The sequence below is a fragment of the Cibotium barometz genome, chromosome 17, assembly GCF_041138505.1.
Source record: "Cibotium barometz isolate CiBa-2024 chromosome 17, ASM4113850v1, whole genome shotgun sequence".
Classification (NCBI taxonomy): Eukaryota; Viridiplantae; Streptophyta; class Polypodiopsida; order Cyatheales; family Cibotiaceae; genus Cibotium; species Cibotium barometz.
In genome coordinates, this window is record NC_141062.1 from 53,050,162 (window position 1) to 53,122,250 (window position 72,089).

A 72,089-nucleotide genomic window follows, 5' to 3' on the forward strand; every position below is an offset into this window, starting at 1 on the left:
GCTTGTACTTGGCAAAAGTGGCTAATTGAGAGGTTCGTATTGTTGTTCATGAAGCATGGTTATCGATTAATATTTTATTATTTTTGCATGCAAAATACTATTGTGGTGGTTCTAAATTTTTAATGTAAAAAAGAAAATTATGGGTAGTGCATTAATAGAGTCAACTAATAGCCTATGCATTATGGTTTATAGGAAAAACTAAATATTACATATGATGATAAAGGCCAAAGACCCTTAGGGTTCTCATTTTGTAGACTAATTTTTTTTTAGAAACTACATGAGGAAGGAGGTCTATTGGGCCCATATGTATTGAGAGTCTTGCATACCTATGGGATTATTGAGGTGGAGGGACTAGCATTGCTATCCAAAAAGCTTTGAGCCTTTCTTTAAATCTCAAAGAAGGATGCATGTTATACAAGCTTTCTCTCACCTCTTGGGTGAGATTAACAGTGCTTCGGATAGTGTGCATATGCCAGAGTTAGTGTCCTCGAGCAGCAAGAGGCTAGTATATAGGTATAAATTTGGATATATTTAAACTTTTGTTGCCTATACGGTTAACTATGTTGATCATTTGGTTGTTGTGGGTTTGCTTTATTGTAGATGGATTTTGATTGTTTGGGACAAAAAACAATTTGTGAGATGCCTAGAGAGTGGTAGGATATTTTGGGTGAGAACACTACATTCTCTACCGCATTGGTGGAAAGGGGTATTACCCCATGGGAGTGTAGCCATTGTCCATGGTGGATAGAGTACCCTATAGGGGTAATCCCTAAGCAAGAACAGGAGCTACATGATGCTAGTAAGTAAACTTTAAGTGATATTTTGTGTGAAGGTGTGTGTGAAAGAGGACATGAAGGAAAGAGAGGGGGAAAGGACATTTAAGTGATTTATGTGGTGCTTATGTGATTTATGTGTTTGTTTTGTAAGGGTTTATTGAAGAAAAACCATAAGTAAATTTGAATGTGAGCATCACCTTGCCACCCACACAAAATGAATGATGTAAGAGTTTATTGAAGAAAACCCATAAGTAAATTTGAATGTGAGCATCACCTCTCCACCCACACAAAATGAATGTAAGAGTTTATTGAAGAAAACCCATAAGTAAATTTGAATGTGAGCATCACCTCGCCACCCACACAAAATGAGACAATGAAATGGTGGGGAAAGAAGTCACAAAGAGAAAGAGTATAAGGAAAGGAAAGGGGGAGCCTTCATACGATGACACCTTGGAGGCATCTAAAGGAAATGAAGGAGAGAAAGAAACCTCAAAGGATAAAGAGAAGAGAAAAAAAGTAATAGGATGATCCGTGGCGACAACATACACATAAGGAGGGAAACAAATCTCTTGGGCCATAACAAACAAGATCTTGTCATCCGTGGGAGAGTGAGCGACAACATACACATAAGGAGGGAAACAAATCTCTTGGGCCATAACAAACAAGAGCTTGTCATCTGTGGGCTGAGTCCTGTCAACGGCGGTCGGCTTTAGAGAGAAGCCGTATCTTTCATCAGACAGGTAGGGATACTTATATTTTATTGTTATGCAATATGAGTGATAATGTAACAAGATTTTTTGTTTTCTTTTCTTTTCGTTGGCTTCACTTTCATAAAGGTTTTCAATATGTGACTATTGTGGATACTCTTTTGGTTGATATTACAACCATTGATGAGTTCCCACAAGCAAGGTGAGAATTTGACTTCTAGTTACAATGTATTCTAGTTAGTGCATTTAATAATTGTCTTCAATCTATTTGCAGTATTAAAGAGTTTTTGCAAAGAAACTCTACATCTATTTACCACTAGCACGATGCACCCTCCAAGGAGGTAGCTCGGCTCATTTTTGTCGATTTTCCCATTTCTATGTTGGTCCAAGGGTTCCATGTAGTGTCATGAGGTAAACTTTAGGTTACTAGTTTAAAATGTTGAGAAATCTACATGATTATTTAGTTTATGTATTTGAGTAGTCAAGCATAGTGCATGAGAGTAGTGATGACTTTGTCGAGGTGAGACCTCATAGGAGAGGCATGACTATACACATTGATCAGATCTTCAGTGGACATATGATCTAGATTCATACTATGGTTGTGAGGAAGAGCTTGTTCTGGTTGTGAGGAAGAGCTAGTAGTTAGTTTTTCCTTCGACCTAGGAGTCATTGTTAGATTAGATGATCGAACATCGCTTTATCATTACCATCCGAGCAGACATTTGGGTCATGGATTTGATGACATCTCTAGTGGCCATTTTGCCTTGGATGAGGAGTATGGGTGACTATCTTTTTGATCCAGGTGGTCACACATTTTTTCCATGGATGGGTGATATGTACTACGGATATCCATTCGACCCAGGAGGATCTATGTCTAGCCTCATCATCGACATTGATTTCCCACATTAAACATTTGACCCAGGTGGTTGGATAAAGAGAATGCAGGGAGAGCTTAAGTTCCTTATAAGAAAACACACATACACACAAGAAAGAGAAAGATAATGTTTACAAATTACATGGTTTTGTGGCATAGCCAACTATTCTCATAAATTACAACATTTAGAGTGCCGTTACATGACACTTATTATGATATCTCTTATATGTAATGGAGAGGTACTACGTTAATCCCAAACTTGGGTGAGAATGGGGTTAATAGACTAGGAGATAGTTTCATCCATCACATTTCATAAAAAATGATAACTCTAAAGGAGCATGGAATTATTTAGAGAAGATATTGGTGCCAAACAATAGAACTCCAAAATTATCCTAAAAATTTAGTTATTTTTGGGTTGGACATCAAAGAGAGTGTCACTCTAAGCACATTTAAATAAAATGAAAAGTGCTATGTATTTGGGTCTCCAAGTGGAAGAGAAGGATGCCATAGCAATCCTTCTCAAGAGCATGACCTTGGAAGGATTCAACATGTTGGTGTTGGTGGCTACCTTGAAGAATCTACCTGACCCAACTTTTAGTGGCATTGAAGCAGTCTTGATTGAAGAAAAAAAAGACTCAAAGTCAAAGTAGGTGGATCTTCATCACACTATGAGGAGAAATCATTCTTCACCAGCCATAGTGAAGAGTGAAGTGTAACTTTTGGGGTAAATATAGAGAGAGATTGTTGGAGCAAGAAGAATACTCCAAACAACATTTTCATTAGCATTGTCATTAATGTTAATCCTCGGGGGGTTCACCTAAAAATATGTAAGTTTAGCACGTGAGTTCATAAAGAAGGGTATATTAATTCAAAACATTTATAGAATTACATTTACATGAGGGGTTTTTAAAACCAATTTTGGAAAAAAACAAAAGTTTATGAAGAAAAAGGGGTCATTTTATTCATAAAAGTATGTAAGTGTAAGGGGTTTTTAAAATACCCCTTGAATGCACATGATATATTAAAATTCCTTAGAGGTGAACCCCCTAAGTGTTAATCTCTCTCTTACATTTCTAGCACTGTTGATTCTAATCCATTTCTACACACCCTAATCGTCTCTAGATGCAAGTCTCAAATAATTCTCATTCTGTTTAGGCCACACATGAGGTTTAGGCCACACTTGTTAAAGTTGAATCTTGAAGATTGTCCCTACTTGCAAGCATGTACAAGTGTCACCAATATATGATGCTTCCACAAGGAATCTCCAACATTTTTAAAAAAGTGCATAGGATCTAACAAATGTTGCACACTGTTTAACTTTCTCCAACACTCTAGTCTATAAAAGACAAACCTTTTTTAGCTTCATTTCTATGAGCGTTTTTTATTGGATTCTTTATTCTTTGATTTTCAAACTATGCTTGGGTGAAAACAAGGCAAGGTGGTACACTTTTAGTGCTTTTTTGTGTGCTTAATAGGTGGTCAAAAAGCACTCTCACAAGAACCTATAAATTGAGATGGAAAAAAAGAAAAAACTTAGTCACATTAAACTCAAATGGGCCATCATTTTCTTATGGCCATCAAGAATGATTGCTTTTCATAGCTTACATATATTTAAAACTACCTGTTTAATTGCTTTTCATAGTTTGACTTCTTTTCACAATTTGAATGTGTTTGTGTAATGTGTTAACCCGTTAAATAACATCCCTAGTGCGGTTTGCATGCTTATCTTATTTTATACTATATGTTACATGTCTTGTATAGTGTATGTAGTGAATGACTTACTATTTGACTGCTTTTCATAGCTTGAATGCATTTCAAAGTAGTAGCACTATATGTTTCATGTCCTACACACTGTATCCACACACTGTAGTGAATGACTTACTATTTTATACTGATTACGAAAGTAGTAGACTTATCATAGCTGGGTTTTCCTCTCTCCATGAGCCTTGATTTATTTTAATCATAGATTAAAATGTTATTTATTTTGATGATGACAGGTCACAAATTGGTTATTCAATGAAGACCTTGGCTTTGTCTACTTTAGAGGGCTTAAGTAAGTCATTGATTTTATGTGCTTTTGACTTCTTTAGAGTACTTGAACAAGTCCCCTTACGAGTTCTTATATGCTTTAGAATACTTTAGAGTACTTGATCAAGTCACTGCTTTTATGTGTTTTTTTTTTGGATTTAGAGTGCTTGAGCAAGTCACCACATTTATGTTCTTTTGATTGCTTTTAGGTGCTTTTAAATGCTTCATGATACTTAAACAAGTCACTACTTTTAGGTGCTTCTTAATACTTCAAGGTACTTGAACAAGTCACTACTACTTATAGGTGCTTTTAAAAGCTATAAGATATTTTTAGGTGCTTTTGCCCCATGCATGCAAGATATTATAATTTTGTGTATTTATTGTATTATGTTGCTATGTCACTTTGTTCATATGGAGGACTCTTATGTAACATGATGGTGACTAATAGTATAATGAAAACTTAGTTTTGTCAAAGTTTAGACTATTTGATTTCATGTTGATTCCCATGTTGCCTTGTGTGTTCTAATACGCATGATATTATACTTGTTGTTTAGGAGTATGTTTCTTTTATAATGCAGCAAACCCCAATGATGTGGCAAATCCCATTAAGGTGCCTACGGTCGATGACAACGTAAAGCCCAAGGATGTGCTCGAGGAGTTGCCACCACAACTTGACAAGTGTAAGATTCCTCCCCAGCCTCTCAAAATGTCCAGCATCTTCCCCTGTAATCAATCCCTCTTCAGAAATATAAAAGACTTGTTTCTAACTGTTTTAACCTAGAGAGAGAAAATATTCTAGAGAGAGAATATTCAAATTTTTTAATATTTTTGGATAGAATATTATCTCATCTTATTAAAATAAGTTTCCCTGAAACAGAAATTCAAAAAGAACTTTCCAATGTGCAATTGGAATTAATTGGAAATGGGTATAAAGGACCTTAGAATTAGGGTCTAGATTTTCAGAAATTTTTGGATTATGGTCCAATTAAGGTTCCTATGGGCCAATAGCATCAATCCATGTGTAGGGAGGAGATAAATCCAATTTGAAAAAGAAGATACCCAAAAAAGAGTAAATGCTCACATAAGATGAAGAGTTGAAAATGTACAAGGTTTATTAGTAAAAAACTATGAGCAATATTAAAAATATGAGATATTTTGGGTATAATGATTCCATTTTGACACATATGTAAGGAAGGGGATTTCTTTAAAGGAGGTGCATATTTCACATAAGATGAAGAGTTGAAAATGTACAAGGTTTATTAGTAAAAAACTATGAGCAATATTAAAAATATGAGATATTTTGGGTATAATGATTCCATTTTGACACATACGTAAGGAAGGGGAGTTCTTTAAAGGAGGTGCATATTTCACATGCTTGAATGAGTTTTAAACTCATAAAAATTGAGATATTTCATCTCTCCTCTCTCCTAATTCAAGTCTAGTTACAAAAAGTTAGCTCAACTGACCTAAAAATGGTCAAAAATTGACCAAACTGAGTTGGAAAATTCTAGAATCAGTTTGTTTGGTTAGGAGCTTAATTTTTCCTATAAATAGAAGCCTCCCTTGTTGAAAAAAAATATATAGTGTTTATGCATCGTTACTCTACTCCACCTAAGCCAAGAACTGTGAATTCATTAATAATTCACTAGTTTTTGGAGCTTCCCTCTTTCTTCAATCCCCATTGGTGGCTCCATCAACATACTTAACCAATTGATTGGTTGGGGGCCTCTACCATGAACAAAGAATCAAGCAATTTGTAAGGTAATTAGTGAATATTGATCTTTTCTATAATTTCTCAATGTTTCTCTCTTCTCAACCCCTCTCAAGCTTGAGAAGCTTAATTGGTATGGTTTTTAAATGCTATTGAAGTTAATTGATGAATAGTAGTGAAGAGTTACATAATTTGATGAATGCTATTGAAGTTACTTGATTAATGATAGTAAAGAATTACATAAATTTCTATTTATGTTTAAATTCTAATGGTTTTTATGTAATTTCTCTCTCTCACTCAAGAAATGGTCATACTCATGACCCATTCTCAATCCAAATGAAGCTTTTCATAAAGCTTTTCCTTAATCCGAGATTAAGCTATGCTTGAGGCCAAATTAATGGCTTTTTTCTATGCTTTTAGTTTATGTATATTGATGATTCAATCCATTATGGATTAATGATCCAATTAGAGATCATTTTAAATATTTCCTTAATGATAAGCTTTATCCCTTAGAAAAATTGAGATTTATCAGTCATAGCAGCGGAGCTATGGCAAAAATTTTATAAAAATTATGCATAAAATAATTTCATTCAAAGCATAAAAAGAGGACTTCCTATCATATTCTAGGAATTATCATCCTAGATTAATTGAAAGAATTTCATTATAATCATGGAGAAATTGAATTTTTATATTATGCATAAAGGATAAGTTTTTATATCAAAAGTGTTATTTTTAACATTTTTATTTTCATGCATAGAAGTATGCATAATGGATAAATTTTTATATCAAAAGTGTTACTTTTATCTCATTTTTACTTTCATGCATAGAAGTATGCATAATGGATAATTTTTTATATCAAAAGTGTTATTTTTACCATTTTTATTTTCATGCATAGAAGTATGCATAATGGATAAATTTTTATATCAAAAGTGTTATTTTTACCATTTTTATTTTCATGCATAGAAGTATGCATAATGGATAAATTTTTATATCAAAAGTGTTACTTTTATCATTTTATTTTCATGCATAGAAGTATGCATAAAGGATAAATTTTTATATCAAAAGTGTTACTTTTATCAATTTTTATTTTCATGCATAGAAGTATGCATAAAGGATAAGTTTTTATATCAAAAGTGTTATTTTTATCATTTTTATTTTCTTGCATAGAAGTATGCATAAAGGATAAATTTTTATATCAAAAGTGTTACTTTTGACATTTTTATTTCATGCATAGAAGTATGCATAATGGATAAATTTTTATATCAAAAGTGTTACTTTTATCATATTTGAATTTCATGCATAAAGGTATGCATAAAAGTTGATTATTTTATTATAAAAGTGTAACTTTTATTATAATTGAATTTCATGCATAAAGGTATGCATAAAAGCTAATTATTTTATTATAAAAGTGTGTCTTTTATTATATTGAATTTCATGCATAGAGATATGCATAAAAGTTGATTATTTTATTATAAAAGTGTGACTTTTATGATAATTGAATTTCATGCATAGAGGTATGCATAAAAGTTGATTATTTTATTGTAAGAGTGTTACTTTTATCATATTGGATTTCATGCATAGAGGTATGCATAAAAGATATTCTTTTTATACTAAAAGTGTGATTTTCATCATAAATGGATTTTATGCATAACTTAGATGCATAAGAGAAATTCTTTTATTCTAAAAGTGTAATTCCTACCAAATTGAATTTATGCATAAGAAGATGCATAAAAGTTTGATTTTTAATTCAAAGTGTCATTCTCATCTAAATTGAATTTATGCATAGGAACATGCATAAAAGAATAAGATTTCAATTCAAAAGCGTTATTCTCATCCAAATTGAATTTATGCATAGGAAGATGCATAAAAGATGGATTTTTAATTCAAAAATGTCAATTCTCATCCAAATTGAATTTATGCATAGGAAGATGCATAAAAGATTGAATTTTAATTCAAAAGTGTCATTTTCATTTAAAATGAAATTATGCATAGGAAGATGCATAAAAGATTGATTTTTAATTCGAAAGTGTTAGTCTCCTTAAATGGAATTTATGCATAAATAAAAATGTAGAGAAATCTTATATCAAATATAAGAATTCTCTTGTATTCTATAAAAAGATATGAAATGTGATAAGACGTGATAAGAGGTGTATAGATGTGATAATATGTGATAAGATGCGTATGGGAAGTGATAAGATGTGATAAGAGGTGTATGAGATGTGATAAGATGTGTATGAGATGTGATAGGATATGATAAGATGTATATGGAATGTGTAGGGCGAGAATGGATGAAATATGGATGTATGGATGTAGATACGGATATGTATGTATGAATGTGAATGTGGATGTGGATGTGTATGTATGAATGTGAATGTGGATGTGGATGTGGATGTATGGATATGAATGTAGATGTGGATGTGGATGTATAGATGTAGATACGGATGTGGATGTATGTATGTGGAAGTGGATGTATGAATGAGGATGTGAAAATGGATGTATGCATGGATGTGTATGTAGAATAATAAATGTGAATGTGTATGGAAAATAATGTGTCGTCGATATGAGTGAATGGATGATGATGAATACATATGAATGGGATGTGTAATGTGGACTAAGGAGGATAAAATAGAAAACACGAGAGTTCGATATAGAAACTGTATTTTGTGAACTGTTTGTAAATGAATGTTTTATGTTAGGAATGGTGGGGAAGCATTTTGAACGTCTTGTGGATTAAGGTCAAGGAGACCTAACTAATAAAGTTGCAACTGCTGCTGACGGAGAGTCAATGGAGGACGTCTCGCGTAGCAAGGTCGGTCGAGGTCTTGACCAGCCTCGGTTCAATTTAAATGGTGAGCTTCCGGTACGGTGGATTAGGGACCAAGGAAGCGGCCTATGAGTGAAGCGCTAGGTCACCTGCGAAGGATCCTAGAGGGTGCTGACCATACGGTGCTGCTTGGGCTCTGGGTCGCCGAAGATACCCACACGTGCGTCGTGGAAGATATTGGAACAAGAAGTAAGAGTTGTTTTCTGAAATCGGGCATGGATCTGGTTGATTGACCTTGCTGGTCCTCAACGGATGAGTCCATGGCTCTTTTATATGGATCTGTGGGTTGATCTTGCTGATCTTCCACGGAGATTCCATTTTATTATATGAATATATTGCCGATTACTATGAGCTAGGAACTATGGAAAAGGCCCCTGAGGGCGTTCTCGTTTGCCAATGAGGCCATAAGTATACCGATGAATGAATGACTGGAAATAAGGATTCAGCCAGAGACTCAGGATTGTCATCAGTGACACAATGGTTTCATTAAAGGATTGTTTTAAAGTTAGCTGATGCTAAGAAAAAGGCAATTTCATATTGGGTGTGTAAGTGGTGTTACTAGTTTTATGTTTGCATGAACTTCCGGCTAGGGGGCCTTGGAACTCTTTTCCTTGGTACCCGGGACAAAACCTAACCAAATTCTTAATTGGATCCCATCACTACAGTGGTTGGGTGGTTGGCTAACCCGTGGGACTGGATGGGGTTAGCTGGACTGATGGATCCGTAAATCGAGATTTAAATTCTATTATTATGATAGATGAAGTAAATCCCGGATAGTAATTGTTCTATGGATAGGAGTCAACGGCTGTGCCTCTTGATGGGGAAAAAAGCGTTGATCCCAATGATCCAAGTGCAAGTGTCTTCCTTGATCTGACCAAGTACCGTTAGAGGTGCAGTCGGATCAGTTTGATCAGTAATGATCTTGACTACGTTAGAGTAAAGAGTTATCCTGGTGGAATCGCCCGTGCTTTTCGGGTAAAGGAAGTTTTTCTGGTTTCGATTTTGGATAAATCGACGGATTAGTCTCTTGTCCGGATATCCGTGGGCGAGGCCCCGAGTGTGGGTCCCTGCCCCGCGCATGAAGTGCTACTTCCGCTGCTAGTACCCCGAATGTGTTGCATGGTGGGGGACAGGGATCTTACAGTTGGTATCAGAGCCAAATTGAAAGCTAATAAAGATAATTAAATTCTTATCTGAAATTAGTAATAAGAATTCAGAAACAGCATTTTCATAATGTATTGTCATTCTGTAAGCTTCTTTAATGAAGAAATTTTAATCAAAGAAATTATTTTTTATAGATGGAAGTTCCCCATTTATCTGGTATTCCCGACCTCACCCAGTCTCAAGATATGATTGTAATTGCCTTCGAGCATCTCATCTTTTCCGCTTCAACACGAACAAGCCGAGCAAGACTCGCACGCCAATTCGAGGAATTATATTTTTCCTAACCTAGTGGAGAGACAACAGCATAAGTGGTTTGCAGGGCTATATATCCACGCCTCTTGCAACCCCGGCATGCAATGCTGAGGTAGAACCTCTCATTGGCCATGATTTTGATAAAGCTGAAAATGACACGTGGTGTCATTCTATATCATTTAACGCCTCGAAATTTCAGACTTGCTTGCCGAGTTTATAGACTCTTTAGTCGATTTATCCCTAAGGAGAAAATAATAGCTCCCTTCGCAATTAGAGAAATTATGTAACAGGGCATGACTATGGCCCAATACCGTCATCTTATGCGTCTCTCGTGGAGATTTTGAATTTTGGAGCCGAGCCACTCTATGTACTTATTGCAACTTATATATAAATATACATCTAGTGATTGTTTACGGACGATCGGATAAAGAAAAATCTGTTTATCAGACTTATGTCATAGATCTCCAATAAGATCAACTAAGGAGCCAATTATGTCAAAAGTTATCAAGACGCACAAAAAGGTTGTAATTGTGTGATATAATTCATACAAATTGTTAATTCAAATTGAAATTCGTAAATTAGTAATTGGGTCTTCAATTGGAAGTACCGCAATTGTATGGAACCTTGACTTGCTTGAGGCCTAGACATGATGGTATTTACCTTATAGTTTCGAGTATCATGACTATCCGTATATACCGAGGGTATAACTGCAGCTCTTTACCGGTAGTATATACGAGTAAATCCAAGACTTGAAATTATAAGCATTAATGCTATCCAGATAATGAATTCGAATGTGGTTGATATGATTTTTTAATTCTGTTTGAGAACTGATGAGTTGATTTGGATTCTGATTGAAAAATGATGATCCCTGATAATGGATTGAAATGTAATAAACTGAGCGAAACCACAATATGGATGATTGGGACGAATCCCTGTGATGATAAGGATTTCAGCAAATCACTATGAGATTAGTGGATTGTGCTATCAAATTACTACTGTTAACACTTGACTCATTAGATCAAGTTAAGAAATAATAAATTGAGAACTTACTTGTCTGAAATTTTCGTGGGGAAATGTTCATAAAGAAATTTTTCGGTCTAATGGACCATTATCGTGTTAAAGATATGAATGATATGATTGAAAGAATTGTTATGATGAGTTCTATTTAAGGGATAATTATCCCCGTATTCTGCTGGGTTGACCAGAATATAAGGAACCCCAGAATAAATTGGATCTTAAGAAAACGAGTTGCCCTCTACTTTGCGAGATAAGGACATCTCGCACTTTTTAAGTGGGGTAGAATGTAAGAAATTCTCCCCCAGCCTTCGAGGTATACAGGAGTAAGAATCTCCTTTTCTAATCTTATAATTATTCCCTCTCTAAATAAAAGAAAGATTCTGTTTAAAAAGGGAAGACACTTTACCCAGAATACCTTCTCAGGAGCCCACCTGTTTTAAAGATTCAGAACGATGAGTTCAGAAGTGAGAACTAGTGTTTTGGATGTCAAGGTTTTGACCATCAGTTAAAAGACTGCCTGACTTCTACCATAAAAAGGGCACAGGGAAGTCTAGAATCCAAATTCAGAGACCAATTCCTTCATACCAATCTAATCAGGGTCCGTCTCTCTCGGACAAGATTGCTTAACTCCATTAACTAGGTCCGACCCATTGATTAGGGTCGAGATGACCAGTCAAATGCTTGGCGACTTAGAGCAACAGATGCAGGCAATTCATAAAGATATAAACGCTGCCCAAGATCGACAGAGACAATATACAGATAAGAAGAGGATAGTCAGAGAATTCAAAGAAGCAGTTATAGTCTTCATTTGAATACGGACCAAAAGAATTTCTTTATCTCTAGGGGAGTATAAGTAGTTATCCCCCAGATATTGTGGACCAAAGAAAGTAAGTGACTTAGCCTACGAACTTCTTTTATCCCCTCATCTCAAAGTTCTTAATGCCTTCTATAGAAATTTGTGCCAAACCCAAATCATGGAAAGACGGTAAAACTTTAGTGGCAAGATACCGTTGGCTTCTAGGTTACGCTAACTCCTTCCTTTATATAAGTCGTAACTTTTACTTATCCCTCACAGTAATCTTACTTCCATCGATCTCCCTTCTTCTTAATCTCCTTCATGGCTTGGCAACAGGAATTAGTTTTATCCATGAGGATTTCTCACCTTCAAGACGCAAGTGAGTCTGTGATGAAGAAGGATTTTATAGAACAGTATGAGCGCTCACTTTTTCCTCACTTGGGAACGTCTGTAGCTCAGACCAAATGGCGGACCTATCAAGACATAACTAGGGTAACACCTTGGGGTCAGCAGCACTTTCGTAACAATGTCCGCTTGGCCATGGTTATTGAAGCCTTGGGTTTGGGTCCCCAATACTACTGCGTCATGAGATCAAGACATCTTGGGTTTTCTGAGTGGGTCTTCTTACTGGCGTGTTTTCTTCCTCATCAGAAGATATGCCTTTACCCCGTTTTTGGCTTGCCTCTCAGAGGTCCTTTTGTGAGATCACCTCATACCACTGAGATAGATGCGGCAATAACCAACAGAATTATTCCCATAGATGAGTTACCTTATACGTGCGCAGCTTGTGAGTGCTGCTTTTGTATGATGGACGGACTTATGGAAGTGTAAAGAGTTCTTCTATCTTTACTGTATATGTTCCAAGAATGAATAAAGTTTAAATCTTGTTCTTGTCTTGACCCTTTTTCTCTTTGAGACTTTTCTTGGTGGTTAATCTTAATTAAAAATTTTCTCTCAGTCTCATACTTGTGCATCTTGCGAAATTACCCCCAGTTTGCGAGATGAGGGCATCTCGCGTTTTTCAAGTGGGAGAGAATGTAAGATTCCTCCCCAGCCTCTCAAAATGTCCAGCATCTTCCCCTGTAATCAATCCCTCTTCAGAAACATAAAAGACTTGTTTCTAACTGTTTTAACCTAGAGAGAGAAAATATTCTAGAGAGAGAATATTCAGATTTTTTAATATTTTTGGATAGAATATTATCTAATCTTATTAAAATAAGTTTCCCTGAAACAGAAATTCAAAAAGAACTTTCCAATGTGCAATTCGAATTAATTGGAAATGGGTATAACGGACCTTAGAATTAGGGTCTAGATTTTCAGAAATTTTTGGATTATGGTCCAATTAAGGTTCCTATGGGCCAATAGCATCAATCCATGTGTAGGGAGGAGATAAATCCAATTTGAAAAAGAAGATACCCAAAAATGAGTAAATGCTCACATAAGATGAAGAGTTGAAAATGTACAAGGTTTATTAGTAAAAAACTATGAGCAATATTAAAAATATGAGATATTTTGGGTATAATGATTCCATTTTGACACATATGTAAGGAAGGGGAGTTCTTTAAAGGAGGTGCATATTTCACATAAGATGAAGAGTTGAAAATGTACAAGGTTTATTAGTAAAAAACTATGAGCAATATTAAAAATATGAGATATTTTGGGTATAATGATTCCATTTTGACACATACGTAAGGAAGGAGAGTTCTTTAAAGGAGGTGCATATTTCACATGCTTGAATGAGTTTTAAACTCATAAAAATTGAGATATTTCATCTCTCCTCTCTCCTAATTCAAGTCTAGTTACAAAAAGTTAGCTCAACTGACCTAAAAATGGTCAAAAATTGACCAAACTGAGTTGGAAAATTCTAGAATCAGTTTGTTTGGTTAGGAGCTCAATTTTTCCTATAAATAGAAGCCTCCCTTGTTGAAAAAAAATATATAGTGTTTATGCATCGTTACTCTACTCCACCTAAGCCAAGAACTGTGAATTCATTAATTCACTAGTTTTTGGAGCTTCCCTCTTTCTTCAATCCCCATTGGTGGCTCCATCAACATACTTAACCAATTGATTGGTTGGGGGCCTCTACCATGAACAAAGAATCAAGCAATTTGTAAGGTAATTAGTGAATATTGATCTTTTCTATAATTTCTCAATGTTTCTCTCTTCTCAATCCCTCTCAAGCTTGAGAAGCTTAATTGGTATGGTTTTTAAATGCTATTGAAGTTAATTGATGAATAGTAGTGAAGAGTTACATAATTTGATGAATGCTATTGAAGTTAATTGATTAATGATAGTAAAGAATTACATAAATTTCTATTTATGTTTAAATTCTAATGGTTTTTATGTAATTTCTCTCTCTCACTCAAGAAATGGTCATACTCATGACCCATTCTCAATCCAAATGAAGCTTTTCATAAAGCTTTTCCTTAATCCAAGATTAAGCTATGCTTGAGGTCAAATTAATGGCTTTTTTCTATGCTTTTAGTTTATGTATATTGATGATTCAATCCATTATGGATTAATGATCCAATTAGAGATCATTTTAATTATTTCCTTAATGATAAGCTTTATCCCTTAGAAAAATTGAGATTTATCAGTCATAGCACAGCGGAGCTATGGCAAAAATTTTATAAAAATTATGCATAAAATAATTTCATTCAAAGCATAAAAAGAGGACTTCCTATCATATTCTAGGAATTATCATCCTAGATTAATTGAAAGAATTTCATTATAATCATGGAGAAATTGAATTTTTATATTATGCATAAAGGATAAGTTTTTATATCAAAAGTGTTATTTTTAACATTTTTATTTTCATGCATAGAAGTATGCATAATGGATAAATTTTTATATCAAAAGTGTTACTTTTATCATTTTTACTTTCATGCATAGAAGTATGCATAATGGATAAATTTTTATATCAAAAGTGTTATTTTTACCATTTTTATTTTCATGCATAGAAGTATGCATAATGGATAAATTTTTATATCAAAAGTGTTATTTTTACCATTTTTATTTTCATGCATAGAAGTATGCATAATGGATAAGTTTTATATCAAAAGTGTTACTTTTATCATTTTATTTTCATGCATAGAAGTATGCATAAAGGATAAATTTTTATATCAAAAGTGTTACTTTTATCAATTTTTATTTTCATGCATAGAAGTATGCATAAAGGATAAGTTTTTATATCAAAAGTGTTATTTTTATCATTTTTATTTTCCTGCATAGAAGTATGCATAAAGGATAAATTTTTATATCAAAAGTGTTACTTTTATTATTTTTATTTCATGCATAGAAGTATGCATAATGGATAAATTTTTATATCAAAAGTGTTACTTTTATCATATTTGAATTTCATGCATAAAGGTATGCATAAAAGTTGATTATTTTATTATAAAAGTGTGACTTTTATTATAATTGAATTTCATGCATAAAGGTATGCATAAAAGCTAATTATTTTATTATAAAAGTGTGTCTTTTATTATATTGAATTTCATGCATAGAGGTATGCATAAAAGTTGATTATTTTATTATAAAAGTGTGACTTTTATGATAATTGAATTTCATGCATAGAGGTATGCATAAAAGTTGATTATTTTATTGTAAGAGTGTTACTTTTATCATATTGGATTTCATGCATAGAGGTATGCATAAAAGATATTCTTTTTATACTAAAAGTGTGATTTTCATCATAAATGGATTTTATGCATAACTTAGATGCATAAGAGAAATTCTTTTATTCTAAAAGTGTAATTCCTACCAAATTGAATTTATGCATAAGAAGATGCATAAAAGTTTGATTTTTAATTCAAAGTGTCATTCTCATCTAAATTGAATTTATGCATAGGAACATGCATAAAAGAATAAGATTTCAATTTAAAAGCGTTATTCTCATCCAAATTGAATTTATGCATAGGAAGATGCATAAAAGATGGATTTTTAATTCAAAAATGTCAATTCTCATCCAAATTGAATTTATGCATAGGAAGATGCATAAAAGATTGAATTTTAATTCAAAAGTGTCATTTTCATTTAAAATGAAATAGGAAGATGCATAAAAGATTGATTTTTAATTCGAAAGTGTTAGTCTCCTTAAATGGAATTTATGCATAAATAAAAATGTAGAGAAATCTTATATCAAATATAAGAATTCTCTTGTATTCTATAAAAAGATATGAAATGTGATAAGACGTGATAAGAGGTGTATAGATGTGATAATATGTGATAAGATGCGTATGGGAAGTGATAAGATGTGATAAGAGGTGTATGAGATGTGATAAGATGTGTATGAGATGTGATAGGATATGATAAGATGTATATGGAATGTGTAGGGCGAGAATGGATGAAATATGGATGTATGGATGTAGATACGGATATGTATGTATGAATGTGAATGTGGATGTGGATGTGTATATATGAATGTGAATGTGGATGTGGATGTGGATGTATGGATATGAATGTAGATGTGGATGTGGATGTATAGATGTAGATACGGATGTGGATGTATGTATGTGGAAGTGGATGTATGAATGAGGATGTGAAAATGGATGTATGCATGGATGTGTATGTAGAATAATAAATGTGAATGTGTATGGAAAATAATGTGTCGTCGATATAAGTGAATGGATGATGATGAATACATATGAATGGGATGTGTAATGTGGACTAAGGAGGATAAAATAGAAAACACGAGAGTTCGATATAGAAACTGTATTTTGTGAACTGTTTGTAAATGAATGTTTTATGTTAGGAATGGTGGGGAAGCATTTTGACCGTCTTGTGGATTAAGGTCAAGGAGACCTAACTAATAAAGTTGCAACTGCTGACGGAGAGTCAATGGAGGACGTCTCGCGTAGCAAGGTCGGTCGACCAGCCTCGGTTCGATTTAAATGGTGAGCTTCCGGTAGGGTGGATTAGGGACCAAGGAAGCGGCCTATGAGTGAAGCGCTAGGTCACCTGCGAAGGATCCTAGAGGGTGCTGACCATACGGTGCTGCTCGGGCTCTGTGTCGCCGAAGATACCCACACGTGCGTCGTGGAAGATATTGGAACAAGAAGTAAGAGTTGTTTTCTGAAACCGGGCATGGATCTGGTTGATTGACCTTGCTGGTCCTCAACGGATGAGTCCATGGCTCTTTTATATGGATCTGTGGGTTGATCTTGCTGATCTTCCACGAAGATTCCATTCTATTATATGAATATATTGCCGATTACTATGAGCTAGGAACTATGGAAAAGGCCCCTGAGCGAACAGGTGGTGCGCGTTCTAGTTGCCAATGAGGCCATAAGTATACCGATGAATGAATGACTGGAAATAAGGATTCAACCAGAGACTGAGGATTGTCATCAGTGACATAATGGTTTCATTAAAGGATTGTTTTAAAGTTAGCTGATGCTAAGAAAAAGGCAATTTCATATTGGGTGTGTAAGTGGTGTTACTAGTTTTATGTTTGCATAAACTTCCGGCTAGGGGGCCTTGGAACTCTTTTCCTTGGTACCCGGGACAAAACCTAACCAAATTCTTAATTGGATCCCATCACTACAGTGGTTGGGTGGTTGGCTAACCCGTGGGACTGGATGGGGTTAGCTGGACTGATGGATCCGTAAATCGAGATTTAAATTCTATTATTATGATAGATGAAGTAAATCCCGGATAGTAATTGTTCTATGGATAGGAATCAACGGCTGTGCCTCTTGATGGGAAAAAAAGCGTTGATCCCAATGATCCAAGTGCAAGTTTCTTCCTTGATCTGACCAAGTACCGTTAGAGGTGCAGTCGGATCAGTTTGATCAGTAATGATCTTGACTACGTTAGAGTAAAGAGTTATCCTGGTGGAATCGCCTGTGCTTTTCGGGTAAAGGAAGTTTTTCCGTGGTGGGCGAGGCCCCGAGTGTGGGTCCCTGCCCCGTGCATGAAGTGCTACTTCTACTGCTAGTACCCCGAATTTGTTGCATGGTGGGGATAGGGATCTTACAACAAGGTAGAGATGCATGATGTGACCAAGCTATGCCCAGTGAGGTGCCAAAGCTTGATGAGCACACAAAACCTGATGGTGTGCCCCATGAGGTGCCAAATCTAGATGAGCACTCAAAGCCCAATAAAGTGCCCAATGAGATACCAATGCTCGATGTTATGACTAATGTTATTTGAATAATAATCATGGTCATTTAAATTTGTATATTTTTTTTATGATGCCTATTTCTCATCATGAACCCGTTAGGATTGATTGATGTGATGTCAATTGATTGTTACTACTGACGTGGTTTATGTTTATGAGTTTAGGTGATGAGGTGTGCAAGGGTACCGATTTAGGTGTTGCACAGTGCGAGGGTACCGATTTAGGTGTCGCACGGATGGTGGATTGAGTCATGGCGTGTGGACCGATCTCACAATATTTTGTGGCTGTATTATGGCGATTGATATTATTTTGACATCAGTGTGATGTGTGTGTGTGCACGCGTTAATTTATTGTACATTGTGCGTACGAGCATTAGTTGATTTATTTTGTAATGTGCATATGTGTACAAGTTAGATTATTGTATTAGAAAAATAGTGCAAACCTTAGAAGGTTTGAGGATAAAGGTTAATTGAGGACAAAGGCTAATTGAGGACAAAGGCTAATTAAATGGCAAAGTCCAAATATGGATGTATACTTTATTTTTGGCTGAAAGCCTACTTTTTGGAATATATAAAAATACCCACGCGAGAAGAAGCCACTCACGTTGGGGGAGGAAGATTGCACCCAGTCTTGTGTTGCCTTGTGTTGATGGTGATGTATTTCTTACTCTTGCTCTATGTTTTGATATGTGCTTTAATTTTCAATTTAATTTAAGTAGTTGTTTTGATATTTGATATAATTTTTATGAGCTTTTGATTATTCCTTTCAAGAAAATTAAAGGTCCGGTTGGAGTAGCTTAAATTAGCTAAAAGCTTTATGAGTTTAAACGTTTACTTTTATTTTTATATTTTGATGCGGTGGTGGGCTACTTTTTCTCTAGCTTTTGGCATTGGCCAAACTTACAAGTTTTATAATAAAGCTTTCATAAGCTTTTTAATAAGCTTAATAAGTTTAATATTAAAAGCTTTATGAGATAAAGCTTTGATATAAGCTTAGTATTAAAAAAAATAAAGAAAGAAAGAAAGAAAGAAAGAAAAGAGACCATATATATAAATATACCACCTCTTCTCTAAATTTAGGCTAGCTGAGTTGACAGTTTCAGGCCGAGAAATGCTTGAAAAAGCTTTTATTATAAAGCTTTGTTAAGTTTTTCAAATAAGCTTTCAAATAAGCTTAAAAGCTTTACAAATGAGAGTAGTAAAATGTTTTACAAAAGAAAATATTTTTGACTATTCCCATCATATTTTATGGAAAAGAATCTCATGTGTATATAGTGAGTTTGGATTTCTTCTACAGATTTTTAAAATTTACCTCAAGGAAATTTTGAGAGTTGTCAAATTCTTGTGAATAATGTTGTTTTCTAAATCCTCATGAAGTACGAATAATATAAACAGCTTGTTAGTGAAGATATCATTCAAATGTTGCTTTAACTTATGGGTAGTTTTCTAATTTTAAAGAGTACATGGATTATTTCTTTAAAAATTATGCATTTGTGTATTGAGCTAACTTGGCAGGATTCACATCTAGCTCGACATTCCATATGAGATAAGAAACCCTACCTTTTCTCTTGTTTTAAATTTTTCCTATTCTTTTAATTATCATGAAATGGGTGAATATCCGCACCATCGTACTATTCATCGTACTATTCAGGAACAGCTTGACACTGAAGAGGTTAACGCACTCGACACATTAACCAAAGGTGGAGGTATGTGTAAAAAAATTATTTATTGTATACAATTTCTTGTTTGCTTTTGTATCTGTCTTCTGAATATTCTTTTCTTCTAGACCTAGTTAGAAAACTTTAGCTCCTGAAGAGAATTTTAGATACAGTGACCTAACTTGAAAGATCGAGACAAGATTAGCAAAAGTTATCTTCAAGATCTAGTTGCCCCAATTCAAGTAAAAGTGATCTCATACAAGATTAAGACCAATTTGAAGATTCAAGAACCAAGCAAGTTTCTCCAGTCCTTGATTCAAGTTATCAATTGTTTTACCATCGAATTTAGTGATGATGAGAAAAGTAAAGAAATAGCTCTCAAGTGACTAGAAACCAAGTTTAAGTTGTATACCAATCACAATTACGAAGTTTATACCAATTCAAGTAAAGTTTTATCTAAATTTTTAAGTATTTAAGTTTAAAGATCTATCCAAGTACAAGATGACCAAGAATTGCTCTAAGTCAAAGATATATTCAACCAAGAATTGCTCTAAGTCAAAGATATATTCAACCAAGAATTGCTCTAAGTCAAAGATATATTCAACCACAAGATTTAAACCCCTTAAGAACAAGATTTATTCAAGAATTACAATTATGATTAATTAAAGACTAATCTCTCAATTTTCGTCCATTCAAGTATTTTTAATCTAAGCCAAGATTCATTACTAGTACATCAAGTTCTTGCTATCAACTAGGGCACAAGATGTCTAATTTTATTCAAGTTTTGATTTCAAGTTTAAGATTAAGTTTAAGATCAAGATCCCCTTTAGATTTCATTGTTTACAAGTAAGATACACAAAATTCAAGAATTATATACCTATTCAAAGATTATAATTTTTGAAATTTAGTTACACAAGTATGAGATTAAGATCAAAGACAAATCTCAAGAATTTATCAAGATTAAGACCAAAAACAAATCCTGAGAATTTAGTGAGACAATTACAAGATGAAGATCAAGAACAAATCCCCAGAATTCATCAAGTTATTGACAGTAATGTAAGTGATTATTTTTCAATTCTAAGTTGATAAGAATTTTCATTTTGACCTAATTCATTTTTGGAATAAGACTTGTAGTTTAATTTTGAGGATAGAGAAAAGTTATGTCGGAATGAAAGTTTCAGAGGGAATTAGCTACTCCGTCTCAAACTTCTATTCTTAAGGTAGTGTCGTGTGGAATTAATCTATGGTATGGGACATTAGATTGGTTTTACATACCTACCCCAGACGTATCTATGTCTTCTATCTTTCACCAGCGAGTGTTTGTATGTGGAAGGTACCTATGTGGTATGGGACACTTAGATCCTTTTCACTTGCATTCACTTGTTTGGTTTTATTTTCAGAAATTGTTTGATGTGATGATCTTGTCCTCCACTTGTGCCATGAAGCCATCCACTCATTGATTCCGCAACTGAGGACAGTTGATTCCCAACAGGGAGGACTGTTATGACCCATGTTATTTGAATAATAATCATGGTCATTTAAATTTGTATATATATTTTTTTATGATGCCTATTTCTCATCATGAACACGTTAGGATTGATTGATGTGATGTCAATTGATTGTTACTACTGACGTGGTTTATGTTTATGAGTTTAGGTGATGAGTTTAGGTGATGAGGTGTGCAAGGGTACCGATTTAGGTGTTGCACAGTGCGAGGATACCGATTTATGTTTATGTTTATGAGTTTAGGTGATGAGGTGTGCAAGGGTACCGATTTAGGTGTTGCACAGTGCGAGGGTACCGATTTAGGTGTCGCACGGATGGTGGATTGAGTCATGGCGTGTGGACCGATCTCACAATATTTTGTGGCTGTATTATGGCGATTGATATTATTTTGACATCAGTGTGATGTGTGTGTGTGTGTGCACACGTTAATTTATTGTACAGTGTGCGTACGAGCATTAGTTGATTTATTTTGTAATGTGCATATGTGTACAAGTTAGATTATTGTATTAGAAAAATAGTGCAAACCTTAGAAGGTTTGAGGATAAAGGTTAATTGAGGACAAAGGCTAATTAAATGGCAAAGTCCAAATATGGATGTATACTTTATTTTTGGCTGAAAGCCTACTTTTTGGAATATATAAAAATACCCACGCGAGAAGAAGCCACTCACGTTGGGGGGGGAAGATTGCACCCAGTCTTGTGTTGCCTTGTGTTGATGGTGATGTATTTCTTACTCTTGCTCTATGTTTTGATATGTGCTTTAATTTTCAATTTAATTTAAGTAGTTGTTTTGATATTTGATATAATTTTTATGAGCTTTTGATTATTCCTTTCAAGAAAATTAAAGGTCCGGTTGCACTCGATGAGTAGTCAAAGCCAGATGATGTACCTAATGAGTTGCCGATGCTTGATGTGCCTAATGAGGATGTGCCAATGTATGTGCTACACTCAAAGCTTGATGTCAAGCAACAAAAAAGATGTCTAAAGACGTGCATAATGTTTGGCGATCATGATCCCTATATACACTTGCAATCCCACTTCACACTTCTCTAAATGTTACCTTGCTTTATCTCCCAGAAGACTCTGCTTACCTCCCTTTTATTAGATGAGCTTGCAACATGAAACTTATCATAGAAATGGGCCCTGAAAAATTACACCATGTTAGTTGCACACTTTAACTGCTCATCTGTGAGTGCCCTCTTAATTACTGCACCGGCCCCATTATGCTCCCCCCATCCTATGTGTAACATACCCATCCTCACTAATAAAGAAATGTCCATGTAATAGATGAATTTATGAGTTTTTATGGTATAAAAATCAATGATTTTAATAAATGAGCTGTTTCTACTTAGAATCTTCAAATTTCAAGCCCAATTTGAAATTTGCGCATGATTTTACCCTAGTATAAGATTTTACAGCATCCAAAACGGACACCGGATAAAGCTTATACGCAAATTTTGGTTATTTTTTAGTTAACAAGCGACGATCTTTAAACCTTAATAAATGCACGACTGAGCGTCCGATTGACGAACGGTCTACACCCCAATGACCAGGGGAACATCTCGGACAAAAAATATTTCGCTCCCCGGGCGATCTGGCACGCAAATCGAGGCTAGCGTCCCAAATTTGGAGACCTCACCCCAAAAAAGGGACCGTACACACTCACCAGGGTGCCCGTACAATGGTCGCACAAGAACCAAAGGTCGACCACCCACTGTGTGGTCCACACGCACCGTACGTGGACACCCATGCTGCCTCTGACCAGATAAGGTATATATGTACCACTCCTTTCCCTGTTAACCCCGCCACCGTACCTTTCCCCTAGAGCCATGTAGGCTGTAGATCCATAGCCTTTGCCAGCACACCGTCCTTTCGACCGTACGTTGCACAACGCACACCCGTACCCCACAGCTATGTAAACCCCTAGGGTGCTCCATGGGCAGCACACATTTCTGCATAGCCTATACTCTATCGTGTCGCCGTCTGTACCGCCCTCCTCTCTCCCTGTGTAGTGTACTGGCAGTGCAGCCGCCCCTCTCAACACCCCCTCATCTGCCACTTTTCAAATAAGGCAACGTTCCTCTACTCCCCCCTTGTTTAGAAGGTAGTGTCTTTAGCTCTTCTCCCCCACCAACACCCCCCCGAACCCCCCCCCCCCCCGCCCCCCCCCCCGGCGCGTGTGAAGAGACTTACAATAGAACCCCTCTCCCCTTCAGCAAAACGTTTTTGTTAAGGACGTCTCACAAATTCCTCTCCCCCCCATTTGAGAGGGTTCATGCGCTGTGGTCTTTTGCTCATACGGTGAGAAAACGATCTCGGAATTAAGATCTGACTGGAGCATTACAACCGCGACAGTGAGCACTACAAGGCGACGTCCAAGATGGCCCCATCCCGAAAACATTAGAATATTACCTCGAAGGAGGAGCACACAACAATGAGATTGGAGAAGATGCTCCTAATGCGGCTCCAACCCTCCCGTTACATGCTCCTCAAGGAAATGGTGGCCAGGTTAGCTTGGTTATCTTTTAAAAAAGAGTTTTTTCTTTTCTTTAATATTAATGTTAATAAATGTGTATCTTTTCCTTTTAAAAAATAAAATAAAATTGTATGAAGCTACGATTTGAAGTGATGCTGTATTTAATGAATTGTATTGAAATTGTTATCTTTAAGAGAAAGAGTGTAAGTTTTTCCTGGCTTTGATGCTAACTCCGTTCCGTGCTTGTGTAGTCGGGTGGTGTCCTTAGCAAGGCCTAGGAATGGCCCAAGGTATCCCTCATACCATTGGGAGAATAAGGTTCACCGATTGAGGTGAGAGATTATGATGTTGTCTAGTTCTGAGGGCCTAGGCTAGTGCGGTGAATAAGCCCACCCTAGTGCATAGACATCCCTCTGAGGGGCAGGAGGATCAAGCGATGGAGCCTGAGAGGGCGACAGGTTGGCTTGAGTCCTCGCGCCAGCGACGGTCGACGATGAGGTGTATAGTCCCGTAGGGTTTTGCCCAGCATGTGGAGGTTGGAAGGCCGAATTCTAGATCATCGGCAGTATAAAGGAAAAGAATAAGAGAGCCGGTTTGGCTTGTATGGGATTGATTCATGTATAAACTTTTTTTTATAAATCTTGTCTTTGGTATTATTGTACTATGGTAAAGGGCTGCTTTAACCAACCTTGTGAAAAGGGCCTTAATTAAGGAACATGTTTATTTATGTCAAACACTGTGGTAGAATTAATTAGAAAACAAAATTGATGCGTGAGTAGGGTGGAAAGTGGGAGGATGGAATGCCCCGATGGCACCATCCTACGCATGGGTGGACCCGATTAGTCGGGTAGCTTTCCAAAAGATTCAGTGAAAGCCCTACGCTAGATAAATAGGTTCTCGGGCAATTCTATTCTAGAAGACTAGGCTAGCGGCTGTGCCTTGTATGGATGAGGAAAAAGCGTTGTCTCTAGGAATCAAGACTAGTAGTTGCCTAAATTATGATCAATTACCCTATGGGTGATTTGATTTTTAGAAGATCATGCTCCCCCTGCACGATAGGACTAGGTCTTACCTATGAATCGTATCCTTGAGTCTTTGCATGGTCAAGGTGTCGATGAATATGAAATTTTCTCAAAGTTAAGACTTAGTGGACTATCTTCTCCAAGTTAAGACTTAGTGGACTATCTTAAGTGTTTTCCCTATTTTGGAAGGGGAAAACCTTACAATTGGTATTAGAGCCGATCTTAGCTCCTAGGACTTGCCATTTAAGGGCCGCTTTGTAATATATGTTTTACCTGACATAATGCTATAATTAATAAAAACATCTTACTAAAAACAAGTTGAATTGATGTTTGATTGATTGTAGGAAGAGGAAGATGCCTACTCGAAGTTTCTAGCTTTCCAATGCATCTTCAAGTTGAATTGATGTTTGAATGATTGTAGGAAGAGGAATGATTGTAGGAAGAGGAAGATGCCTACTCGAAGTTTCTAGCTTTCCAATGCATCTTCGAGACTGCTAGTCACTCAAATTTTGAGTTCCGTGACACCATGGTGCAGATACTAGAAAAGATGTCCCTCCTCCATTTCTCTCGTATCGAAAGAGGATGGGGTAGAGATTTCTGGAGTCGTGGGCCGAGATATTTCTTCATCCGAGCGGATCAAATTGGGAACCTTACCACCGACCTAAAGCGGATTCGTTGGATTGAAAAGTTGAAGATGGTCCATTTATTTTGGTTGGTCGGGCCAACACCTCTATGACTCTAGATGGGATTCGCATACCTAAGGATCGCTGGGTGTATGACCGAGTGATGCAAATCTTACCTTTGCTGACAGCGTAGCTGTGTTGGGACCTACCCCAATCCAGAGTCTACCACCCTTACCATTCGAGTCTTAGAAACTACAACGGAATCCCCGTGAGTGACAAGGGAGTCACCGAGCATTCTCAAACATGGGAAGACATCAAGCAGGCTGTGAAGGAAAGATATCTTCCCCCATCCCATGAATCCATAAAGATGAATGAGTTTTTTAGTCTTAGGCAGTATAGCTTAACTCTTGAGGACTACTATTCCAAATTTATCACTCTTCGAAAGTATGCCCCAGCTATGATTACTTCCCAACAAGTGGCTCATTTCTGCCAAGGGTTAAATGAACCCTTAGATTCCCGCCTTGAAGCAACGAGACTAAGCACATTATAGGATGCTCTCATACGAGCAAAGCCCCTTGTGAAAGAAATGAGGACTGACAAAGCTAAGCCTCAAAAGAGATCTTACCCTGAGGCAAATCCTAAAGATCAACCCTACAAGAAACCCCAACAGAATTTCCCATACTACAACAAAGGGCAGCAAAGCAACTTTTTTGTCCCCTGATCATATGCTGCTTCTTCCAGAGAAGGCCCTCTGTGTTTTGAATGCAATGAGCCGGGACACTTTAGGGCCAACTATCCCAAGATGGCAACATCATTTTCCCAAGGTGGCAGAGGAAATCAAGGCCGTGGAACGGCCGCGGAGGAGCAGTTGCTAGGACCGCCTGTATTATAGGTGAAGAACCGACCTTGGAAATGGCTGAAGAAGAGCGTGCCACCGTCCATGCGACAGTAGAACACCAAGGTCCGAATAAACAATTTAGTGTAATCCAAACCCCAACCACTCATCACGGTAAGCCATTCCAGCTTTTGATTGATTGTGGCAGTACCCATTCATTTCTTTCTCCTAGGTGTTTGCAAAAATTAAACTTGGGTCAAAAAATATCTTGAAGAATGATTGTAGAGTTAGCCAGTGGTGGGAAAGAAGTAGTATCTCGCCACTCTGTAGGAAACCTTGATTTTGAGCTAGGTAATGAGCAAACTCATGGCCACTTTAGAGTCTTGCCATTAGGAATTTATGATGGAATCCTTGGGATGAACTGGTTAATTGCAAACAAAGCTAGAATTCACTATAACCAGGGGAGTATCACTTTTGAAAATGAGCATGGCCAAGTAATATCCGTTTGTACACCCCAGTAGCTCTCCTTGGGGGGCACTCGTTCTTTTCCAAAAAAAGAAGGACGGAACTCTCCGCATGTGCATAGATTATCGAGGGCTTATAAATCAAGTCACTGTCAAGAATAAGTATTCTATCCCTCCCCTCGCATCGAGGAACTTCTTTTGACAGGCTTCATGGGGCCAAAGTTTTCTCAAAAATAGATTTGAGGTTTGGTTGCTATCAAATCAAAGTCAAGGAAGCAGATATACCCAAGATAGCCTTCAATACCCATTATGGCCACCACTATGAGTTTATTATAATGTCATTCGTCGGGTTAACCAATGCTCCTCCAACCTTCAACCCTATAATGCAAGATATATTCTGTCCTTACTTGGATGAATTTGTACTTGTTTTTTTTAATGACATCTTAATCTACTCCAAATCAATGGAAGAGCATGAGGAGCATGTGCGTAAAGTTCTGCAATTGCTGCGCGCACAGACACAAGCTCTATGCCTAGAAGAGCAAATGTACTTTCTTTACTCATCAAATTGAGTATCTTGGGTTCATTGTCTCCAAAGATGGCATCTTAGTAGACCCCACGAAGGTCAAAGATATTCTGGAGTGGCCACACCCAAAATCAGTTCGTGAAGTTCGTGGGTTTTTGGGAATCATGGGATGGTATAGGATTTTTATCAAAGATTATGCCTTGGTAGCTGCACCTTTAACGGATCTTCTTAAGAAGGATTGCAATAGTGTGGCTGCCAATCCATCAAAACAGTTCTGATCAACTCAAGGTCATTATTACTTCTGTGCCCCAGTCCTGAAACTTCCTGATTTCAGTGGTTATACTGATGCCAGTAGTCTAGCACTTGGTGGTGTCTTAGGCCAAGAAGGAAGACTAGTCGCTTATACTTCCCGTAAGCTGAAGCAATATGAAGCAAATTATGCCACCCATGATTTGGAGCTCTTAGCAGTTGTTCATTGCCTCAAATTATGGAGACATTATCTCTTGGGGGGCAAATTCCAGCTTGTAACTGACCACAAAAGTCGGAAGTGGATCTTCACCTAGCCTAACCTCAACATGCGGCAAATGAGATGATTGAAATTCTACAAGAATATGACTTTGACATCCAATTCCGCCCTGGGAAAGATAATGTGGTAGTAGATGCACTTAGCGTGAAATCTTTCTTAAGTGCAATTTCAATGCCAAATAATCCCATACTAGTCAAGGTGGAAGAAGTCTCATCTCATGATCCAGATTATAAGAGGATGGTAAAGTTAGTAGAAGAAGGGGGAAATTCAGAGAAAGAGAAGAATCTAATCAAGGGATACTCCACTCATGAAGGAAGCCTCTACTTCAATCACAGGCTATGTATCCCTAAGGAGCTTGCTTTAAAGAAACTAATCCTCCATGAAGCTCATGATAGTCCTGCTACAAGACACCCAGGCTATGTGAGATCCCTGTTCCCACCGCGCAACGGATTCGGGGTACTAGCAGCGGAAGTAGCACTTCTTGCGCGAGGCAGGGTCCACACTTGGGCCTCGTCCACGGATATCCGGACAAAAGACTAATCCGTCGGTTTTTCCAAAACCGAACCCGAAAAAACTTCCCTTATCCGGAAAGCACGGGCGATTCCTCCAGGATAACTTTTTACTCTAACGTAGTCAAGACCATTAGTGATCAAACTAATCCGACTGCACCTATAAAGATACTCGGTCAGATCAAGGAAGAAACTTGCACTTGGATCATTGGGATCAACGCTTTTTTTCCCATCAAGAGGCACAGTCGTTGATTCCTATCCATAGAACAATTACTATCCGGGACTTGCTTCATCTATCGTAATAAGAGAAATTGAGTCTCGATTTACGGATCCATCAGTCCAGCTTAACCCCATCCGATCCCACGGGTTAGCCAACCGCCCAACCACTGTAGTGATGGGATCCAATTAAGAATTTGGTTATGTTTTGTCCCGGGTACCAAGGAAAAGAGTTCTTCCAAGGCCCCTTAGTCGGAAGTTCATGCAAACATAAAACTAGTCACACCACTTACACCAATATGAAATTGCCTTTTTCTTAGCATCAGCTAACTTTAAAACAATCCTTTAATGAAACCATTATGTCACTGATGACAATCCTCAAAGTCTCTGGTTGAATCCTTATTTCTAGTCATTCATTCATCGGTATACTTATGGCATCATTGGCAACCAGAACGCTCACCACCTGTTCACTCAGGGGCCTTTTCCATAGTTCCTAGCTCATAGTAACCGGCGATATATTCATGTAATAGAATGGAATCTCCGTTGAAGATCAGCAAGATCAACCCACAGATCCATATAAAAGAGCCATGGACTCATCCGTTGAGGACCAGCAAGGTCAGTCAACCAGATCCATGCCCGATTTCAGAAAACAACTCTTACTCCTTGTCCCAATATCTTCCACGACGCACCATTAGGACCTCAATGGAAGGCTTCTTGGGCCCTTTTATTTGGCAGTTTAAGGAGTCAAACCTTTTCTCTTAAGAAGAAACATTTTCTAATTAGAAGCTTCAAAACGGCTACTTTATTCGAATTTGAATTTTAGGGGGAAAATGGAATTTAAAATCCAACGGACAAAACCATATCATGTAACATATCTATGGAAAGCTCTTGATGCGTAGATCACGGATCTATAATCTCCGCTCAAATCGGAGCTTGTATGTAGAAGTTATGGAGGTCCGAAAATTGTAAAATTGCCTCCCCCCTTTTTGGGGGGAAAAGTGCACCCTTTGACCACTCTTACACCTCTCTTACAAACCCAACATTTCAGTCCACATGGCAACCCCCCATTTGGCTATTCCTTAATCACCTTGATTAGGCTTGGGCAAATTAAAGGGCCCAAGAAGACCCCATTCACTTCCTAATGGTGTGGGTATCTTCGGCGACCCAGAGCCCGAGCACCGTATGGTCAGCACCCTCTAGGATCCTTCGCAGGTGACCTAGCGCTTCACTCATAGGCCGCTTCCTTGGTCCCTCATCCACCGTACCGGAAGCTCACCATTTAAATCGAATCGAGGCTGGTCAAGACCTCGATCGACCTTGCTACGCGAGACGTCCTCCATTGACTCTCCGTCGTCTTAGTAGTTGCAACTTTATCAGTTCGGTCTTCATGACCTTAATCCTCAAGACGGTCAAAATGATTCCCCAGCATTCTTGACATAAAACAGTCATTTACAAACAGTCACAAAATACAGTTTCTATAACGAACTCTCGTCTTTCCACATTATCCACTCTCTGACCACATTACTTACTCCACATTCCATTCAATGTGTACTCATTCTCATCCATTCACTCATATAGACTACACATTATTTCACATACACCTTCACATTCATTATTCTACATACATATCCATGTTCGTACGTCCACATCATACTTCCAATTTCACATTCATTATTCTACATACATATCCATGTTCGTACGTCCACATTATACTTCCAATTTCACATTCATACATACGCATCTACATGCATACATCCACATCCACATTCATACATCCATACTTCCATTTCCACTTCCACACATCCACATTCACATACATACATCCACATCCGTATCTACAGCCATACATCCACATCCACATCTTCATTCACATTCACATCCATACATCCACATCTACATACATACATCCATTTTCACATCCTCATTCATAAATCCACATCCACATACATACATACACATCCGTATCTACATCCATACATCCACATCCACATCTTCATTCACATTCACATCCATACATCCACATCTACATACATACATACATCCATTTTCACATCCTCATTCATACATCCACATACATCCATACACATCCGTATCTACATCCATACATCCACATCCACATCCACATTCACATTCATACATACACATCTACATGCATACATCAACATCCACATTCATACATACACATCTACATGCATACATCCACATCCACATTCATACATCCACACTTCCATTTTCACATCCACACATCCACATTCACATTCATACATCCATATCTACATTCATACATCCATATTACATCCATTCTCGCCCTAACACATCCCATATACATCTTATCCCATCAGATACACTCTCTACCTCATCCCATACACATCTTAACACATCCTAACTCATCTTAACACATTCTATCACATCTCATACAGGTCTTATCACATCCTATCACTTACCATACGCATCTTATCACATATTATCACATCTCATACACCTCTTATCACATCTTATCACATTTCATATCTAAGTATCTTTTTATAGAATACAAGAGAATCCTTATATTTGATATAAGATTTCTCTACACATTTATTTATGCATAAATTCCATTTAAGGAGACTAACACTTTCGAAATAAAAATCAATCTTTTATGCAGCTTCCTATGCATAAATTCATTTTAAATGAAAATGACACTTTTGAATTAAAATTCAATCTTTTATGCATCTTCCTATGCATAAACTCAATTTAGATGAGAATTGACACTTTTGAATTAAAAATCCATCTTTAATGCATCTTCCTATGCATAAATTCAATTTGGATGAGAATAACACTTTTGAATTGAAATTCCATTCTTTTATGCATCTTCCTATGCATAAATTCAATTTAGATGAGAATGACACTTTGAATTAAAAATCAATCTTTTATGCATCTTCTTATGCATAAATTCAATTTGGTAGGAATTACACTTTTAGAATAAAAGAATTTCTCTTATGCATCTAAGTTATGCATAAAATCCATTTATGAATGAAAATCACACTTTTAGTATAAAAAGAATATCTTTTATGCATACCTCTATGCATGAAATCCAATATGATAAAAGTAACACTTTTACAATAAAATAATCAACTTTTATTCATACCTCTATGCATGAAGTTCAAATATGATAAAAGTCACACTTTTATAATAAAATAATCAACTTTTATGCATACCTCTATGCATGAAATTCAAATATGATAAAAGTAACACTTTTATGATAAAATAATCAACTCTTATGCATACTTCTATGCATGAAATTCAATTGTGATAAAAGTAACACTTTTTTAATAAAATAATCAACTTTTATGTATACCTCTATGCATGAAATCCAAATATGATAAAAGTAACACTTTTATAATAAAATAATCAACTCTTATGCATACTTCTATGCATGAAATTCAATTGTGATAAAAGTAACACTTTTATAATAAAATAATCAACTTTTATGCATACCTCTATGAATGAAATTCAAATATGATAAAAGTAACACTTTTATAACAAAATAATCAACTTTTATGCATGCCTCTATGCATGAAATTCAATTGTGATAAAAGTAACACTTTTATAATAAAATAATCAACTTTTATGCATACATCTATGCATGAAATCCAAATATGATAAAAGTAACACTTTTACAATAAAATAATCAACTCTTATGCATACTTCTATGCATGAAATTCAATTGTGATAAAAGTAACACTTTTATAATAAAATAATCAACTTTTATGCATACCTCTATGCATGAAATTCAAATATGATAAAAGTAACACTTTTATAATAAAATAATCGACTTTTATGCATACCTCTATGCATGAAATTCAATTGTGATAAAAGTAACACTTTTATAATAAAATAATCAACTTTTATGCATACCTCTATGCATGAAATTCAAATATGATAAAAGTAACACTTTTGTAATAAAATAATCATCTTTTTTGCATACCTCTATGTATGAAATTTAATTATGCTAAAAGTAACACTTTTGTAATAAAATAATCATCTTTTATGCATACCTCTATGCATGAAATTCAATTATGCTAAAAGTAACACTTTTGTAATAAAATAATCATCTTTTATGCATACCTCTGCATGAAATTCAATTATGCTAAAAGTAACACTTTTATAATAAAATAATTATTATTTAAAAAAAACTTAACATTAATCAATTAACCATTCACCTAGGATAGAGAATGGTTGGTTTTGTTAGGGAAGAGAGGGGAATGCCTTTTGTAATGAGGCCTAACATTATAGAGAAGACATAAAGCATAAAAATCATTTGAAACCATAAACATCCATAAAATAAGTGCAAGAAAAGAAGAATCACCAACTTACTAATGACTTTGATAGCTTTCCTTTGGCTTGATGGTTTGAGGGTTCAGCTCTTGTTTGAACAAGAGTGGCCACCAATCTTTGGAAGAGGGAAATGTCAAAAACTAATGAATTATTAATAAATTCATAGTTCTTGGCTTGGGTGAAGTAGAGTAACAATGCATTAAACATTGTTCAGTTTCAACAAAGGGGAAGGCCTCTATTTATAGGAAAAAGTGAGCTCCTAACCAAACAAACTGATTCTAGAATTTTCCAACTCAGTTTGGTCAATTTTTTACCATTTTTAGGTTAGTTGAGCTAACTTTTTGCAACTAGACTTGAATTAGGAGAGAGGAGAGATGAAATATCTCAATTTTTATGAGTTTAAAACTCATTCAAGCATGTGAAATATGCACCTCCTTTAATGGACTCCCCTTCCTTACATATGTGTCAAAATGGAATCATTATACCCAAAATATCTCATATTTTTAATAGTGCTTATAGTTTTTTACTAATAAACCTTGTACATTTTCAACTCTTCATCTTATGTGAGCATTTACTCATTTTTGGATACCCAAAATATCTCATATTTTTAATATTGCTCATAGTTTTTAACTAATAAACCTTGTACATTTTCAACTCTTCATCTTATGTGAGCATTTACTCATTTTTGGATACCCAAAATATCTCATATTTTTGATATTACTCATAGTTTCTTACTAATAAACCTTGTACATAGTCAACTCTTCATTTTATGTGAGTATTTACTCATTTTTGGGTATCTTCTTTTACAAATTGGATTTATCTCCTCCCTACACATGGATTGATGCTATTGGCCCATAGGAACCTTAATTGGACCATAATCCAAAAATTTCTGAAAATTTACACCCTTAGGCTAAGGTCCTTTATACCCATTTCCAATAAATTCCAATTGCACATTGGAAAGTTCTTTTTGAATTTCTATTTCAGGGGAATTCATTTTAATAATATGAGAAATTTTTCTATCTAAAAATATTCAAAATCTGAATATTCTCTCTCTAGAATATTTTCTCTCTCTATGTCAAAATAGCCAGAGACAAGATCTCTTACATTTCTGAAGAGGGAATTGATTACAGGGAAATATGCTGGATATTTTGAGAGGCTGGGGAGGAATCTTACATTCTCTCCCACTTGAAAAACGCGAGATGTCCTCATCTCGTAAACTTGGGATAATTTCGCAAGATGCACGAATATGAGACTAAAAGAAAAAAATTAATTAAGATTAACCACCAAGAAAAGTCTCAAAGAGAGCAAGATTCAAGACAAGAACAAGATTTCAACTTTATTCATTCTTGGAACATATACAGTAAAGATAGAAGAACTCTTTATACTTCCATAAGCCCATCCATCATATGGTCACAAAAGCAGCACTCACAAGCTGCGCACGTATAAGGTAACTCATCTATGGGAATAATTCGGCTGGTTATTGCCGCACCTACCTCAGTGGTATGAGGTGATCTAACAAAAGGACCTCTGAGAGGCAAGCCAAAAACGGGGTAAAGGCATATCTTCTGATGAGGAAGAAAACACGCTAGTAAGAAGACCCACTCAGAAAACCCAACATGTCTTGATCTCATCACGCAATAGTATCGGGGACCCAAACCCAAAGCTTCAATAACCATAGCCAAGCGGACATTGTTACGAAAGTGCTGTCGCCCCCATGGTGTTACCCTAGTTATATCTTGATAGGTCCGCCCCATTTGGTCTGAGCTACAGAAGTTCCCAAGTGAGGGAAAAGTGAGCGCTCATACAGTTCTATAAAATCCTTCTTCACAGACTCACTTGCGTCTTGAAGGTGAGAAATCATCATGGATAAAACCAATTCCTGCTGCCAAGCCATAAAGGAGATTAAGAAAGAAGGAGATCGATGGAAGTAAGATTACTGCGAGCGGCAAGTAAAAGTTACGACTTATATAAAGGAAGGAGCTAGCGTAACTTAAAAGCCAACGGTATCTTGCCACTGAAGTTTTACCATCTTTCCATGATTTGGTTTTGGCACATTTTTCTATAGAAGGCATTAAGAACTTTGAGATGAGGAGATAAAAGAAGTTTGTAGGCTAAGTCACCTACTTTCTTTGGTCCACAATATCTGGGAGATAACTACTTATACTCTCCAAGAACTTCTTTTGGTCCATACTCAAATGAAGACCATATCTGCTTCTTTGAATTCTCTGACTGTCCTCTTCTTATCTGTATACTGTTTCTGTCGATCCTGGGCAGCTTTAATATCTTTATGAACTACCTGCATCTGTTGCTCTATGTCGTCAAGCATTTGACTCGTTATCTCGACCCTAATCAATGGGTCGGACCTAGTTAATGGAGTTAAGCAATCTTATCCGGACCATGATTAGATTGGTATGAAGGAATTGGTCTCTGAATTTGGGTTCTTGACTTCCCTGTGCCCTTGTGTAAGGTTCCCCCCTTCCACAAATAGGGGAAACGCTTAAGATAGTCCACTAAGTCTAAACTTGGAGAAAATTTTCTACTCATCGACACCTTGACCATGCAGAGATTCAAGGATACGATTCATAGGTAAGACCTAGTTCTATCCCGCAGGGGGAGCGTGGTCTCCTAAAAATCAAATCACCCATAGGGTAATCGATCATAATTTGGGTAACTACTGGTCTTGATTCCTAGGGACAACGCTTTTTTCCTCATCCATGCAAGGCACAGCCGTTGGCCTAGTCTTCTAGAATAGAATTGCTCGAGAATCTATTTATCTAACGTAGGGCTTTCACTTAATATGTTGGAAAGCTACCCGACTAATCGGGTCCACCCGTCCGTAGGATGGTGCCGTCGGGGCATTCCATCCTCCCACTTTCCACCCTACTCACGCATCAATTTGTTTTCTAATTAATCCTACCACACTGTTTGACATAAACAAACATGTTCCTTAATTAAGGCCCTTTCACACAAGATTTATTAAAACAGCCTTTGTCTTTTTCCACAATACAATAATGCCAAAGATAAGATTTATAAAAACAAAGTTTAAACATGAATCAATTTCATACAAGCCAAACTGGCTCTCTTATTCTTTTCCTTTATACCGCCGATGATCTAGAATTCGGCCTTCCAGCCTCCACATGCTGGGCAAAACCCTACGGGACCATACACCTCATCGTCGGCTGCTGGCGAGGACTCAAGCCGGCCTGTCGCCCTCTCAGGCTCCATCGCTCGATCCTCCCGCCCCTCAGAGGGATGTCTGCGCACTAGGGTGGGCTAATTTACCGCACTAGCCTGGGCCCTCAGAACTAGGCAGCATTATCACAATCACTTGCCTCAATCGGCAAACCTCATTCTCCCGATGGTATGAGGGATACCATGGGCCAACTCCGGGCCTTACTAACGTCTCCGCCGTCCGGCTACACAAGCACAAGAACGGGGCAGCGTCAAGGCAGGGAGAAGTTGTACCTGTACCTTAATTTAACCAAGATAACAATCCATTTACTCACTAAACCATATGACTAGAATCCATGTTACCTTCTTAAGAAAACAATCCTTTTCTCACACAGATTTTAGCATTTCAACTTGAGATTGCGATAAGACATTCTTTATTAAGACATATGCTGTTGTTAATTAAAAGAATACCAACTTTAAATCAATCAAATAGATCACTGTAACAATCAATAGAGAAGCCGGGGCCATACCTCAACCCCTAGGAATGATATATAAATAAAAAACAAAATATGTATATACCTTATAGAAATTTGTCGTTTATCTCGTTGTCCTTGCTTGTTAACAAGAGCTTTAGAACTTGACATATGAGAATAGAGTCTTCTAATACCTTGTCCTTTGATTGAAATCATCCAATAATCTCCAAGCTTTATCTCCTCTTACTCATATTGTGATTCTTCTCTCTTTCTAAGATCTATGGCAAAATAACCTTCTCTAACAGGACTACGGTCTACTATTCTTTCTCTACAAGAAAAGCTATGGAGTTTTGGTCTCTTCCTCCGAAAGACTATAGCAATCTAAGCTTCTTTTCTGAGATATTAGATAAGAATGAAGGGATATATACATCTCAAACTTCTAGGATTACCTTGAGGCTACTTGCTGCCTTCTCACAGTTTTCTCTATGTAGAGACCCTGACAGAAACAGCAAACTGTTTCGGCCATAACTCTCTGATCAAAACTCAGAATATGGTCATGTAACCAGTCAAAAGAACGGGAAGGCATTTGGTCTACAAGCCAGCGCGGGCAAAATAGGCAAAAACGTCTGTATATAGCCGCAAACGCACCATCTTTAGAAACGCGTTGTTTTTCCACATTTTTAGTATGCATGGACTCTAAATGTGTAAAAGTACTCTAAATATGACCTCTTATTACCTAAAATCGAAATTCTATTTTTTGGGGATACTTATCTCTTAATAGAACTATTCTTATGTTCTTATTTCTCTTAGGATTTTTGAAGCTAATATTTTTATTCTAACACTTTTCTAATGTTTCTAGCCTTATTGTCTCACTCTTTCTAATTACACTCTCTTTTCTTATTGAAATCTATATTAAAAGAGACACATACGTACATGGCTTGGGAGGGACGTTACAATCTCCCCCACTGAAAAGATTCGAGATGTCCTCATCTCGCAAGCTAGGGTAGCATCTAAGTAAATCCTCCTGTCTCTTTCAAAGTGGTGTCCCCACTAGGTAGAAATCTTCTTTTATCTAAACATTGTTCTTAAAGAGTCTTTTATTTCATGTGCTTGGCTCGTTTTGTTGTGCCTCTAAAAGGTCTATTATTCTAAAGTTAATTGGCCTTATTATCCTAAGTTCATGCATCCATATACCTCTCATATGATATGAACCTTCGAATTCCTTATTCTATACCCCCATGTAATATGGTACTTAACAAATTATCATGGAGAAAAAACGTAAGGGAATCAATTCTTTACGCAATCTAACCTATGATAGTAACTTCATAATTTTAGTATCGTCTTGTAGAATACCTCTATTCATCATGCACATTACTTCACATAAATCTTGCACCAATCCTCTTCTATTTACTCATAGAAATACTTGTTGAATTTGATTATCTTTAACCCTGCTATCTCTATTTCTTGACCTATATTTTGCTCTAGCTCATGATTCCTTGTAGCCAAGGGTGGGCTTGACGTTTCTCTTGAATTAGGAGACCTCTTCTTGATTAACATGAAAGGACTCGTGTCCTTCTTCTTGACACTTTCTATAAAAATAAAAAAATAAAATAAAAAACTTTATCACAGTCTCTGGCTATAATTATGGCTTCTGAAATAGAGGATGGTTTCACATTCTTGATAAGGTTATTAAAAGGTAGATTAAGCTTCCAAATGAATCGATGGAGAAGAGTTACCTCATCCATCTCTAGAGCAAATCGGAGAAGTTTAACAAATGTTTGGTGGTATTCTTTTAGGGTCTTTCCTTCTTGGGTTAGCTCCAAAAATTCGTTCATTTTATCCTCTCGAAATCCTAGAGGACAAAACCTTTCACGAAGGTGTACTTTCATGGCATCTCATATAACTGATTTTAGCTCCAGTGGTTAGATTGACAACAATGCTTCTAACTTTTTAGCTCCAATGGTTAGATTGACAACAATGCTTCCAACTAATTTGGCATTTCTTACGATTTTTAGACACGAGCAAGGGTGAGCTTGCTTCTTTCATTATATCCATTAAAAGTTCAAAACTATCAAATACTTATCATAGCACCACATTTGAAGGCAGTCAGGATTAATACATCTGAGATCTTCATTTTTTTGAGAATTACACATCTGGTGCCTTGGGATTAACACATCCAAAGATTATCAGGATTGACACATCTAAGATGATTAGTTTTCTGAAAATTACACATCTAGTATCTTGGGATTAACACATCTAAGAGCATGATCCTCTGGGAATTACACATCCGAAGTTATAGACCCATGTTCGTCTGAGATGGGTTCTAGATCTTGGATGATCGTCCTAGTGTAAAGCATCGAATGGATGACATTCACACGTCAACTATTCAAACCTTAATGGAGTTATAATCTTAATAATTTATAATATGCGAACTAATGAGATATATCCTGAAAATTTCTCTAAACAAAGTTTTGGTCTATCCTTCTATTCAGTCTCTCACTAGATTCTTAATTTGATCACCCTATGTTTTCCTCACAAAAGGTTTTCTCCCCAATCTCATTTCTCAAATTTATTGTACAAATATCTTGCGTGTGCACCCCCAAGATACAAGCACAATTTCAAGATGATTGTCTCAACATGTGAGGATATTCAAATCACTTCTATGGCCAGTAGATATGATTGATTCGTCCTCATATGATAAACAATCACTTGTTTTAATCCCTTGACAGTTAACCTTTGAAAAACAAATCCTAGGAACTAAGATCGGCTCTGATACCACTTGTAAGGTTCCCCCCTTCCACAAATAGGGGAAACGCTTAAGATAGTCCACTAAGTCTAAACTTGGAGAAAATTTCCTACTCATCGACACCTTGACCATGCAGAGATTCAAGGATACGATTCATAGGTAAGACCTAGTTCTATCCCGCAGGGGGAGCGTGGTCTCCTAAAAATCAAATCACCCATAGGGTAATCGATCATAATTTGGGTAACTAATAGTCTTGATTCCTAGGGACAACGCTTTTTTCCTCATCCATGCAAGGCACAGCCGTTGGCCTAGTCTTCTAGAATAGAATTGCTCGAGAATCTATTTATCTAACGTAGGGCTTTCACTTAATATGTTGGAAAGCTACCCGACTAATCGGGTCCACCCGTCCGTAGGATGGTGCCGTCGGGGCATTCCATCCTCCCACTTTCCACCCTACTCACGCATCAATTTGTTTTCTAATTAATCCTACCACACTGTTTGACATAAACAAACATGTTCCTTAATTAAGGCCCTTTCACACAAGATTTATTAAAACAGCCTTTGTCTTTTTCCACAATACAATAATGCCAAAGATAAGATTTATAAAAACAAAGTTTAAACATTAATCAATCATGGCTTGGGAGGGACGTTACACCTTGTCATGGCAGGAGTCGGGCAGTCTTTTAACTGATGACCAAAACCTTGGCATCCAAAACACCGGTTCTCACTTCTGAACTCATTGTTCTGAATCCTTAAAACAGGTGGGCTCCTGATAAGGTATTCTGGGGAAAGTGTCTTCCCTTTTTAAACAGAATCTTTCTTTTATTTTAGAGAGGGAATAATTTTAATATCAGAAAGGGAGATTCTTACTCCTGTATACCTCGAAGGTTGGTGGGGGAGGAATCTTACATTCTACCCCACTTAAAAAGGTTCGAGATGTCCTCATCTCGCAAAGTAGAGGACAACTCTTTTTCTTAAGATCCAATTTATTCTGGGGTTCCTTATATTCTCGTGGTCAACCCAACAGAATACTGGGATAAATATTCCTTATATAGAACTCATCATTAAATAACAATTCATTTAGATCATATCATTCATACGATAATGGTCCATTAGAGCGAAAAATTTCCTTCTGAACATTTCTCCACGGGAATTTCAGTTAAATAAGTTCTCAATTTATCATCCCTTAACTTGATCCACCATGTCAAGTGTTAACAGTAGCAATTTGACAGCACAATCCACTAATCTCATAGTGATTTGCTGAATTCATTATCATCATTCTAGTTATGAATATCATCATAGGGACTCGTCCCAATCATCCACATTGTGGTTTCGCTCAGTTTATTACATTTCAATCCATTTTCAAGGATCATCATTTTTCAATCAGAATCCAAATCAATTCATCAGTTCTCAAACAGAATTAAAAATCATATCAACCACATTCAAAATCATCATCTGGATAACATTAACGCTTATAATTTCAAGTCTTAGATTTACTCGTATATACTGCCGGTAAAGAGCTACAGTTATACCCTCGGTATATACGGGTAGTCATGATACTTGGAACTATAAGGTAAATACCATCATGTCTAGGTCTCAAGCAAGTCAGGGTTCCATACAATTGTGGTACTTCCATCTGAAGACCCAATTACCAATTTACGAATTTTCAGTTTGAATATCAAATTGTATGAATTATATCACACAATTACAACCTTTTTGTGTTTCTTGATAAAATTTTGACATATTTTGTAAGATTCCTTCCTAGCCTCTCAAGATGTCCAGCATCTTCCCTTGTAATCAATCCCCTCTTCAGAAATATAAAAGATCTTGTCTCTGCCTATTTTAACATAGAGAGAGAAAATATTCTAGAGAGAGAATATTCAGATTTTGAATATTTTTAGATAGAAAAATTTCTCATATTATTAAAATGAATTCCCCTGAAACAGAAATTCAAAAAGAACTTTCCAATGTGCAATTGGAATTTATTGGAAATGGGTATAAAGGACCTTAGCCTAAGGGTCTAGATTTTCAGAAATTTTTGGATTATGGTCCAATTAAGGTTCCTATGGGCCAATAGCATCAATCCATGTGTAGGGAGGAGATAAATCCAATTTGTAAAAGAAGATACCCAAAAATGAGTAAATGCTCACATAAGATGAAGAGTTGACTATGTACAAGGTTTATTAGTAAGAAACTATGAGCAATATCAAAAATATGAGATATTTTGGGTATCCAAAAATGAGTAAATGCTCACACAAGATGAAGAGTTAAAAATGTACAAGATTTATTAGTAAAAAACTATGAGCAATATTAAAGACATTTTGGGTATCCAAAAATGAGTAAATGCTTACACAAGATGAAGAGTTGAAAATGTACAAGGTTTATTAGTAAAAAAACTATGAGCAATATTAAAAATATGAGATATTTTGGGTATCCAAAAATGAGTAAATGCTCACACAAGATGAAGAGTTGAAAATGTACAAGGTTTATTAGTAAAAAACTATGAGCAATATTAAAAATATGAGATATTTTGGGTATAATGATTCCATTTTGACACATATGTAAGGAAGGGGAGTCCATTAAAGGAGGTGCATATTTCACATGCTTGAATGAGTTTTAAACTCAAAAATAATGTGATATTTTTATCTCTCCTCTCTCTTGAACCAAACCAAATCAAAATGGAACCAAACCGAATCAAAAAGTAACCAAACTAGGTCCAAATCTAGTCCAAATTCAACCAAACTGAATTTGGAAAGTTCTAGAATTCAGTTAGCTTTGGTTAGAGCTTCCCTCTTCTATAAATAGAACATGAGTCCTTTGAAAAAAATAGAAGAATTTTACTATACTAGAGTTATGCTGAAATAATGCTAATTTCTACTATTCTCTAAAATTCTCTCCAAATTGAAGAAATTGGAGCTTCCCTCTTTCTTCAATCCCCATTGGTGGCTCCATCAACATACTTAACCAATTGATTGGTTGGGGGACTCTACCGTGAACAAAGAATCAAGCAATTTATTTTGATCTTTTCTATAATTTCTCAATGTTTCTCTCTTCTCAACCCCTCTTAAGCTTGAAAAGCTTAATTGGAATGGTTTTTGAATGCTATTGAAGTTCAATCCCCATTGGTGGCTCCATCAACATACTTAACCAATTGATTGGTTGGGGGACTCTACCGTGAACAAAGAATCAAGCAATTTGTTTTGATCTTTTCTATAATTTCTCAATGTTTCTCTCTTCTCAACCCCTCTTAAGCTTGAAAAGCTTAATTGGAATGGTTTTTGAATGCTATTGAAGTTAATTGATGAATGGTAGTGAAGAGTTACTTAATTTGATGAATGCTATTGAAGTTAATTGATTAATGATAGTTAAGAATTACATAAATTTTCATTTATGCTTAATTCTAATGGGTTTTATGTAATTTCTCTCTCTCACTCAAGAAATGGTCATACTCATGACCCATTCTCAATCCAAATGAAGCTTTTCATAAAGCTTTTCCTTAATCCAAGATTAATCTATGCTTGAGGCCAAATTAATGGCTTTTTTCTATGCTTTTAGTTTATGTATTTCATGAATATTGATGATTCAATCCATTATGGATTAATGATCCAATTAGGGATCATTCTATTTATTTCCTTAATGATAAGATTTATCCCTTAGAAAATTTGAGATTTATCAGTCATAGCAGCGGAGCTATGGCAAAATTTTTATAAAAATTATGCATAAAATAATTTCATTCAAAGCATGAAAAGAGGACTTCCTACCATATTCTAGGAATTATCATCCTAGATTAATTGAAAGATATTCATTGTAATCATAGAGAAATTGATTTTTATATTATGCATAATTGATTTTCATGCATAGAGGTATGCATAAAAGATTATTATTTTAACATAAAAGTGTTACCTTTATCATATTTGGATTTCATGCATAGAGGTATACATAAAAGATTATTACTTTAATGTAAAAGTGTTACTTTTATCATAATTGGATTTCATGCATAGAGGTATGCATAAAAGATTATTATTTTAATGTAATAGTGTTACTTTTATCATAATTGGATTTCATGCATAGAGGTATGCATAAAAGATTATTATTTTAATGTAAAAGTGTTACTTTTATCATAATTGGATTTCATGCATAGAGGTATGCATAAAAGATTATTATTTTATTATAAAAGTGTTACTTTTATCATATTTGAATTTCATGCATAGAGGTATGCATAAAAGTTGATTATTTTAATTCAAAAGTGTCATTTTCATTTAAAATGAATTTATGCATAGGAAGATGCATAAAAGATTGATTTTTACTTCGAAAGTATTAATCTCCTTAAATGGAATTTATGCATAAATAAATGTGTAAAGAAATCTTATATCAAATATAAGAGTTCTCTTGTATTCTATAAATAGATATGAGATGTGATAGGATGTGATAAGAGGTGTATAAGATGTGATAAGAGGTGATAAGATGCTTATGAAATAAGTTAGCAGGTGATAAGATAAATTAAGATGTGATAAGATGTGTATGAGATGAGGTAAGAAGTGTATGTGATAGGATAAGATGTATATGGGTCGTGATAGGGCAAGAATGGATGTGATGTAAAAGATTAGATGTGAAGGCATATGGGGATATATGAATGGGAATGTGGAAATGGATGTATGTATGTGGATGTGTGAATGTGGAGATGGGAGTGTGGATGTATGAATGTGAAAATGGATGTATGCATGAAGATGTATATGCGTAGATGTGAATGTGGATGTAGATGTGGATGTATGTATGTGTGTGGATGTATAGATGTGAATGGGAATGCGGATGTGGATGTATGTATGTATGTGGATGTAGATGTGAATGTATAGATGGGAATGTGAATGTGGATGTGGATGTATGTATGTATGTGGATGTGGATATATGAATGAGGACGTGATAATGGATGCATGCATGTAGATGTGGATATATGGATGTGAATGTGAATATGGATGTGGATGTGGATGTATGGATGTAGATACGGATGTGGATGTATGTATGTATGTGGATGTATATATGTGAATGGGAATGTGGATGTGGATGTATGAATGTGAATGTGGATGTGGATGTGGATGTGGATGTGGATGTATGGATGTGGATATGGATGTGTATGTATGAATGTGGATATGGGATGTGGATGTATAAATGAGGATGTGAAAATGGATGTATGCATGTGGATGTGGATGTATGGATGTGAATGTTAATATTAATGTGTATGTGAATTAATGTGTCATCGATATGAGGAAATGGATGAGAATGAGTACACATTGAATGGAATGTGGAATAAGTAATGTGGACTAAGGAGGGATAATGTGGAAAGACGAGAGTTCGATTTAGAAACTGTATTTTGTGACTGTTTGTAAATGACTGTTTTATGTCAAGAATGCTGGGGAAGCCTTTTGACCGTCTTGTGGATTAAGGTCATGAAGACCTAACTGTTAAAGTTGCAACTGCTGACGGAGAGTCAATGGAGGACGTCTCGCGTAGCAAGGTCGACCGAGGTCTTGACCAGCCTCGGTTCGATTTAAATGGTGAGCTTCCGGTACGGTGGATGAGGGACCAAGGAAGCAGCCTATGAGTGAAGCGCTAGGTCACCTGCGAAGGATCCTAGAGGGTGCTGACCATACGGTGCTCGGGCTCTGGGTCGCCTAGGATACCCACACGTGCGTCGAGGAAGATATTGGAACAAGGAGTAAGAGTTGTTTTCTGAAACCGGGCATGGATCTGATTGATTGACCTTGCTGGTCTTCAATGGATGAGTCCATGGCTCTTTATATGGATCTGTTGGTTGATCTTGCTGATCTTCAACGGAGGGTCCATCTTGATAAGTGATTATATTGTCGAGTATTATGGGCTAGGAACTATTGAAAAGGCCCCTGAGTGGACAGGTGGTGAGCGTTCTGGTTGCCAATGATGCCATAGATACTCTGATGAAGGAATGATGGGAAGTTAAGAATCAACCGGATAATTTGGAAGATTGTGATAAATGATACTATGGTTCATTAAAGGATTGTTTTAAAACTGGTTGAATCTGTGAAAAAGGCAATTTCATATTGGGTGTGTAAGTGGTGTGACTAGTTTTATTTTTGCATGAACATTCGGCTAGGGGGCCTGGGAACTTTTTTCCTTCGTACCCGGGACAAAAATCAAATTTTAAATTGGATCCCATCACACTAGTGGTTGGGCGGTTGGCTAATCCATGGGACTCGATGGGGTTAGGCTGGTTTGATGGATCCGTAAATCGAGACTCAATTTCTGTTACTACGATAGATAAAGTAAATCCCGGATAGTAATTGTTCTATGGATAGGAATCAACGGCTGTGCCTCTTGATGGGGAAAAAAGCGTTGATCCCAATGATCCAAGTGCAAGTTTCTTCCTTGATCTGACCGAGTATCTTTATAGGTGCAGTCGGATCAGTTTGATCACTAATGGTCTTGACTACATTAGAGTAAAAAGTCATCCTGGAGAAATCGCCCGTGCTTTCCGGATAGAGAAGTTTTTCCGGGTTCCATTTTGAAAAAACCGACGGATTAGTTTTTTGTCCGGATATCCGTGGACGAGGCCCCGAGTGTGGGACCCTGCCTCGCGCATGAAGTGCTACTTCCGCTGCTAGTACCCCGAATCCGTTGCACGGTGGGAACAGGGATCTCACAGTTGGTATCAGAGCCAATTGGCTAATAAAGATTAACTGAGAAGCCAAATAAGTCAAAAATTTATCAAGAAGCACAAAAAGATTGTAATTGTGTGATATAATTCATACAATTTGATATTCAAACTGAAATTCGTAATTTGGTAATTGGGTCTTCAGATGGAAGTACCGCAATTATATAGAATCCCTGACTTGCTTGAGGCCTAGACATGATGGTATTTACCTTATAGTTCCAAGTATTATGACGACCCGTATATACCGAGGGTATAACTGTAGCTCTTTACCGGCAGTATATATGAGTAAATCTAAGACTTGAAATTATAAGTGTTAATGTTATCCAGATGATGATTTCGAATGTGGTTGATATGATTTTAATTTTGTTTGAGAACTGATGAATTGATTTGGATTCTGATTGAAAAATGATGATTTCTGAAATTTAGTTGAAATATAATAACCTGAGCAAAACCACAATGAGGATGAATGGGACGAGTCCCTGTGATGATAAATGATGATAATGATTTCAGCAAATCACTATGAGATTAGTGGATTGTGCTGTCAAATTGCTACTGTTAACACTTGACACAATAGATCAAGTTAAGGGATGACAAATTGAGAACTTACTTAACTGAAATTCCCATGGAGGAATGTTCAGAAGGAAATTTTTCGGTCTAATGGACCATTATCGTGTTAAAGATATGAATGATATGATCTGAATGAATTGTTATTTAATGATGAGTTCTATATAAGGGATATTTATATCCCCGTATTCTGTTGGGTTGACCTGAATATAAGGAACCCCAGAATAAATTGGATCTTAAGAAAATGAGTTGTCCTCTACTTGCGAGATGAGGACATCTCGCACTTTTTAAGTGGGGTAGAATGTAAGATTCCTCCCCCCAGCCTTCAAGGTATGCACGAGTAAGAATCTCCCTTTCTGATCTTTTGTCCCTTGTGCACAAAATATGCCTTTAGGCTCTCAAAGCAGTCCTTTAAAGACCATATTGGGGAATTTGGGAATTTCCTAAGTCCCACTTTGAGAAATAGACCTATTTTTATAGCAGATGATTTTTCTCAAGGATGCAGTAAATTAGATGTGCCATCGGTGCTTTGGTATCCATGGGCCAGCATGCACATATACTTATTCTATATGTGGGGAGTTAGGGTCAATTGGCTGCACAACTCTATATAAGAGTGTCACAAACATTTGGGAATCTGTACTATGTAAGTACCAAGCATTATATGTCCATGTTTCATGCACATAAAATGTTTGATGGGAAACTGTGGCCATTGGCATTGAATGGCTGGTGTTGTTTCCAAGAGAGAATGACAAGAAGGATTTACAGTTTTATGTCAAGGTTTTTGAGGACATCAAGATTGGCAAGGTTGATATTGATGAGGGGAACAACAAGAAAACAAAGGATCTTCTTGTGAAGAAGTTGGCATGCATGGATCTACTTTCCTTGTTCAAAGCACACATCAACAACTTTATCAAGTATAATGTTATTTTATTTTAAAGGAAAAGATACACATTTATTAACATTAATGTTAAAGAAAAGAAAAAACTCTTTTAAAAGATAACCAAGCTAACCTGGCCACCATTTCCTTATTGAGGAGCTTGTAACGGGAGGGTTGGAGCCCCATTAGGAGCATCTTCTCCAATCTCATTGTTGTGTGCTCCTCCCGAGGTAATATTCTAGCGTTTTTGGGATGGGGCCATCTTGGACGTCGCCTTGTAGTGCTCACTGTCGCAGTTGTAATGCTCCAGTCAGATCTCAATTCTGAGATCGTTTGCTCACCGTATGAGCAAAAGACTTCAACGCATGAACCCTCTCTAAGGTCAAAACCTCTTGCTAAAGTCCATGCAAATGGGGGGAATTTGTGAGATGTCCTTAACAAAAATGTTTTGCTGAAGGGGAGAGGGGTGCTACTGTAAGTCTCTTCACAGAGGGGAGGGGGGAGAAGAGCTAAGGACACTGCCTTCTAACAAGGGGGGAGTAGAGGAAAGTTCCCTTATCTAAAAAGTGGCAGATGAGGGGGTGTTGAGAGGGATGGCTGCACTGCAGCAGCAAGTACACTACGGAGGGACACAGGGCGGTACAGACGGCAACACGGCAGAGTATAGGCTACGCAAAAATGCGTGTTGCCCAAGGAGCACCCCAGGGGTTTATATAGCTGTGGGGTACGGGTGTGGGCTCTACGCAAAGTACGGTCGAAAGGACGGTGTGCCGGCAAAGTCTGTGGATCAGTGGCCTGCTGCATGGCTCTGGGGGAAAGGTACGGTGGCGATTAACAAGGAAAGGAGTGGTACGCATGTACCTTATCTGGTCCAGAGGCAGCATGGATGTCCATGTAGCGGTGCGTGTAGACCACAGAGTAGGTGGCCGACCTTTGGTTCTTGTGCAGCCATTGTATGAGCACCCTAGTGAGTGTGTACCATCCCTTTTTTGGGGTGGGGTCTCCAAATTTGGGGCGCCAGCCTCGAATTTGCGTACCAAACTGCCCAAGGGGACGAATCTTTTTTTTGTCCGAGATGTTCCCTGGTCCTTGGGGTGCAGACCGTTCATCAATCGGACGCCCGGTCGTGCATTTATTAAGGTTTAAAGGTCGTCGCTTTTTAACTAAAAATAACCAAAATTTGCATATAAGCTTGATCCGGTGTCCGTTTTGGATGCTGTAAAATCCTATATTAGGGTAAAATCGTGTGCAGATTCCAAATTTGGGCTCAAAATTTGAAGATTCTAAGTAGAAATGGCTCATTTAATAAAATCATTGATTTTTATACCATAAAAACTCATAAATTCATCTATTACATGGACATTTCTTTATTAGTGAAGATGGGTATGTTACATCGTTCCCCCCTAAAGAAATCAATATGTCCTCATCTCAGATAATCCTTTAAGAGTGTAGCTTCATCTTCCCAAGTTGCATCCTCTTCTGGGTAATCTTTCCACTGTACTAGATGTTCTACAAGAGTTCTATTTTGGAGTTGCCTTTCCTTAGAACCTATGATCCTACTAGGCTGTAATGCAAGGACTCCTTGAGTAGGGATTACAACTTGTTCATCACCAAGAATATGATCGAGACTCGGTACATAAGGTTTTAAACAAACTTACATGAAATACATTGTGGACTTTGATATGAGCTGGGAGCTGGAGTTTATAGGCACTTTTACCTAGACACTTGATAACTGTATAGGGACCACAATACAGGCTAGGGCTGAGCTTCTTATATTTCCCAAGTGATAGAGAACTTTGTCTCCTTCCTTGAAGATCCTTTCAGACCTCTTGGTGTCAGCATTATGCTTTTGCCGATCTTGAGCAGCTTCAATATCCTTTTGGATTGCCTTGGTTTGTTCCTCCATCTCTTTGAGAATTTTCCTAGATGCCTCAACTCTTATGGTCGGATCAGAGAAATTTAGAGGAGACAAGCATTCTTGCCCATAGAGTGCTTTGAGAATGGTGACATTTCTATGCTCTCATGATAAGATGTATTGTAGGCAAATTCTACCAAAGGAATGTATTGAATCCGTCTTCTTGGTTCCCGTCCACACAATATGCTCTCAGAATGTCTTCAATTATCTAATTGACTCTTGTAGTCTAGCCATCAGTCTCTGGATGATAAGCTGTGCTAAAGCAAAGTTGAGTGCCCAGGGCTTGAAATAAGGACTGCCAGAACTTTGAAGTGAAGTTAGAATCCCAGTCACTTACTATCCTTTTTGGGAGACCATGAAGTTTGAAGACTTCCTTTAAGAATATTCGAGCAACATCAGAAGCTTTGAAGGTCTTCTTTTCTGGTATAAGGTGAGCTACTTTGGTAAGTAAGTCCACTACTACCAGAATGGAGTCATATCCTCCTTGTACAATGGGGAGACTTGTGACAAAATCCATACTAATGCACTCCCACTTCATTTGGGGAATATCCAAGGGTTGAAGTTTCCCAGGCATTTTGACCCTTTCAGCTTTGATCCTTTGGCATGAGAGACATTGCTTCAAGTACCGAAGGACATCATTTTTCAAGCCTGCCCAATGAAAGCTTCTTCTTACGGCATTTAATGTTTTTACATAGCCTGTAAGATTCCTCCCCAGCCTCTCAAAATGTCCAGCATATTCCCCTGTAATCAATTCCCTCTTCAGAAATGTAAGAGATCTTGTCTCTGGCTATTTTGACATAGAGAGAGAAAATATTCTAGAGAGAGAATATTCAGATTTTGAATATTTTTAGATAGAAAAATTTCTCATATTATTAAAATGAATTCCCCTGAAACAAAAATTCAAAAAGAACTTTCCAATGTGCAATTGGAATTTATTGAAAATGGGTATAAAGGACCTTAGCCTAAGGGTCTAGATTTTTAGAAATTTTTGGATTATGGTCCAATTAAGGTTCCTATGGGCCAATAGCATCCATCCATGTGTAGGGAGGAGATAAATCCAATTTGTAAAAGAAGATACCCAAAAATGAGTAAATGCTCACATAAGATGAAGAGTTGACTATGTACAAGGTTTATTAGTAAGAAACTATGAGTAATATAAAAAATATGAGATATTTTGGGTATCCAAAAATGAGTAAATGCTCACATAAGATGAAGAGTTGAAAATGTACAAGGTTTATTAGTAAAAAACTATGAGCAATATTAAAAATATGAGATATTTTGGGTATCCAAAAATGAGTAAATGCTCACATAAGATGAAGAGTTGAAAATGTACAAGGTTTATTAGTAAAAAACTATGAGCAATATTAAAAATATGAGATATTTTGGGTATAATGATTCCATTTTGACACATATGTAAGGAAGGGGAGTCCATTAAAGGAGGTGCATATTTCACATGCTTGAATAAGTTTTAAACTCATAAAAATTGAGATATTTCATCTCTCCTCTCTCCTAATTCAAGTCTAGTTGTAAAAAGTTAGCTCAACTAACCTAAAAATGGTCAAAAATTGACCATACTCAGTTGGAAAATTCTAGAATTAGTTTGTTTGGTTAGGAGCTCACTTTTTCCTATAAATAGAGGCCTTCCCCTTTGTTGAAACTGAACAATGTTTAATGCATTGTTACTCTACTCCACCCAAGCCAAGAACTATGAATTTATTAATATTTCATTAGTTTTTGACATTTTCCTCTTCCAAAGATTGGTGGCCACTCTTGTTCAAACAAGAGTTGAACCCTCAAACCATCAAGCCAAAGGAAAGCTATCAAAGTCATTAGTAAGTTGGTGATTCTTCTTTTCTTGCACTTATTTTATGGATGTTGGATCTTTTGATGTTTTACCACGGTCAAATATATAGGAAGAATTTTTTTTGTATCATATAGCTATAATGCTTTTGCCAATTGCAATTGCACTGCTTTGATTGAAATATTGGTATGACTTATATTATCAAAGGTATCAAGTTGGTGTCTATTGATATTTGGCCACATGGTCGAATATTTTTCCTCTTAAAATATGTTTTTCTAAGTATGATCTACACATATGTCCTATATGCATATTAATGTGGGAAGTGTTGTAGCATGTGTGTATGGAAATATATTCTAAAATGTTCATTGCAACTATATGCATTTTCAATAGTCCTATAATATTGTCTTTTGTGATCTTTGGCCACACGGTCAGAAATATACTTTTATGAAGTATCTTGTGGTCATGTAGCTAGACACTTCATTAAAAAACTTTAGAATTTTACCTTCCGCAAAAATGATGTGACAAGGCAACAATACATTCATGTCTCTAACTTATACCTTGGTGTTTATAATTGGAGACTAGCTCAAGGTTTTTGGGTTGTGATTTCATAGAAGACTTGATTGTTTTGTAAACAAGATCATCGTGGAAGAGTGATATTCTAACTATATTTTGATGAAGAGAACGGGCTTTGATGAAAAAAGATACCAACTGTGCTTTGATATTAAATGACTGCAGTATGAATGCAAAGTATACTAGATATATTAAATCTCAAATTAGTCTCATTATTGTTGTTTTGATTTTTATTTTCAAGGGTAACGTAGATATCCTTTTTCCAACTTAGAAACATTCAGCACAAATATAGACAAAAAGAATATAGTGTGCTTTGATCTCAAATAATTCTAATTAATATTTTTTGGGATTTTCTTTTCAAGACTATTAACCACACATACATATTCTAACCAACTTACTAGAAAAAGCTAACCAGAATTATAACCATACTATTATATTGTATGGCGACTATGCATATGTAGTCAAAGGTCAAGGGTTGAAGAGAGAGAGAGAGAGAGAGAGAGAGAGAGAGAGAGAGAGAATGCATTGATGTCCAAGCATCATGTATTAATATAAAGTGAAGTAAAGAAGAAATTCCTTAGGAAAACACACATACTCTATAGTTTTCTAGTTATTTTTTCAACATTTAATTTGCTTTATTCTCATAGATAAGGTAAACTTTTAGGTTTGGCTATAAAAATACAAATATTTCTATATAAAATGCACAAAAAATAGGTCTATTTCTCAAAGTGGGACTTAGGAAATTCCCAAATTTTCCAATATGGTGTTTAAAGGACTGCTATAAAAAGAAGAATGCTACCAAGAGTGGAAAGTTGGACCAAGGTAATTATGCTTTATCAAGGAAAGAGGGTGATGACAAAAGTGGATAGTTGTTTGTGATGTGGCATCATATGCTCTCAGTTCTACAATAAGAGAAACGTGTTAGAATCTAGAGATGCTTTGTATATGGATTCTGGCACCTCTAACCATGACCAGTCAATCGAAAGTATTTTAGAGACATGTAGAAAATGAAAAACAGGTTACGTAGAAACATGTGACGATATTATGCACCCCGTTCTACATGTTAGTAAAGTGCCATTATCTATGCAAGATGGAAAAATGAAGTACTTGGTAGATGTACTTCATGTTCTTAACATTATGTACGAAGAACTTGGTTTCTATTGGACAGATGGCTGCGCAATATTCACTAGTTGCCAAAGTTTTTTACTTACTTTAAAGTAGTATTTACAGGTTGTCAATGCTTTTAATTACTTTAAAGCAGTATTCACTTGTCAATAGTTTTAACTACATTAAAGTGGTACTACTTTAACTACATTAAAGTAGTACTTACTAGTTGTCAATGCTTTTAATTGCTTTAAAGTAGTATTCACTTGTCAATGTTTTTAACTAATTTAAAGCAGTATTCACTTGTTAGTGCTTTTAACTACTTTAAAGTAGTATATTCACTTGTTAGTGCTTTTAACTACTTTAAAGTAGTATTCTCATTGGTTATCAATGCTTTTAACTACTTTAAAGCTATATATTACTTATAACTGCTTAGCTATGTTGCACTAGTGGAGAGACGGAAGAATCTCCACACTTGTAGCAAGAGTAGCATGATCCGTGTGTAGCTCAATCCAATGGGATTTGCATCCCTTTCGGAGCTAGGGATTCAACCCGTAGCGGTGCACGGAAGCTTATCCACGAATGGAGAGAATGCTATGAACACCACTACCTTGACATAGACTCTACACACACAAGCTCAATCTTGCCATAGCTCATTCACTCATCATCCAACTCATTCATGCATCCAATATACAAGAAGAAAGCTAAGCTAATGCATACACAAGCTCAAAGCATACTTCATTCTCAAGCACTTACTTCCCTAGCATACACACAAACCTTGAAGCTTAATGGAAAATAAACATGCATTCTCATTCACTACTCAAGCAATGCCTTGCCCATGGATAAGCTAAGATAATGCATACACAAGCTCAAAGCATACTTCATTCTCAAGCACTTACTTCCCTAGCATACACACAAACCTTGAAGCTTAATGGAACTTGAAATAAACATGTATTCTCATTCACTACTCAAGCAATGCCTTGCCCATGGATAAGCTACAAGCTATGGAGAAACTTAAGCTTGAATCCACTACCACACAAAGCCTAATAGAGAATCCACAAGCATCAACAAAGAAGCATGCACACTAGAGAATAGAAATGAGAAGAGAGACAAACATCATCTCATTGCATTGAATTAGAAGAGCATTGCTCATACAATAGTGTAGATGGGGAGAGAGAAGAGCTTGCACCTCTATGAACAAGAGGGAGAGCTAGTCTCAAGAGAGCTCAAACATGAGTTTAGCCCAATGTGTCCATAAGCTCTCAAATGAGCCACTTTTTATACTAAAACTCCCAAAACTTCCCATGTGGGATTATTCTCAAGCCCACTCCCACACTCACCTACAACTTGGAACTCTTGTCACCTACAACTTGGAACTCTTGTCACCTACAACTTAGAACTCTCCACAAGAGCCCTAAATAAGAATGTCCAGTCTCTTGTTTTCCTGCTTCCATCTTTGTGTTGCATCCTTGCATTGATCACCACTCGCAACTAGTTAGTGATTTTAATTGCTTTAAAGTAGTATATATTGCTTCTAAGAGCTTTAATTGGTATCATCACTTTTAATTTCTTCAAAGAAATATATTTCTTCTAAGTGCTTGGTTGTGCTTTGAACTACTTTAAGGCAGTATATTACTTCTAAGTGTTTGATAGTGCTTCATTGGTTGTTAATAAATTTTAACTGTTTTTATTTGCTCTAAAGCAATATAAGTCAATATTAGATAATTTGGGAAAAATCTCACATTTTGGGAATCAATTACTCCATATAGTTTTGGACATATCTTAAACATACTAACTCCAAATTTGTCGGAGATCATAGATTTAGATTCTACTCTTCAAGATCTTTCCGATGATATGTCACATGAGGGGGTTTTGACAAACTTTTGGACAAGTTCACCATGCTCCCATTTTTCAAATGGGAATGGGATTTTTTCCAAATTATCTAATATGGTGTTATATAGAGGCAATATATTGCTTCTAAGTGCTTGACAGTGCTTCACTTGTTGTGCTTTTCATTGCTTTAAATCAATATATTACTTCTAAGTGTTCGCTTGTTGACAGTGCTTCACTAGTTATGCTTTTAACTATTTTAAAGGAGTATATTGCTTCTAAGTGTTTAAGAGTGCTTCACTGGTTTTGTTAATGAGTTTTAACTACTTTGAAGCTCTCATACAAATTGACCTTAACCGTGCTTTCTATTATTTTGGTAGGTTGTGCTCTATAGAAGATTCCAAGAGCGTTATCCAGAGCTAAGATCTTTGTACGATGTTTTGAGATCCTAAAGATCTTTATAAGATGCTTTGAGAGCCTAAAGGCATATTTTGTGCACAAGTTACAAGATCAATATACTTGTTACTATGTCTAAAGTATAGCAGTCCTTTAAACACCATATTGGGGAATTTGGGAATTTCCTAAGTCCCACTTTGAGAAATAGACCTATTTTTTGTGCATTTTGTATAGAAATATTTGTATTTTTATAGCCAAACCTAAAAGTTTACCTTATCTATGAGAATAAAGCAAATTAAATGTTGAAAAAATAACTAGAAAACTATAGAGTATGTGTGTTTTCCTAAGGAATTTCTTCTTTACTTCACTTTATATTAATACATGATGCTTGGACATCAATGCATTCTCTCTCTCTCTCTCTCTCTCTCTCTCTCTCTCTCTCTCTCTCCAACCCTTGACCTTTGACTACATATGCATAGTCGCCATACAATATAATAGTATGGTTATAATTCTGGTTAGCTTTTTCTAGTAAGTTGGAAAGAATATGTATGTGTGGTTAATAGTCTCGAAAAGAAAATCCCAAAAAATATTACTTAGAATTATTTGAGATCAAAGCACACTATATTCTTTTTGTCTATATTTGTGCTGAATGTTTCTAAGTTGGAAAAAGGATATCTACGTTACCCTTGAAAATAAAAATCAAAACAACAATAATGAGACTAATTTGAGATTTAATATATCTAGTATACTTTGCCTTCATACTGCAGTCATTTAATATCAAAGCACAGTTGGTATATTTTTTCATCAAAGCCCGTTCTCTTCATCAAAATATAGTTAGAATATCACTCTTCCACGATGATCTTGTTTACAAAACAATCAAGTCTTCTATGAAATCACAACCCAAAAACCTTGGGCTAGTCTCCAATTATAAACACCAAGGTATAAGTTAGAGACATGAATGTATTGTTGCCTTGTCACATCATTTTTGCGGAAGGTAAAATTCTAAAGTTTTTTAATGAAGTGTCTAGCTACATGACCACAAGATACTTCATAAAAGTATATTTTTGACCGTGTGGCCAAAGATCACAAAAGACAATATTAAAGGACTATTGAATTAAGAAGCAACAATGCATATAGTTGCAATGAACATTTTAGAATATATTTCCATACACACATGCTACAACACTTCCCACATTAATATGCATATAGGACATATGTGTAGATCATACTTAGAAAAACATATTTTAAGAGGAAAAATATTCGACCATGTGGCCAAATATCAATAGACACCAACTTGATACCTTTGATAATATAAGTCATACCAATATTTCAATCAAAGCAGTGCAATTGCAATTGGCAAAAGCATTATAGCTATATGATACAAAAAAAATTCTTCCTATATATTTGACCATGTGGTAAAACATCAAAAGATCCAACATCAAGAGCCTCTCAAGAACGGAGAGTGATATTTCAATGGACGTAAACGAGTCATTTGGCATGAATAGACCATCCACACCCATTGGTATGGCAGATTCTGCTAATCCATTTGAAATCCCAGATGGGGAGTTGATTGACAACATGAGACTTCATTTATTGCATACAAACGCGCATGGCGGTGAGATCTACAAAGATCCAATTAGCCGGTTTGTTGTTAAAATTGCAGAAACGATTGATCCTACGAGGAGACCCGGGGCTATTAGAGAATCTAGGGGAGAAGAAAGACCACGAGCAAGTGGATATGTACCTCCAAGAGAACCCCATAGAAGACCAAGTGAACTGACATTTGAAGAGCCTAGAGTTAGAGGCCGAGACTCATATAGGAGACATGACGATGAATATTCTAGAATCCCGTGTATTGTAGTAAAGATCAAGGGAAAGAACATTGAATACAACCTGGATCCCTTATCTTTTCAATCTACACATATAAAAGAGGATGAAGTATACTCTTTGAGAGCAATGGGTTGGAGCCTCCCAGAGGAGATATCAGGCACACAGGACATAATAGCTACATTTTAGTCTATCAAAGCATAGTGAACTTCTTTTTCCTACAAAACATGGTGTTCGACCAAAGAAGAGGACAAAGATTCAAGATGCACAAGCACAATCAATAGCTTCAAACTCACAGGCTCTTGGTGTGAGTGTACCTCCTAACACTCCTCTAGACAACACAAACCAATCTTCAAAGGCACAAGTAATCCAAGCAACACCTTTGGTGTCACTTGAAGTCAAGGGTGTTGAAAGAACCTTTGACTTTCCAGACATGGTTAAGAAGAAGGGTAAAAAGGATGGTTCAGGATTTCACATGTTTGAAAAATACTTTCCATTTGGCTCAACCACACAGTTTCCTATTGATGTTGGTAGATGCTATGAGGCACCACCTTTATATGCCTATAGAACACTTTGTTGGGATTATGTGCAAAAGTTGACATCATCTTTTGTAAAGAATCCCATGAACCCAGCAACAGTAGCATACCTCATGCCCTTTTTGGAGGAGAGTGATGTGAAGCGACCCATGCATCGTGACGAGGTGGAAGTGGATAAGCTACATTCTTACTCCTATTGGATCATATTAGGTCTTCACTCAATCCATGCGGCAAAGATCTATATCCTAAGTAGCACTCATCGATGCCTAGAAACCAAACATCTATATGCCACAAGGAATGCCAGAATCTTGGTGGACTGTCCTGCTGAAATGTGCATTGAGCTTTCTAGGATGACAAATATGGAATCCCACAATGTTATGAAGAATGGTCCTTATCTTGAGCAACTTCAACAAGTAAGGGATCAATGGATAGCATTTGGGTCTCCACCAAAACCTCAACAAGGGCTTCCAAAGGATAGTCCTCAAAGAGTACCATGGGAGGTAATGATGTACAACCTTAGCTTGTCTTATTCAAGATGCATTTGGTGTTTTCTTTCTCATTTCATATTTTTATTTTTTATAGAGATTTATAGAATACATTGGAGAAAAGTGTGCATCACGTGATTGTCATATGATAGTGAGCACACAAGAGACATTTGATGGTTGGATTACCATCATGAAGAGATACTCAAAGGGGGAGCTTTCATCTCAAGAGGATACCACCACAAAGAAGGGAAGGCAGCCTTCTCCCGCAACTTTTCGTTGCCTTATGGGTCTAAAGGATGGGGACATCCTCACATTACAAAAGGAAGTTAATGACTCGGGGGGGTCACTCGTATAAATATGTAAGTATCACGTGGGTTCAACAGAAGGACATTTTAAATATTTAAAACTTACAGAAATATATTTACAGAGAGGATTTATTTATTGTATTTTAAAAAAAATTTACAGATTTGAATAGGAAAGGATACATTATATTCACTAAAAAATTCACAGATAAGGGGCTTTTTAAATAGGCCTTGAACGCACGTGATATAGAGGATTTACATATAGTGACCCCCCTGAGGTTAATGATGGACACATCGTCTTTCTTAGAAACAAATGGGACAAAGAGGATGTTGTTGACATGGAGACAAGGGCAAAGCAAATCAAGCAAGATAGGGTGCTCCATGAGGAGCTTGTGAGATCCCTGTCCCCACCGCGCAACGGATTCGTGGTGCTAGCAGTGGAAGTAGCATTTCTTGCGCGGGGCAGAGTCCCACATTCGGCGCCTCGTCCACGGATATCCGGATAAGAGACTAATCCGTCGGTTTTTCCAAAACCAAACCCGGAAAAACTTCCTTTATCCGGAAAGCATGGGTGATTCCACCAGGATAATTTTTTACTCTAACGTAGTCAAGACCATTACTGATCAAACTGATCCGACTGCACCTCTAAAGGTACTCGGTCAGCTCGAGGAAGAAACTTGCACTTGGATCATTGGAATCAATGCTTTTTTTCCCATCAAGAGGCACAGCCGTTGATTCCTATCCATAGAACAATTACTATCCGTGATTTACTTCATCTATCGTAATAACAGAATTTGAGTCTCGATTTACGGATCCATCAGTCCATCCTAACCCCATCCGATCCCATGGGTTAGTAGCCAACCGCCCAACCACTGTAGTGATGGGATCCAATTTGGAATTTGGTTAGGTTTTGTCCCGGGTACCAAGGAAAAGAGTTCCAAGGCCCCCTAGCCGGAAGTTCATGCAAACATAAAACTAGCCACACCACTTACACACCCAATATGAAATTGTCTTTTGCTTAGCATCAGCTAACTTTAAAACAATCCTTTAATGAACCATAGTACCACTGATCACAATCTTCCAATTTATCCGATTGATTCATAATTTCCCATCATTCCTTCATCAGATTTTCTATGGCATCATTGGCAACTAGAACGCTCACCACCTGTCCACTCAGGGGCCTTTTCAATAGTTCCTAGCCCATAATACTCGGAAATATAATCACTTATAAAAATCAAGATGGACTCTCATTGAAGATCAGTAAGATCAACCAACAGATCCATAAGAAGAGCCATGGACTCATCCATTGAAGACCAGCAAGGTCAATCAACCAGATCCATGCCCAGTTTCAGAAAACAACTCTTACTCCTTGTTCCAATATCTTCCTCGACGCACACGTGGGTATCCTAGGCGACCCAGAGCCCGAGCACCATATGGTCAGCACCCTCTAGGATCCTTCACAAGTGACCTAGCGCTTCACTCATAGGCCGCTTCCTTGGTCCCTCATCCACCGTACCGGAAGCTCACCATTTTAATCGAACCGAGGCTGGTCAAGACCTCGGTCGACCTTGCTACGCGAGACGTCCTCCATTGACTCTTCGTCAGCAGTTGCAACTTTAACAGTTAGGTCTTCATGACCTTAATCCACAAGACGGTCAAAATGCTTCCCCAGCATTCTTGACATAAAACTGTCATTTACAAACAGTCACAAAATACAGTTTCTAAATCGAACTCTCGTCTTTCCACATTATCCCTCCTTAGTCCACATTACTTATTCCACATTCCATTCAATGTGTACTCATTCAATCACATCATTTTCCATCTCTTCACTTCAGATTCCTTCACATCACATATCATATATTCACATCCATATCCACATCCATACATCCACATCCACATCCACATTCACATCCATACATCCACATCTACATGCTTACCTCCATTTTCACATCCTCATTTATACATCCACATCCCATATCCACATTCATACATACACATCCATACATCCACATCCACATGCATACATCCACTATCATGTCCTCATTCATACATCCACATCCACATACATACATACATCCACATCCACATTCCCATTCACATCTCATACACCTCTTATCACATCCTATCACATCTCATACACATCTTATCACCTCCTATCACATCTCATATGTGTCCCATACACATCTTATCACATCTTATCACATCTCATACACCTCTTATCACATCCTATCACTTCAAATATCTATTTATAGAATACAAGAGAATTCTTATATTTGATATAAGATTTCTCTACACATTTATTTATGCATAAATTCCATTTAAGGAGACTAACACTTTCGAAATAAAAATCAATCTTTTATGCATCTTCCTATGCATAAATTCATTTTAAATGAAAATGACACTTTTGAATTAATTCAATCTTTTATGCATCTTCCTATGCATAAACTCAATTTAGATGAGAATTGATACTTTTGAATTAAAAATCCATTATTTATGCATCTTCTTATGCATAAATTCAATTTGGATGAAAATAACACTTTTGAATTGAAATTCCATTCTTTTATGCATCTTCCTATACATAAATTCAATTTAGATGAGAATGACACTTTGAATTAAAAATCAATCTTTTATGCATCTTCTTATGCATAAATTCAATTTGGTAGGAATTACACTTTTAGAATAAAAGAATTTCTCTTATGCATCTAAGTTATGCATAAAATTCATTTATAATGAAAATCACACTTTTAGTATAAAAAGAATATCTTTTATGCATACCTCTTTGCATGAAATCCAATATGATAAAAGTAACACTTTTACAATAAAATAATCAACTTTTATGCATACCTCTATGCATGAAATCCAATTATAATAAAAGTAACACTTTTATAATAAAATAATCAACTTTTATGGATACCTCTATGCATGAAATCCAAATATGATAAAAGTAACACTTTTATAATAAAATAATCAACTTTTATGCATACCTCTATGCATGAAATCCAATTATGATAAAAGTAACACTTTTATATTAAAATAATCAACTTTTATGCATACCTCTATGCATGAAATCCAAATATGATAAAAGTAACACTTTTACATTAATATAATAATCTTTTATGCATACCTCTATGCATGAAATCCAATTATGATAAAAGTAACACTTTTACATTAAAATAATAATCTTTTATGCATACCTCTATGCATGAAATCCAAATATGATAAAAGTAACACTTTTACATTAATATAATAATCTTTTATGCATACCTCTATGCATGAAATCCAATTATGATAAAAGTAACACTTTTACATTAAAATAAAAATAATAATCTTTTATACATACCTCTATGCATGAAATCCAAATATGATAGAAGTAACACTTTTACATTAATATAATAATCTTTTATGCATAGCTCTATGCATGAAATCCAAATATGATAAAAGTAACACTTTTATATTAAAATAATAATCTTTTATGCATACCTCTATGCATGAAATCCAAATATGATAAAAGTAACACTTTTACATTAATATAATAAACTTTTATGCATACCTCTATGCATGAAATCCAAATATGATAAAGGTAACACTTTTACAAGAAAATAATCATCAATTATGCATAACAAAAAAATTAATTTCTCCATGATTACAATAAAATTATTTCAATTAATCTAGGATGATAATTCCTAGAATATGGTAGGAAGTTCTCTTTTCATGCTTTGAATGAAATTATTTTATGTGTAATTTTTATAAAAAATTTGCCATAGCTCCGCTACTATGATTGATAAATCTCAATTTATTTTGAAGGATAAATCTTATCATTAATGTTATGATTAGAATGATCCCTAATTGGATAAATCATCAATATTCATGAAATACATAAACTAAAAGCATAGAAAAAAACCATTAATTTGGCCTCAAGCATAGATTAATCTTAAATTAGGGAAAAGCTTTATGAAAAGCTTCACTTGGATTGAGAATAGGTCATGAGAATGACCATTCTTTGAGTGAGAGAGAGAAATTACATAAAAACCATTAGAATTAAGCATAAATAGAAATTTATGTAATTCTTTACTATCTTTTATCAATTAACTTCAATAGCATTCATCAATTTATGTAATTCTTACTACCATTCATCAATTAACTTCAATAGTATTCAAAAATCATTCCAATTAAGCTTCTCAAGCTTGAGAGGGGTTGAGAAGAGATTCATTGAGAAATTATAGAAAATGATCAAAATTCACTAATTACCTTACAAATTGCTTGATTCTTTGTTCACGGTAGAGGCCCCCAACCAATCAATTGGTTTAGTATGTTGAGGGAGTCACCAATGGGGATTGAAGAAAGAGGGAAGCTCCAATTTCTTCAATTTGGAAAGAATTTTAGAGAATAGTAGAAATTAGCATTATTTCAGCATAACTTTAGTATAGTAAAATTCTCCTATTTTTTTCAAAGGACTCATGTTCTATTTATAGGAGAGAGAAGCTCTAACCAAAGCTAACTGAATTCTAGAATTTTCTACATTCAGTTTGGTTAAATTTGGACTAGATTTGGACCTAGTTTGGTTACTTTTTGATTCGGTTTGGTTCCATTTTGATTTTGTTTGGTTCAAGAGAGAGGAGAGATAAAAATATCACATTAGTTTTGAGTTTAAAACTCATTCAAGCATGTGAAATATGCACCTCCTTTAAAGAACTCCCCTTCCTTACATATGTGTCAAAATGGAATCATTATACCCAAAATATCTCATATTTTTAATATTGCTCATAGTTTTTTACTAATAACCTTGTACATTTTCAACTCTTCATCTTATGTGAGCATTTACTCATTTTTGGATACCCAAAATATCTCATATTTTTAATATTGCACATAGTCTATTACTAATAACCTTGTACATTTTCAACTCTTCATCTTATGTGAGCATTTACTCATTTTTGGATACCCAAAATATCTCATATTTTTAATATTGCTCATAGTTTTTTACTAATAAACCTTGTACATTTTCAACTCTTCATCTTATGTGAGCATTTACTCATTTTTTAGTATCTTCTTTTTACAAATTGGATTTATCTCCTCCCTACACATGGATTGATGCTATTGGCCCATAGGAACCTTAATTGGACCATAATCCAAAAATTTCTGAAAATCTATACCGGCTAAGGTCCTTTATACTCATTTCCAATTAATTCCAATTGCACATTGGAAAGTTCTTTTTGAATTTCTATTTCAGGGGAACTTATTTTAATAAGATGAGATAATTTTCTATCCAAAAATATTAAAAATCTGAATATTCTCTCTCTAGAATATTTTCTCTCTCTAGGTTAAAACAGTTAGAAACAAGTCTTTTATATTTCTGAAGAGGGATTGATTACAAGGGAAGATGTTGGACATTTTGAGAGGCTGGGGAGGAATCTTACATTCTCTCCCACTTGAAAAACGCGAGATGCCCTCATCTCGCAAACTGGGGGTAATTTCGCAAGATGCACAAGTATGAGACTGAGAGAAAATTTTTAATTAAGATTAACCACCAAGAAAAGTCTCAAAGAGAGCAAGACTCAAGACAAGAACAAAGATTTCAACTTTATTCATTCTTGGAACATGTACAGTAAAGATAGAAGAACTTTTTACACTTCCATAAGCCCGTCCATCATATGGTCACAAAAGCAGCACTCACAAGCTGCACATGTATAAGGTAACTCATCTATGGGAATAATTCGGCTGGTTATTACCGCACCTACCTCAGTGGTATGAGGTGATCTAACAAAAGGGCCTCTCAGAGGTAAGCCAAAAACGGGGTAAAGGTATATCTTCTGATGAGGAAGAAAACACGCCAGTAAGAAGACCCGCTCAGAAAACCCAATATGCCTTGATCTCATCACACAATAGTATCGGGGACCCAAACCCAAAGCTTCAATAACCATAGCCAAGCGGACATTGTACGAAAGTGCTGCTGACCCCCCAGGGTGTTACCCTAGTTATGTCTTGATAGATTCGCCATTTGGTCTGAGCTACAGAAGTTTCCAAGTGAGGGAAAAGTGAGCGCTCATACAGTTCTATAAAATCCTTCTTCACAGACTCGCTTGCATCTTGAAGGTGAGAAATCATCATGGATAAAACTAATTCCTGTTGCCAAGCCATGAAGGAGATTAAGAAAGAAAGGCGATCGATGGAAGTAAGATTACTGTGAGCGACAAGTAAAAGTTACGACTTATATAAAGGAAGGAGCTAACGTAACTTAGAAGCCAACGGTATCTTGTCACTGAAGTTTTACCATCTTTCCATGATTTGGGTTTGACACATATTTCTATAGAAGTATCATATGAAATACATTATGAACTTTGAGATGATGAGGTAGAAAAAGCTCGTAGGCTAAGTCACCTACTTTCATTGAAATCCGATATGGCCCACAATATCTGGGGGATAACTTCTTATACTTCCTAAGAGATAAAGAACTTCTTTTGGGCCGTACTCGAATGAAGACCATATCTGCTTCTTTGAATTCTCTGACTGCCCTCTTTTTATCTACATACTGCTTCTGTCGATCTTGGGTAGTCTTTTAATTAAAGCACCGGTTCTCACTTGTGAACTCATCGTTCATAATCTTTAAAACAGGTGGGACTTTTGAGAAGTATTCTGGGAAAAGTGTCTTCCCTTTTTAAACAGAATCTTTCTTTTATTTTAGAGAGGGAATAATTTTAAGATCAGAAAGGGAGATTCTTACTCCTGTATACCTCAAAGGTTGGGGGAGGAATCTTACATTCTACCCCACTTAAAAAGGTGCGAGATGTCCTCATCTTGCAAAGTAGAGGACAACTCTTTTTCTTAAGATCCAATTTATTCTGGGGTTCCTTATATTCTGGTCAACCCAACAGAATACTGGGATAAATATTCCTTATATAGAACTCATCATTAAATAACAATTCATTTAGATCATATCATTCATACGATAATGGTCCATTAGACCGAAAATTTTCCTTCTGGACATTCCTCCACGGGAATTTCAGTTAAGTAAGTTCTCAATTTGTCATCCCTTAACTTGATCTATCGTGTCAAGTGTTAAGAGTAGCAATTTGACAGCACAATCCACTAATCTCATAGTGATTTGCTGAAATCATTAATCATCATTCTAGTTATGAATATCATCACAAGGACTCGTCCCATTCATCCTCATTGTGGTTTCGCTCAGGTTATTATATTTCAACTAAATTTCAGAAATCATCATTTTTCAATCAGAATCCAATTCAATTCATCAGTTCTCAAACAGAATTAAAAATCATATCAACCACATTCGAATTTATCAACTGGATAGCATTAATGCTTATAATTTCAAGTCTTAGATTTACTCGTATATACTACCGGTAAAGAGCTGCAGTTATACCCTCGGTATATACGGGTAGTCATGGTACTTGGAACTATAAGGTAAATACCATCATGTCTAGGCCTCCAGCAAGTCCAGGATTCCATATAATTGCGGTACTTCCATTTGAAGACCCAATTACTAATTTACGAATTTTTAGTTTGAATATCAATTTGTATGAATTATATCACACAATTACAACCTTTTTGTGATTCTTGATAAATTTTTGACATATTTGGCTTCTCGGTTGATCCTCATTAACCAAATGCTCTGATACCAACTGTGAGATCCCTGTCCCCACCGCGCAACGGATTCGGGGTGCTAGCAGTGGAAGTAGCATTTCTAGCGCGGGGCAGAGTCCCACACTCGGGGCCTCGTCCACCACGGATATCCGGATAAGAGACTAATCCGTCGGTTTTTCCAAAACCGAACTCGGAAAAACTTCCTTTATCCGGAAAGCACGGGTGATTCCACCAGGATAATTTTTTACTCTAACGTAGTCAAGACCATTACTGATCAAACTGATCCGACTGCACCTCTAAAGGTACTCGGTCAGTTTGAGGAAGAAACTTGCACTTGGATCATTGGAATCAACGCTTTTTTCCCCATCAAGAGGCACAGCTGTTGATTCCTATCCATAGAACAATTACTATCCGTGTGCATGCTTCTTTGTTGATGCTTGTGGATTCTCTATTAGGCTTTGTGTGGTAGTGGATTCAAGCTTAAGTTTCTCCATAGCTTGTAGCTTATCCATGGGCAAGGCATTGCTTGAGTAGTGAATGAGAATGTATGTTTATTTCAAGTTCCATTAAGCTTCAAGGTTTGTGTGTAGGCTAGGGAAGTAAGTGCTTGAGAATGAAGTATGCTTTGAGCTTGTGTATGCATTAGCTTAGCTTATCCATGGGCAAGGCATTGCTTGAGTAGTGAATGAGAATGCATGTTTATTTTCCATTAATCTTCAAGGTTTGTGTGTATGCTAGGGAAGTAAGTGCTTGAGAATGAAGTATGCTTTGAGCTTGTGTATGCATTAGCTTAGCTTTCTTCTTGTATATTGGATGCATGAATGAGTTGGATGATGAGTGAATGAGCTATGGCAAGATTGAGCTTGTGTGTGTAAAGTCTATGTCAAGGTAGTGGTGTTCATAGCATTCTCTCCATTCGTGGATAAGCTTCCGTGCACCGCTACTACGGGTTGAATCCCTAGCTCCGAAAGGGATGCAAATCCCATTGGATTGAGCTACACATGGATCATGCTACTCTTGCTACAAGTGTGGAGAGTCTTCCACTAGTGCAACATAGCTAAGCAGTTATAAGTAATATATAGCTTTAAAGTAGTTAAAAGCATTGATAACCAATGAGAATACTACTTTAAAGTAGTTAAAAGCACTAACAAGTGAATATACTACTTTAAAGTAGTTAAAAGCACTAACAAGTGAATACTGCTTTAAATTAGTTAAAAACATTGACAAGTGAATACTACTTTAAAGCAATTAAAAGCATTGACAACTAGTAAGTACTACTTTAATGTAGTTAAAGTAGTACCACTTTAATGTAGTTAAAACTATTGACAAGTGAATACTGCTTTAAAGTAATTAAAAGCATTGACAACCTGTAAATACTACTTTAAAGTAAGTAAAAAACTTTGGCAACTAGGTAATATTGCGCAGCCATCTGTCCAATAGAAACCAAGTTCTTCGTACATAATGTTAAGAACATGAAGTATATCTACCAAGTACTTCATTTTTCCATCTTGCATAGATAATGGCACTTTACTAACATGTAGAACGGGGTGCATAATATCGTCACATGTTTCTACGTAACCTGTTTTTCATTTTCTACATGTCTCTAAAATACTTTCGATTGACTGGTCATGGTTAGAGGTGCCATAATCCATATACAAAGCATCTCTAGATTCTAACACGTTTCTCTTATTGTAGAACTAAGAGCATATGATGCCACATCACAAACAACTATCCACTTTTGTCATCACCCTCTTTCCTTGATAAAGCATAATTACCTTGGTCCAACTTTCCACTCTTGGTAGCATTCTTCTTTTTATAGCAGTCCTTTAAACACCATATTGGGGAATTTGGGAATTTCCTAAGTCCCACTTTGAGAAATAGACCTATTTTTTGTGCATTTTGTATAGAAATATTTGTATTTTTATAGCCAAACCTAAAAGTTTACCTTATCTATGAGAATAAAGCAAATTAAATGTTGAAACTATAACTAGAAAACTATAGAGTATGTGTGTTTTCCTAAGGAATTTCTTCTTTACTTCACTTTATATTAATACATGATGCTTGGACATCAATGCATTCTCTCTCTCTCTCTCTCTCTCTCTCTCTCTCTCTCTCTCTCTCTCTCTCTCTCTCTCTCTCCAACCCTTGACCTTTGACTACATATGCATAGTCGCCATACACAATATAATAGTATGGTTATAATTCTGGTTAGCTTTTTCTAGTAAGTTGGAAAGAATATGTATGTGTGGTTAATAGTCTCGAAAAGAAAATCCCAAAAAATATTACTTAGAATTATTTGAGATCAAAGCACACTATATTCTTTTTGTCTATATTTGTGCTGAATGTTTCTAAGTTGGAAAAAGGATATCTACGTTACCCTTGAAAATAAAAATCAAAACAACAATAATGAGACTAATTTGAGATTTAATATATCTAGTATACTTTGCATTCATACTGCAGTCATTTAATATCAAAGCACAGTTGGTATATTTTTTCATCAAAGCCCGTTCTCTTCATCAAAATATAGTTATTCTCCTGTCCCCAAATCATGAAAAAAGGATATCTCCTTTTTGCATAGCTCTCCAAGCAATTGATTATTGCGATGACATTTTTGTGTGAAGCTGTAGACCAAACTCCCACTTGGAATCTTGCAAATGTAGCTTCAAGAAACTCAATGCATCCTGGTCGAAGAACAACCCATTGCTTGCCAACTCGAAAACTTTGGAACCTCTTTGATGTGGAAAAACAACGTTGTAAAAGAAGACCATTGAGATCAAGTATCACACATAGTTTGGTAGCACTTTTCGCCAAGGCCACATCACTTACTTTGTTTGCTCTGCTCAAATCTGCCAAATATGCAAATAGACTATTCTTAGTCAAATTTGAATCATTCTATCATACAACACAAAGGTTAAGAACAAAATAGACATCTAGTCTCTTACAAGTTTTTTTTTTCATTTTAGAGCTAGTAAGCTAAGATAAAAACATTATATATAGTTCAATAGGGCTAAGTTTATTGTACTATTCCATATGTACATTGTATAAGACATTAAATTTAATATGCAAATAGTATGCATGGATGGTAGATACTTCATCAAAATATGTTTTTGACCATGTGGCAAAAAAATCTCAAAAAGTAATATTATATGACTATTGAATTAAGATACAACAATGTATATAGTTGCAATGAACATTTTAGAATATTTTTCCATGCACACATGCTACAATATTCAACATTGATGTGCATGTAGGACATGCATGTTGAGCATACTTAGAAAAACATATTTCAAGAGAAAAAATATTAGATCATGTGGCCTAATATCAATAGACACCACATTGACACCTTTGATAATACAAGTCATACCAATGTTTCAATCAAAGCACTGCAATTGAAATTGAAAAACGCAATGTAGTTGTATGACACAAAAAATTTTCTTCTAATATATTTGACCACATGGCAAAATACTGAAGGACACAAAACTTTAGAGAAAACCAATACCAACATTTGGATCAAAGTAATGTAATAGCAATTGATTGAAGCATTCTAGCTATACCATACAAGAAAATATTTCTTCCAACATTATCATGTACTTCATACTTGTATTTTAATACAGAAGAACAAATTTTTTGCAACCAATTTTAGGTACAATATGATGAAAATATTTCTAGAAATAAGGACTCTTAAACAATAAACACAAAAATGAGAGAAATAGGCTTGTAAGGCTTGCTTTAGATAGCACCACAAAATGAGAAAATATGTAGGAAATGTTATGTCATGAAATCATCCTCCAAAACACAAGTTCAACCTTACACCATAGTGTTCTCATTGACAAAAGTTAGAGATAGAGAGGTTCAAACACCTGAAGTAGCCTTCAACCTCTCTTTCATAATAATATTTGCTATGTCTTGGCTTGATTCATCCACACCCTCCGGCGGTAGGTCAAGAGCTAGAGCACCAATGGGAGGAACCTCTTGAGCACTTGTAGGTGGGTTGGCGCTCTCATGGGCTCTCCAACATGCCGCTTCAATCTCTCTTTGCTCTTGACTATTGCACACCACTGCAATAGTCTTCATGTGATGTTCCAATGCGAGCGTTGATGCAACACCACATGAGAATATATCACATACAACCTCATGTGCATCATTGAATGCCTTGATTGTAGCCTTGATGACCTTCTTTTTCTTTCTAAATATGGCCTTTGCAATAGTTTGTTCTTCTTCAAGCTCTCCATCCTTTCCTTCTTTGTCAATGGCTTCAATGGATTCATTATCCAAAATGCATGGCTTGTTGGAATTTCCAACATATCGATCTAGATTGATGAAGCTTTTCTCCATGGTCACAAGTGTCAACACAACAAATGAATCCATGGCCCCAAAAGCAAGACTCTTGGCCATTGGTAGTAAGTCAACACTTCCAACTTGCATATGGTACTTGCATGAAAGATTCTCAAGGGCCTCCTCCATAGCTGCCATTTGTTTGCGGTTGAGAAATGACAACAAAATGAAATGTTTAGGCTCACATGTCATTTTTAACAATGTGCCACCTTTCCAAACATGATAGAATCCCATGTCATGTCCCCAACTCCATGTGCCGCTTCTAGGACAACCACACCAATGGTAATAGGATCTTTATACACATTGTATATAAGATCGAATGCCTCAAGGTTGCACCCCACAATATATACTTGCCAAGGTAAGCTAGTAGAAGAATGAAGAGGATCTTGCTTCTTCACAATAAGAAAGTTCACAATGTCTTTTGCACCATTTGGCAATGGTCCTGCATCAACCCCACGTGTGAGCTTTTTTGACACCCAATCACTGCAAACACCTAAAATCTTTGTTTATACATCGTTGGTGATGTCGTATTCAGCAACAAGATCTTCCCAACTCTTCATTATACTATTGCTAGCATGAGTTGAGGCATTGAAGAGAGAAACTAGCTTTGTAAGATTCCTCCCCAGCCTCTCAAAATGTCCAACATCTTCCCCTGTAATCAATCCCTCTTCAGAAATATAAAAGACTTATTTCTAACTGTTTTAACCTAGAGAGAGAAAATATTCTAGAGAGAGAATATTGAGATTTTTAATATTTTTGGATAGAAAATTATCTCATCTTATTAAAAAAAGTTCCCCTGAAACAGAAATTCAAAAAGAACTTTCTAATGTGCAATTGGAATTAATTTGAAATGAGTATAAAGGACCTTAGCCTAAGGGTATAGATTTTCAGAAATTTTTGGATTATGGTCCAATTAAGGTTCCTATGGGCCAATAGCATCAATCCATATGTAGGGAGGAGATAAATCCAATTTGCAAAAAGAAGATACCCAAAAATGAGTAAATGCTCACATAAGATGAAGAGTTGAAAATGTACAAGGTTTATTAGTAAAAAACTATGAGCAATATTAAAAATATGAGATATTTTGGGTATCCAAAAATGCATTGAATTAGAAGAGCATTGCTCATACAATAGTGTAGATGGGGAGAGAGAAGAGCTTGCACCTCTATGAACAAGAGGGAGAGCTAGTCTCAAGAGAGCTCAAACATGAGTTTAGCCCAATGTGTCCATAAGCTCTCAAATGAGCCACTTTTTATACTAAAACTCGTAAAACTCCCAACACTTCCCATGTGGGATTATTCTCAAGCCCACTCCCACACTCACCTACAACTTGGAACTCTTGTCACCTACAACTTAGAACTCTCTACAAGAGCCCTAAATAAGAATGTCTAGTCTCTTGTTTTCCTGCTTCCATCTTTGTGTTGCATCCTTGCATTGATCACCACTCGTCACGCAACATTCCCCCCTTCCTATTTTGCGCACGTCCTCGAGCGCGTAGATGCCAAGGAAGAGTAGAATCTCCAGTGTGTACCTGCAAGCAAAATGATAGGTGGTTTGTGTGTTCTTTTTTTTTCTTTTTTTGAAAGCAAAAGTACTGACAGACAATGACGAAACAAGCAATCTTACTGAATAAGACATGGCAATAAACGTCCAATTAGCTAGAGGAAGGAAACATTGAAGCAGTGTAGAGATTGAATAGGTTAGTTCAAGCCTTAATAATTACTACCTGCAGAGCTAACTAAAGTAAAGAATGTTTTATGCCAAATGTATTGTTCTTTTCCTAGAAGGCAAAAGACAACAGTTAATCGAGGGACTATCAAGTAGTATACCTAGCCTATGCTAAGTCAAAGATGTCGGTTCAACACTAATAAATCTAACATAATTATGTAGTGGCAAACTCTTGATATTGCTTAGTGTTAAGGTTTAATATTTTAAG